Genomic DNA, 72,089 nt, shown 5'->3' with positions numbered 1-72,089 from the left:
TAGAAATAAAAGAAAAACTTTAGATTTTGAAATGAGTTGGTTTCAGGTAAATTTCAATCATCTCTCTGATATGACTGATATGTAACAATACAGTATAAAATATATGTACTGTGATATGTACCAATATGGTATAAAATAAGCAATCAGGTATTAAGAAAATTGTATGAATGAGCATGGCATTATAGAATTCAAAATGAAATTATAAGAAGCACTGTACATTGCTTTGATGTCAGAAAAATGCATAAAATGACAATGAAATATTTGAAAATATGGTTCCAATTATAAGACTATGATTAAAATAATTACAGAAATTAAGAGCCATAAAAGCTATAAATAAAAGTTGGCTCTATAAAAAATGATGATCCTTTGAAGCAAAACTCAGGAAAGACTCCAGAGTCCTAAGAGGGGTTTTGAAACTGTAGAATTCTAATGGCATGATAGAACTCTCCCATACACTCAGCCCCTGAACAGACTGAGCGAACCTGGTTTCTCAGGGGACTTGCCTTATCTTCATAAAGTCTATACCTGGAGAAGCTTGTAAACTCAAATCCTGGGCTTCCGGGCACTGTGGGAAGAGGCAGCACTTTGTCCTTCTTGATCAGGGAGCGCAGGTCTTGAGCCTGTGTTGTGGCTCCCACTAAAATGTCTTACAGCACATGAGTTGGTCCCTGAAAGTGGATGCAGAGGACTTACTGGAGGGTATATCAGGTGATCCTAGTTACAGGTGCAGCACAGGTAAAAGTGTTATCTCACTTTCTTCCAGCTTTCATTATGGAAAAGAAGGCTGTACACAAGACAGATAGATTGCTCTCTGACAAGAGCCTTGGTAAGTGCCTGGTGTCCGGAGCTTCAATAAATGTTGAGTCTTAGTGATCTCTTGGATATACTTGGGATAGTTTTAATGGAAAACCTCCTAAATGTGACCCTGTAGTATGGGATCTAATATATGTGTTATTATATGTTAATGGGACAGATTCTGAAAGGTGGTTAGTAAATTTAATTTTGAGCATAGTTTGTGTGATAAAGTGCCAATTTGAGCCAGTCTTATATTGTTCAAATAGAGTCAAGACTTTCATACATGTTACTGGTTTCACAATGTAATTTAGAAGATTTATGAATTTATCCTGGAAACTTTTTTTCCCCCTAAATAAATGCCCATAAAAGATTCTTAAATGATTATTCCATTTGTCACCTGATTAATTAGGCAATTTGTGCTTTGAATGATGATTTTAAAGTGCTGGCTCCTAATCTAACTGGCCAACTTTGATTCCAACCTATACGTAATGGTGTGAACTCAGCTCACACAGTGAATTTTTGTCTATATGATTGGCGTGATGCATTTTTCTTGCAAATAAGATTTTAGAACTGGGGCTACTCCCATGGATAACAATAATGAAAATGTATTTCCTCTTAGTGTGAACAAAGCCTTGGAATTAAGGCATTTTACTCAGCCTCCTGTATGCAGTCATGTTGATGATGGTCATAGCCTTTACAGATATAGAAAGGAAGACTTGGGAAATGATTTGTCTAAGGCCAGTAATAAGTGGCAGAGTCAATTTGTAAATGTGTGGTTTTTTTAGACCCAACCAGTGTGTCCATCCACCATAAATAATAGATACTCAATCATCCATGGTGAAGTAAAGAAATTTATGTGGATATAGAGTCCATAAGTGAATAAAGCAGAATGGCTCAGAAAGATCTAGTAAGAGGATATCTGAAAGAATGAGAGCTTCAAGTAAGTGCATGCTTATAGCACTGTTGAGAAAGGTGTGTGATGAAGAAGGAGTATGGGGTGATGTTGCTTTAATTTGTAGATACGACATCAGTCAAAGGGCAATGAACTCCAAGTCCTGTGGAGGCATTTTGTATCTTAACCCCTGGATGTTAAAATTTGAAATAATTAATATATTATAAGTGTGTGTTTTAGAATTGAGGTGTAGACTGTTGTCTGATCTCATATATAAAATAGTATTCCTAGAATCAGAGTCCTTATGATGAATAGGTTGAAAGGGAAACAGTCCCTTATTGAGAGCAGAATAACAAATACAAAGAATATAACACCCAGTACAAATAAGACTTATATCGTAAATAAAAGGCAAATTCAAAACAAAAACATGACTGTATAACCCTTAATCTTTTAGGATATTCTCTTCTGTCTTGAGCAATGATTTTCGAGTTTAATTTCTTTGTAAAATAGTGGATATAAAACATGACTAAACTTACAATGTGCCATAATCCCAGCATCTACATTCTTCCTTCCATCTTCCTGAGTCTAATGGAGAGCCCACTGTTCCAGCGTTACAAATCTTTCTGCCGTGGTTTTCAATTCCAGGCACTATGTCATTATGTGCTTATTGTTCAAATACAGATACCTGGTGATTTGGATAATTTCAATAATTTGTATATTTTCTTTGTAAAATGTCAATTTAAGCCTTCTTATTTCTCCCCATTACCTTTAAACGTATTTGAAGACATATTTGTATACTCTAAACAAAAATTCTTTTTAAATTCAGCAGTGGAAGTAGGGATTGTGCATATTTCTCTCTGTTCACATTTTCACTAGAAAACTTACAAATCTGGCAAGATAAGATATATTAATTTGATAGTTATTGCCTCTTCTGTCTTAAAAAAATAATAGCTTCTAGTGGATGGTAAAATTTATTTTCCTGTGTTGAATATAAAAATATTAGTATTTTAAAAGATTTGTTTATTTTTGTTGTTTTTAAAGACTATTTTAACTTAAAAATATTAATATGTATTTGGAAGGATTGTAAAGTTAGATTTGAGGTTTTACTATTTAAGCATGATAAAATTACCCAATTACCTAACAAGTTTCTATGTTTATTGAATTAGTAAATTAATTTCTTCATAAAAATCAAGTTGCTCTTCCTATTGGGTTGCCATCCCCTTCAGGTCCTTCAACCCTTCTCCTAACTCTTCCATAGGTGCCCCCTACCCCAGTCTAAGGGTTATCTTTGATGCCCCAGAGAAAATGGATATGAGGAGATAATGTAGGGATAGGTGAGTGTGTGAGGCTGTGGGGGACAGGTAGTGAGTGGTTGGAGAGCACCCTCTCAGAGACAAAGGGGAGGGGGCATAGGTTGAGGAACACTTGAAGGTGGGGCCAGTGTAAATAAGTAAACTAACTTAAAAGATAAAAATAAATCAAGTTGCATGTAATTATGTGATTGTTTCTGATGTTTTCTAGGTTCCCTGTTTATCTGTCATTTCTCAGTTGTCACATTTTATTCCTTATTCTTCTAATAATCTTGAAATCTTTTCATGTGTATTGTTATACCCCCACTACTCTTTTAAAGGTAAATTAGAATGTATCTATTGTTATTACAAAATTAATTTTAATTTTGATGTGTTTGTTGGAACTGGTTTAAACTACTGACAATCTGGGCAGAAATCTAAAAGTAAGGGACTCTGAATGTCAAAATTTCAGTCTCTTCCCATTGTAAGTTCTCCTTTTCTTTTGTATAGTACTTTGGGTTTCTCTCTAATATGACTGAACCCACGTATTTTTAAAGAGCTATTAAGGAAATAACTACTAAAAAGTATTCTCCATGTATAGCATTTTGTGTACATGAGAAATTTGAAAAGAATGAACTAAGGGGAGTTATAAACCATAACCTTACTGCTGTCAGAAAAGAGTTTCTAATTCCAACATTCTTCATATAATGCTAAATGGAATGGTTGATTATTTGAATATCTCTTATAGTTAACTGATGTTTGATTTTTCTCTAATTATGCTCTTAAATATTTACTTGATATGCCATACCAGGGATTCATCTACAACTTTCACATATTTTCTTATCTCTTCCCAGAAATACTGAAGAAAGATTGCAGATAGTCCTCCAGGAGTCTGAGAAGGATGCCCTCTAATAATGAAACTGCTTCACACCCCTCTCTCTTCCATCTGCTGGGCATTCCTGGGCTGGAAGCTTTCCATATCTGGATAGCCTTTCCTTTCTTTGTTGTTTATCCGATAGCACTTGTGGGGAATTTCACAATCCTCTGTGTGATCAAGAATGAACAGAGTCTTCACCAGCCCATGTTCTACTTTCTTGCCCTCCTCTCTTTCATTGATCTTGGCCTCTCTACTTCCACCATTCCCAAGATGCTGGGTATCTTCTGGTTCAACCTTAGGGAGATAAGCTTTGAAGGCTGCCTCATCCAAATGTTCTTCATCCACACTTACACAGGCATGGAATCTGTTGTACTCCTGGCCATGGCAATTGACCGTTTTGTTGCCATCTGTTACCCACTTAGGTATACCTCTGTTCTCACCAACAAAGTGGTGGCTGTCATGGCATCGGTTGTAATAGGGAGACCTGTCCTTCTTGTCATCCCTTTTTGTCCCCTCCTAAAACGCCTGCCCTTTTGTGGACACTATATTATTCCTCATACCTACTGTGAACATATGGGGATAGCACGTCTAGCCTGTGCTAACATAAGGATAAACATCATCTATGGCTTATTCACCATTGCTGCTCTGATCTTTGATTTAATTCTCATTGCTTTCTCCTATGCTTGGATCCTACAGGCTGTTTTCCGCCTTCCTTCCAGGGATGCCAGACACAAAGCCCTTAGCACATGTGGTTCCCATGTCTGTGTCATCTTAGCCTTTTACACACCAGCATTTTTCTCTTTTATGACCCATAGGTTTGGTAGAAATGTTCCTCGTTATATTCACATCCTCTTGGCCAATCTCTATGTGGTTGTCCCTCCTTGTTTAAATCCAGTCATTTATGGAGTGAGGACAAAACAAATTAGGGAGGGAGTCTTAAAAATATTTGTAAAGAAAGAATAGCTCAAACATCAGAGGATCATAAATGCTGTCAGGCTGCTCTTTAGCATTTGTCTCTCTGTGTTCTCTAACAGACAACTAGATCAAGGGGGCATCCCTGCGCCTCAGCCAGTACCACAGAGACATCAGTCACACAAAAAGTCTAGTTTGAGTTTAAAAGTTTCTTGCCTTTTTCCCTTTTATTCTGACCCCAGTTTCTCCTCTCCTGACTCCTTCCAGTCCCCCCTTTACCAGATCTCCTCTTCCTCTTCCATTTCCCTTAAAAAAAAAAAAAAAGCAGGCCTCTCAGGGATATTTATAATTAGACTAGGCAGAAACCCTTATTTGAGCAAGGCAACCCAGAAAGCAGAAAAAAGGTCCCAAGAACAAGCAAAAGAGTCGAAGACATCTCCCATGCCCACTGTTAGGAGTCCCACAAGAATACCAAGCTAACAACCATGATGTGCAGAGGACCATAATTAGACCCATACTGGGTCTGTGATTATTCTGTGGCTATTCTCATGCTGCCCTTGACCTCTCTGGCTCCTACAATCCTTCCATTGGGTCTCTCGGTGTCCAGCCTCTGGCTCCTGGTTATCTAGGCAGGGTCATGTATGGCTCCCTCTCATGGCATAAGGCCTCAAGCCTTTGATTTTTAGTGATAGCTAGACAACATAGAGGAGTAAAATCAAGTAAAGGTATGAGAAGATTTTCTAATGTGTGGAAAATTATGTTTACTATGCCAGTAGCAGAAACTATGTATAGGATTATAAAAAGAAAATTTTGATGACACAGATATTTTAAGAAATTTTTAAGTCAATATTTTTGAGCCCTATACTTTAAGTACACATTCTTCTTCCAGTATTATTATTTATCTTATTCTCCTTAACTGCATATAGTTATTGCAGCCTTTAAGATATTTAATCCATATATCTATCTCTGAGTTCCATCAAATTTCTGCTATAGATGCTACTATAGTACCAAAATGAGAAAAAAGTTTTATATGAAAATAAAACAATACAATAAAGCCTTTCACAAACTTAACTTTAAAAATGACTAAGTTCCATCCATTTGCCTAAGAATTTCTTAATTCACTGTTTTTTTTATAATTGACATATATCAATTTATATAACAAATATAGTTAAATAAGTTGATATATATGACACACACATACACACACACACACACACACACACACACACACACACACACACACACACACACACAAATCAGTAATAACTGCAGATGAGATTTTTCAGGACCCTGGTTTTGATATAAAATGCTCTCCCGTGGACCTTGTGTGGTAGGAAGTGTCAGTGGCAGCCTTGACTTCAGAATACCTTCACTTGGCCTTATCCTTCTGAAAGGGATATTTCAATGATGAAATCACTTTACTAATTAGGGCCAATAGCTTCTTTTTTTCAGATTTATATTTTTTTATTACGTATTTTCCTCAATAACATTTCCAATGCTATCCCAAAAGTCCCCCATACCCTCCTCCCCACTCCCCTACTTACCCATTCCCACTTTTTGCCCTGGAGTTCCCCTGTACTGGGGCATATAAAGTTTGCAAGTCCAATGGGCCTCTCTTTCCAGTTATGGCAGACTAGGCCATCTTTTGATACATATGCAGCTAGAGTCAAGAGCTCCAGGGTACTGGTTAGTTCATAATGTTGTTGCACCTACAGGGTTGCAGATCTCTTTAGCTCCTTGGATACTTTCTCTAGCTACTCCATTGGGGACCCTGTGATCCATCCAATAGCAGACTGTGAGCATCCACTTATGTGTTTGCTAGGCCCTGGCCTAGTCTCACAAGAGACAGCTATATCAGGGTTCTTTCAGCAAAAGCTTGCTAGTGTATGCAATGGTATCATCGTTTGGAGGCTAATTATGGGATGGATCCCTGGATATGGCAGTCTCTAGATGATCCATCCTTTTGTCTCAGCTCCAAGCTTTGTCTCTGTAACTCCTTCCATGGTGATTGTTTCCAATTCTAAGAAGGGGCAAAGTGTCCCCACTTTGGTCTCCCTTCTTGGTCAGTTTCATGTGTTTGACAAATTGTCTATTATATCTCGGGTATACTAATGTTCTGGGCTACTATCCACTTATCATTGAGTACATATAATTTGATTTCTTTGTGATTGTGTTACCTCACTCAGGATGATGCCCTCCAGGTCCAAACATTTGCCTAGGAATTTCATAAATTCATTCTTTTTAATAGCTGAGTAGTACTCCATTGTGTAAATGTACCACATTTTTTGTATCCATTCCTCTGTTGAGGGGCATCTGGATTCTTTCCAGCTTCTGGCTATTATAAATAAGGCTGCTATGAACATAGTTGAGCATGTGTCCTTCTTACCGGTTGGGGCATCTTCTGGATATATGCCCAGGAGAGGTATTGCGGGATCCTCCAGTAGTACTATGTCCAATTTTCTGAGGAACCACCAGACTGATTTCCAGAGTGGTTGTACAAACTTGCAATCCCACCAACAATGGAGGAGTGTTCCTCTTTCTCCACATCCTCACCAGCATCTGCTGTCACCTGAATTTTTGATCTTAGCCATTCTGACTGGTGTGAGATGGAATCTCAGGGTTGTTTTGATTTGCATTTCTCTGATGATTAAGGATGCTGAGCATTTTTTCAGGTGCTTCTCAGCCATTCAGTATTCCTCAGGTGAGAATTCTTTGTTTAGCTCTGAGCCCCATTTTTTAATGGGGTTATTTGACTTTCTGGAGTTCACCTTCTTGAGTTCTTTATATATATTGGATATTAGTCCCCTATCTGATTTAGGATTGGTAACGATCCTTTCCCAATCTGTTGGTGGCCTTTTTGTCTTATTGATGGTGTTTTTTGCCTTGCAGAAGCTTTGCAGTTTCATGAGGTTCCATTTGTAAATTCTCAATCTTACAGCACAAGCCATTGCTGTTCTATTCAGGAATTTTTCCCCTGTGCCCATATCTTTGAGGCTTTTCCCCACTTTCTCCTCTATAAGTTTCAGTGTCTCTGGTTTTATGTGGAGTTCCTTTATCCACTTAGATTTGACCTTAGTACAAGGAAATAGGAATGGATCAATTCACATTCTTCTACATGATAACCACCAGTTGTGCCAGCACCATTTGTTGAAAATGCTGTCTTTCTTCCACAGGATGGTTATAGCTCCCTTGTCTAAGATCAAGTGACCATAGGTGTGTGGGTTCATTTCTGGGTCTTCAATTCTATTCCATTGGTCTAATTGTCTGTCAATATACCAGTACCATACAGTTTTTTGTTTGTTTTTTTGTTTGTTTGTTTGTTTGTTTTTAATCACAATTGCTCTGTAGTAAAGCTTTAGGTCAGGCATGGTGATTCCACCAGAGGTTCTTTTATCCTTGAGAAGAGTTTTTGCTATCCTAGGTTTTGTTTTTATTCCAGATGAATTTGCATATTGCTCTTTCTAATTTGTTGAAGAATTCAGTTGGAATTTTGATGGGGATTGCATTGAATCTGTAGATTGCTTTTGGCAAGATAGCCATTTTCACAATGTTGATCCTGCCAATCCATGAGCATGGGAGATCTTTCTATCTTCTGAGATCTTCTTTAATTTCTTTCTTCAGAGACTTGAAATTCTTATCATACATATCTTTCACTTCCTTAGTTAGGGTCACGCCAAGATATTTTATATTATCTATGACTATTGAGAAGGATGTTGTTTCCCTAATTTCTTTCTCGCCTGTTTATTCTTTGTGTAGAGAAAGGCCATTGGCTTGTCTGAGTTAATTTTATATCCAGCTACTTCACCGAAGCTGTTTATCAGGTTTAGGAGTTCTCTGGTGGAATTTTTAGGGTCACTTATATATACTATCAAATTATATGCAAAAAGTGATATTTTGACTTCCTCTTTTTCAAATTTGTATCCCCTTGATCTCCTTTTGTTGTTGAATTGCTCTGGCTAGGACTACAAGTACTATGTTGAAGAGGTAGGGAGAAAGTGGGCAGCCTTGTCTAGTCCCTGATTTTAGTGGGATTGCTTCCAGTTTCTCTCCATTTACTTTGATGTTGGCTACTGGTTTGCTGTAGATTGCTTTTATCATGTTTAGGTATGGGCCTTGAATTCCTGATCTTTCCAAGACTTTTATCATGAATGGGTGTTGGACCTTGTAAAATGCTTTCTCTGCAGCCAAAGAGATGATCATGTGGTTTTGTCTTTGAGTTTGTTTATATAATGGATTACATTGATGGATTTCCGTATATTAAACCATCCCTGCATCCCTGGAATAAAACCTATTTGGTCAGGATGGATGATTGCTTTAATGTGTTCTTGGATTCAGTTAGGAAGAGTTTTTTGAGTATTTTTGCATAGATATTCATAAAAGAAATTGGTCTGAAGTTCTCTATCTTTGTTGGATCTTTCTGTGGTTTAGGTATTAGAGTAATTGTGGCTTCATAGAATCAGTTGGGTAGAGTACCTTCTACTTCTATTTTGTGGAATAGTTTGTGCAGAACTGGAATTAGATCTTCTTTGAAGGTCTGATAGAACTCTGCACTAAAACCATCTGGTACTGGGCTTTTTTTTTTGGCTAGGAGACTATTAATGACTGCTTCTATTTCTTTAGGGGATATGGGACTGTTTAAGTCGTTAAATTGATCCTGATTTAACTTTGGTACCTGGTATCTGTCTAGAAATTTGTGCATTTCGTCCAGGTTTTCCTGTTTTGTTGAGTATAGCCTTTTGTAGAAGGATCTGATGGTGTTTTAGATTTCTTCAGGGTCTGTTGTTATGTCTCCCTTTTCATTTCTGATTTTGTTAATTAGGATGCTGTCCCTGTGCCCTCTAATGAGTCTAGCTAAGGGTTTGTCTATCTTGTTGATTTTCTCAAAGAACCAACTCCTCATTTGTTTAAATCTTTGAATAGTTCTTCTTGTTTCCACTTGGTTGATTTTGCCCCAAGTTTGATTATTTCCTGCCTTCTACTCTCTTGGGTGAATTTTCTTCCTTTTTTTCTAGAGCATTTAGATGTGTTGTCAAGCTGTTAGTGTGTGCTCTTTCTAGTTTTTTTTTTTTTTTTTTTTTGGAGGCACTCAGAGCTATGAGTTTCCTTCTTAGAAATGCTTTCATTGTGTCCCACAGGTTTGGGTATGTTGTGGCTTCATTTTCATTAAACTCTAAAAAGTCCTTAATTTCTTTCTTTATTCCTTCCTTGACCAAGGTATCATTGAGAAGTGTGTTGTTCAGTTTCCACGTGAATGTTGGCTTTTCATTATTCATATTGTTATTGAAGGTCAGCCTTCGTCCATGGTGGTCTGATAGGATGCATGGGACAATTTCAATATTTTTGTATCTGTTGAGACCTGTTTTGTGACCAATTATATGGTCAATTTTGGAGAAGGTTCTGTGAGGTGCTGAGAAGAAGGTATATCCTTTTGTTTTAGGATAAAATGTTCTGTAGATATCTGTCAGATCCATTTGTTTCATAACTTCTGTTATTTTCACTGTGTCCCTGATTAGTTTCTTTTTCCACGATCTGTCCATTGATGAAAGTGGTGTGTTGAAGTCTCCCACTATTATTGTGTGAGGTGCAATGATTGCTTTGAGCTTTACTAAAGTGTCTTTAATGAATGTGGCTGCCCATGCATTTGGAGCATAGATATTCAGAATTGAGAGTTCCTCTCGGAGGGTTTTACCTTTGTGAATATGAAGTGTCCCTTCTTGTCTTTTTTGATAACTTTGGGTTGGAAGTAGATTTTATTCGATATGAGAATGGCTACTCCAGCTTGTTTCTTCAGACCATTTGCTTAGAAAATTGTTTTCCAGCCTTTCACTCTGAGGTAGTGTTTGTCATTTTCCCTGAGATGGTTTTCCTGTAAGCAGCAGAATGTTGGGTCCTGTTTGTGTAGCCAGTCTGTTAGTCTATGTCTTTTTATTGGGGAATTGAGTCCATTGATATTAAGAGATATTAAGGAAAAGTAATTGTTGTTTCCTTTGATTTTTGTTGTTAGAGTTGGCATTCTGTTCTTGTGGCTGTCTTCTTTTTGGTTTGTTTAGGGATTACTTTCTTGCTTTTTCTAGGGCGTGATTTCTGTCCTTATATTGCTTTTGCTTTTTTTCTGTTATTATCCTTTGAAGGGCTGGATTTGTGGAATGATAATGTGTGAATTTGGTTTTGTCGTAGAATACTTTGCTTTCTCCATCTATAGTAATTGAGAGTTTGGCTGGGTATCGTAGCCTGGGCTGGCATTTGTGATCTCTTATTGTCTGTATAATATCTGTCCAGGCTTTTCTGGCTTTCATAGTCTCTGGTGAAAAGTCTGGTGTAATTCTGATAGGCCTGCCTTTATATGTTACTTGACCTTTCTCCTTTACTGCTTTTAATATTCTCTCTTTATTTAGTGCATTTGTTGTTCTGATTATTAAGTGTTGGGAGGAATTTCTTTTCTGGTCCAGTCTATTTGGAGTTCTCAAGGCTTCTTGTATGTTCATGGGTATGTCATTCTTTAGGTTTGGGAAGTTTTCATCTATAATTTTGTTGAAGATATTTGCTGACCCTTTAAGTTGAAAATCTTCATTCTCATCAACTCCTATTATCCATAGGTTTGGTCTTCTCATTGTGTCTTGGATTTCCTGGATATTTTGAGTTAGGATCTTTTTGGATTTTTTATTTTCTTTGATTGTTGTGCCGATGTTCTCTATGGTATCTTCTGCACCTGAGATTCTCTCCTCCATCTCTTGTATTCTGTTGCTGATGCTCACATCTATGGTTCCAGATTTCTTTCCTAGGGTTTCTATCTCCAGCGTTGCCTCACTTTGGGTTTTCTTTATTGTGTCTACTTCCCTTTTTATGTCTTGGATGGTTTCATTCAATTCCATCACCTCTTTGGTCATGTTTTCCTGCAGTTCTTTAAGGAATTTTTGTGTTTCTTCTTTAAGGTCTTCTACCTGTTTAGCTGTGCTCTCCTGTATTTCTTTAAGTGAGTTATTAAAGTCCTTCTTGATTTCTTCTGCCATCACCATGAGATATGCTTTTAAATCTGGGTCTTGCTTTTCGGGTGTGTTGGGGTGCCCAGGACTAGGTGGTGTGGGAGTGCTGCGTTTTGATGATGGTGAGTGGTCTTGATTTCTGTTAGTAGGATTCTTACATTTGCCTTTTGCCATCTGGTAATCTCTGAAGCTAGTTGTTATAGTTGTCTCTGGTTAGATCTTGTTCCTCAGGTGACTCTGTTAGCCTCTATCAGCAGACCTGGGAGACTAGTTCTCTCCTTAGTTTCAGTGGTCAGAGTATTCTCTGCAGGCAAGCTCTCTTCTTGCAGGGAAGGTGCCCAGATATCTGGTGTTCACACCTGCCTCCTGGTAGAAGTTGTGTTACATTCACCAGAGGTCTAAGATCCTGTGGAGGGTCCTGTGAGGACCTTGGGTTTGTCCGCAGACTACGAGGGCTAGGCAGCCCGGTGCTGGATTGGACCAAAAGGGACTTGTGCCCCTGAACAGGCCGGGTTATCTGCTTCCCTAGTTAATGCAGTCTCAGGTCTGGTGCGATTGGATTTGAGCAGATGCTGTGTTCCACTCACCAGAGGTCTTAGGATCCCATGGGGGATCCTGTGTGGATCCTTGCAGGTGCCCAGAGACTCCATGGGCAATGCGAATTCACTGTTTTTAATAGCTGAGTAGCTGAGTAGTACTCTATTGTGTAAATGTACCACATTTTCTTTATACATTTCTCTGTTGAGGGATATCTGGATTGTTTCCAGCTTCTGGGTATTATAAATAAGGCTACTATGAACATAGTGGAGCATGTGTCCTTCTTATATGTTGGCAAATCTTTTGGGTATATGCCCAGGAGTAGTATAGTTGTGTCCTCAGGTAATACTATGTCCAATTTTCTGAGGAACTGCCAGACTGATTTCCAGAGTGACTGAACCAGCCTGCAATCCCACCAACAATGGAGTAGTGTTCCTCTTTCTCCACATCCTCCCCAGTATCTGAGTGAGGTAACTCAATCACAAAAGAACACACATGGTATGCACTCACTCATAAGTGGATATTAGCCCAAAAGCTTGGAATACCCAAAATACAATTCACAGACAACATGAAGCACAAAAAGAAGGATGAACAAAGTGTGGGTGATTTGGTCCTTCTTAGAAAAAAGAACAAAATACACACAGGAGCAAATATGGAGACAAAGTGTGTAGCAGAGACTGAAGGAAAGGCCATCCAAAGACTGCCCCACCAGTGGATCCATCTCATGTGCAATCACCAAACCCAGGCACTATTGTGAATACCAAGAAGTGCATGCTGACAGGAGCCCGATGTAGCTCTGCCAGAGCCTGACAAGCATGTGGATGTTCGCAGTCAACCATTGGACTGAGTAGAGGGTACCCAATGAAGTCCCCAAAGGAGGCGTTAGAAAAAGGACTGAAAGAGCTGAAGGTGTTTGCAAATCCATAGAAAGAACAATAATATCAACCAACCAGACCCCTCTGTAGCTCCCAGGGACTAAACTACCAACCAAGGAGTACAGATAGGGACCCATGGCTCCAGCTTCATATGTAGTAGAGGATGGCCTTGTCAGACATCAGTGGGAGAAGATGCCCTTGGTCCTGTGAAGGCTTGATACCCCAGTGGAGGGAAATGCATGGGCATGGAGGCAGGAGTGGATGGGTGGATGAAGGAATATCCTCATTAAATCAGGGTAAGGGGGAATGAGGTAGGGTTTTCTGAGTGGAGGACCAGGAAAGGGGACAACATTTGAAATGTAAATAAAGGAAATATCCAATTAAAAAAAGACTAAGTTTATGAATTTGAAGCTAATATGACCTTATATTCTAAGTAGCATTTACCTCACAAATGCAAGCAAATGTCTTTGAATTTTAAATCCAACCAATTTATCTTGGTATGTAACCAAAAAATTATTAAAAGGCCATTTTAATAAATGTTTGAAAAGCATCAGGTTTACCAGTTCCTCATAAAAAAAAATCCAGAGAACATGAAATAAATGGGCAAACTACCTCAACTGGATGAGGGGCACATCAAAATCAGATGAATTTCTTCACATTTCCTTTCGATAGAGACTTGTGGAATTATCATCCTGATTTAATTTCAGAATATTTTTATGATATTATGAAATATTCCTTGATTGTCTTTCCTTCCATTATAGTGAACTTATAACTTCACTATAATGTTGACTAAGTGCATTGCAAATAAAACACATTGTTTATTTTTTCTTCTAAATCCAATCTAGTTTTTTTTTTTCCAATGAAGATTTTATGCTTTTCTAGTATTTCTTAATCAGGGCAAATCAGGATGTCTATCATATGGTTCAGGTATCTGAGTACTAGATGCTCAGGCTTGTGTTCCTACATACTCAGGAAACTGAAGGATGGAAAAACACATTATAAGTGCTTCCTGCATCCCAGAGTAAGGAGCCCAGCTTGGGCTCCTTTGATCAACACACACACACACACACACACACACACACATATATAGAGAGAGAGAGACTGTGAGATACACATGCATATGTATAGATAGATAGATAGATAGATAGATAGATAGATAGATAGATAGCTGTTTGGTTGAGTAAATATGCAACCTCCTTTTAAGAAGTTTTTTGTTATTGTTTTTGTTGTTTTGTTTGTTTGTTTGTTTTACTTTATAAGGATTTTCTGTTTGCATGCATGTATTTAAACCCTATGCATGCTTGTTGGATAACCTAGAACTAGGGTTGTGGATGGTTGTAAGACACCATATGGGTGTTGAAAATTGAATCCAGGTGCTCTGTAAGAGCAATTAGTGCTCTTAATCACATAGCCATCTCTCCAACTCTGATGTCTTAAAACTTACATATCACCTTTCTTACAGTGTTTCCCACAATTAATAGCAAATGATGACTGAGTAGACCATTTGTTAATGGGACAAATCTTTAAAATTTATTTTATTTATCAGTTCTTCCCCTCACCTCCCCTCCCCATCCAGAGTGTATTGTGTGACAGAAGAATGAATTATAAAAATAATGACAATTGTTAGTACTTGAAGATAATGTTTAATTCCCTACAAACAATTTAATTTTATTTGCATCCTGAGCATTTACAAATTATTGTGAAGGTGAATAAATATCACAATGTTGGAATATTGAACACAAATCCATCAGTGATGACCCATCAGGGTCAAGAGTATGAGGAAATTGAGTCATATTCTGAGTGCAGTAAAGTTTCTGAGCAAACAAGTTGTGAAATATTTGTTCAAATGTTATAGCATCATCATGGTGGTGTTACCTGGGCACGTGACAGATAAAGGCAAATGGATTTTTGTTTTTGTTAACAGTGTTAGCTGTTTCATAGGACAAATTAGTGACTTCCTAAACTCAGCATTTTAAATGTCTGCCAATTATTGATATAATTGCATAACTGCATAAGTGTTAAAGATATATGGGGCTTTCTACCTTGGGAATTAGTAAGATCCCTAAGGAAACCATACATATGTGTTACTTAGCAACAAACAATATGAAGGGAAAGGGAGCTGTGTGTGAAGAGTTCAAATAAAGCTATTTTAAGAACTGTGAGTGTGCTGGAGAAAGATGCATAGATTCAGGCTCAGTGGCTAACATTGACTACGCCAGCACTTGCAAGGAGGAAAGAGAAGAGCCATGAGTTCAAAGTCTTTAATTAAAGCCACTCTGGATAATTTGAGATTGTGTCTCAAGAAACCAACCAGCTCACCAGATATCCCAACAGGAAAAAAGGTGCATCGATTATAATATGCTTCATTTGATTTTAACCTAACAGTTTAGAGAATTAGCTCATTTACCTCTAAGTGTAAGTTGATAAAAAATCAATTTAGACTCTTCTTTTGGAGAACATTGTATTTTTGGTATCATGTATTATGCTGTGTGTGGTTGAAAGAATTTGAAAGTAGCCACAACAAGAGCAGAGAATAACAGTGGCATAATAAAAATCAGGTGACATTTAAAAATTGAATGGCAAATATTCTGATGTTCCACTAGTGGGAACTTTGAAAAAATATACCTGGAAAATTTTATCTTAATTGTATTTAAAAGCAAAATTATGGGCTGTTGTTTTACTCTAGTAGTTTAGTTCTTTCTCAAGATTTATGAGGATTTGAATACCTGTGAATAACACATGAATTCACACACACACACACACACACACACACACACACACACACACACACGCATACCGTGGAAATCACTGCCAAATGTTGCCCAACAGAATTGACATTCATTAAATAGTTGATTGCAGTTAATGCTACGCAGCAACTGTGCGTTTATAAGAATAGTTGTTACTCATTGACTTTATCTCAAAGTCTTGGGAGATGGCATAGGGTAGGAAAGATATTTAGTTTTGATAGCTATTTATTAAAAGATTTCTATTGCTCATGTTTACTTGACCTTACTATTGCACTTATCAGAATCTCCATGCTATGATGCAAGATTATATACTTCCTATTCCTATACTAATGGAAAAACTTTTATTTTACAATACATGTGAAGCTGAAAGTGTGTGTCCTGATGGTAATTTGCTTAAGGTAAGTGAAGGTATGATTCATGAAGATGACAACCCTCTTGGGGAAAAAAGATTTTCTTTGATCGTGCTGTAGTGTAAAGCGCAGTGGCTCTTTAAGCAACATCTAACTGTGTTGAAACTTTGTGGGGATACAACCAGCCTAGTCCAGTTTCTCTCTCTACAGATTTTAAAGTGTGAAAGACGGGTGTTTAATTTAGTAAAAATATAATTAAAAAGTTTTAAGAATACTTGATTCAATTGCTTTTCCTGTTTTCTTTGCTTTAATTATTTTTTTCATAAACAAGAATACTTTAAATTTATTGGATTCATGTGACTATAATTTGTAAAAACTTTTTGAGTATATGAGGTGATTATTTAATTTCTTACTTCCATTTGTTTCCTTTAAGCCCACTCATACACTCTCCCACATTTTCCCTTTTACATTGATAAAATTCACAGTAAACAGACTGAGTTTGTAGGAGTAATGCATTTTTTGGTTATGTTTTTATGGATAATTCCATAATACATTATTGTACTTATAGACTCCACAATTGCTAATAATATAAACCAGCTTTCTGGTCTGTACTCAATAGCAATTATCTCTACAACTCTATAATATTTTTAAAATGAAAAGGGAGTGTTTCATGATAACCTGCTACTTGTCTCTGAAGAAGCCCACAGTCCATTCACTCCTGTTGTTACAGAGTAGGAAAGGTCAGGAGCTCAGTGTTCCTCCATCTCCTGTTTATGGAAGAATTTGTGTCCCCGATTATTTTCATTCTCTCATTAATGCTCACATTGTAAAAGTGAAGTCTATGCCTAAATGATCGAGTCCACATAAAAGTCACGTAGGGAAGAAAGTATAGTAACTCACCGAAACGTCCTAATTTTTCTCTTATGAGGATCCTGATGTGACTAGATAAAAATAAATCCTCTATGGAATATTGGGATCAGTGTTTATATATGAGAAGACAGTATGTAAAAGATACTAAATATCTTTTAAATAGATTTATTTTAAAAAATCATGGTTAAAGGGAGGAAAGGGGTTTGCTAAAGAATTGGATCTTCTCACAAAAAAATAAATATGCATTGTACTTAAAAATTTCAAGAAAACTTTCTGTTTACTTATATTACCTGTTTTGAGGCCCTATTTTATTATTTTTTTCCACTTGGTTCAAACAAATGTATTTCTCAAATTATTACAAAAATTTCTCATAAAACTTTAGACTCAGCAAAATATTTTCATAATGTTCATGTACACTTAGAACAATTTAATTATTGTCTACTGTATTCTAATAAACCTTCACTAGTCTTTAAAGCAATGGTATAAATAATAACCTTGTATTATATGATAGAAAATAATTGAAGTCAAAGCTCCTCATACTTGCATAGCAGACAGGCATAGGTTTTGTGATTTTTATCAAAATAAACAAACAAACAAAAAAAAAAAAAAACAAAAACAGAAAACTCCTGCCAGCTAGAAGCCTTTTGAAGCTCTGAGGTGAACAGTAATGTCCTGGCTTCACACACCTGACATGCCTCAGAGCTAACCTAAAGGCCTAGAAGGGACAACTAGCTCTCTAAGTATACAAGACACCAGAGCCTCAGAAGTGCACAGCAGCTTTAAGTCCCTGCTTCCAGTTTCTACAGAAAAAATTTCAGGTGAGAAACAATGCCTATCTACCCCTAGGGAGACGTCATAAAACAGAATAAAAGTATCTATGATTTTGCAAGTGTTGTACACACTGACCTAAGTTTTGTGCTTTCTGCTTTGTTTTAGAAAGCCATGGGCTGGAGTACCTCCAGTGGAACCTGAGACTAGATTATTCAAAACCAAAGTTCACACTAACACCCAAGTACCTTGCTGCAGTGAACCACCTAAAGTCTGTGTTGGTATGTAACGTTCATCAGGAAGTGGGGAAAGTTTCAAAAGCATCCAGATATTCCTGACAGTCAAAATTATAACATGCATGTGACAATTTATGTTTTCTACATCAAGACTGATCATGGGTGATCCATACTTAGGTTCTTAAAGATTAGGCATTTTCCAGTAGAGAGTGAGATATCAGCCCTAGTTGGAGGAGCTACCTGGGATATCTTAGTGAGGTTTAGCAGATATTTCCACTTTTAAAACAGGTGTGACTTGATGAGACACAGTGCTTCCATCCTGCACACTTTGTCTTAAAGATTCTCTCATAGACTTCCTCTTGTCTACAACAGGTAGTCTAACCTAATATTGGTGAAAAGCAAAGTCATCCACAGCCAGTTCACAGATGCCACTGAAATAGCCGATGGTCACTCAGCTGCTACATAGAGATACTGTGAGTTTGAATTGGTTCAAAAAAGAAACATTGCTCTTTAGTCTCCATAAGGCTTGACTATTTTTCACTTTCATAGAAACTGGCCTAATAAAACTTTTATTCACTTTCCAATGTTCTAATGAAGAACAATTAAAATCTGATCCATTAAAGGAACTCTCTATTTTACCGTTTTCTTATCATCAAAACCACTACCCAGAAAAGCAACATACTGTTCAATATGTTGATATGAAGACTAATTTTAAGACGATTAAAATTCTGTCCAAAGTCTCCCCTGAGAACAGATGAGAGTAATCAGAATAATACTGTGATAAGGGCAGATTAGCTCATAAATAATGCTCTCATGGGATCCTGGATTAAATAAATTTAAGTATTCAAATTAAAAATGACTTCTCAGTTTCCTGAATAAGGGTTGGTTTCTAGGACAAAGGAAGAACAGAGAATGGGTACTTTCAAGTAAACAAGTCAGATGGTCAGGACTAGGCAAAATAGTGCTCTCACTGATGTGTTTGCTTATTCAAAAAATGATCTGAAATCCTGACACTTTCAATTTTGCCTCTTTCATGGCTTTACAGAAGGCTTCAAGTAAGACTCTGCCTCTGTTACCATGAAAAGCATCAGAGGCCTTTGATGACCAACTGAACAAGGTCTACTGGAGACCCTGATCTTTGCTAAAAATACACCAAGGGTGAATGCTACTCTGGCAGAGAGTGAGCTCAATGAAAGACTTAGATATTTTCAACTCTGGCCTACATTCTATTTTTTCCAGATATCATGCTTAATGGTGAGAAGACAAAATGCTGAGCTCCATGAACACCAATAACGTGACATATCTGAACCCTGGAACTGTAATATTGATTGGAATTCCTGGACTAGAGCACGTGCAGTTTTGGATTGGATTTCCATTCTTTACAGTGTGCTTGGTGGCTCTTTTGGGAAATATCATTTTATTAATCATCATCCCAGCCGAACAGAGCTTACACCAACCCATGTACATCTTCCTGGCTGTGCTGGCAGGTACAGACATAGGACTTTGTGCAGCCATTGCCCCCAAAATGTTGGCCATATTTTGGTTCAGGGCTTATTCCATGGCCTTTGATGCCTGCCTAGCCCAGCTCTTCTTCATCCATATCCTGCAGGGCATGGAGTCTGGCATTCTGTTGGCAATGGCTTTTGATCGTTACATTGCAATCTGTGATCCTCTGAGGCACACATCCATTCTTAAACCTTCAATTCTTGGTCAGATGATAGTGGTGGTGGTAATTCAAGCGGTAGTGCTTGTAGGCCTGCTACCTATTCTAATAAAAAGACTGCACCATTTTCAATCCATTCAAATTGCCCACTCTTACTGTGAACACATGACTGTTGTGAAGCTTGCAGCAAACCGTGTGCAGGTCAATAAGATATGTGGTCTCTTTGTGGGGGTTGAGCGTTCTGGGATTTGACATTTTTTTATCCTCATATCATATGCCCTGATTTTCTAAGCTGTTTTTCACCTTAAACAGAAGGAGGCAAGGCTCAAAGCCTTTAACACCTGCACAGCTCATATTTTTGTTTTTTTAGAGTTCTATATTCTTGCCTTTTTCTCCTTTTTTAGCCACCGTCTTGGTCATGTTGTTCCCTCCACCCACATTCTTCTGTCAACCATCTACCTCCTCTTGCCTCCTGCTCTCAACCCTCTTGTCTATGGAGTGAAAAGCATGGTCATTTAAAAACGGGTGGCACAGATCTTTTTTCTAGATCATGCACATCAGTAGGGATCTGCCAGATACTTCCTGACTTACAAAAAAGGCTATTGCCTTGTAGAAATAGGTAAGGTTTGTGCTCTGTGCTCATTGTAGGGGTTTCCTACCCTCCTCATGGACCATGAAGGGATTCAATTCCACAATTATAGATGGACTGGAATTCAAATAAGCAATTAATAGAGAAATATACAGAGAAAGACATCTCTCTTTGCAAAATAAAATACTGACAAAAAGAAATGTAGTTATAAACTGTACTTTACATGTATTATTATATGACTAAATAACATATTTTGAATAAATATGTGGTATCAAAATCAATAATGTAAATATATTTAATATATATCCTGGATGATATAAGTTTTAATACATTTCTCTAGGTGGATTCTTGTCCTATTCTACAGATGAGAATGTATGCCTAGTACTGTTAATTAAATAAAAAAATCTTAATTTTTGGGCTCTCATGTCCAGATTAATTACAGCTGTCTTTTTAAATCTGCTGTGTCAAAAATGACTTCTAAATGTTTAAACACACACAGAGACATAGATGCACACACACAAATACACACACACACACACACACACACACACACACACATACACTCATACCCCCCACATATCCCCCCCCACACACACAATCCCTACTGTCAGTCTCAATCATAGAAGCTCTTTTTTTGTAATGATAGTGAATGTAGAAACACATGGGTGCTTATAGCCCAGAATAAGTGAAGCTTGAGGGATCATTCCTGAAGAAAACACTTATGTTACCTCTGTAAGACACAGGGGATAAGATATCAAGGAGGAGGGAGTATAAAACATACGTAGGAAAAAGCGCTGCAAATGTCATCTTTGTTAATGGCATAGCCATTTCAGTTATTAACCAAAGCAGCTGTGCTGACCTACACTGTGCTGACACAAGTCTGTCATCAATGGGAGAGGAAAACATAGGCTACTATCTCTTCTTGCTGAATGCTATGCCCACTCCAGTGAAGTCTGCCTGTTGAGGTGGAAAGGCCTGGAGGCAGTCAGGAGGCAAAGAGTTTCAAGGAAACTCAGCCTCCTGGAACCTTGGCATTCTCATAGCCCATATACTCAAACCCTATCTCCATGTTAGTATGGTGTATGCTCTCTTTCAGTATTGTTTTATTATAAGTGCCTTTAAAGATTGAATTCTGGCACAGGTAAGCCTCCACCAGTGTTCCAACACCCTAGAAAATCCTTGAAGCCAAGGAGCTAGGAATTCAGTAAGAAAGTTACCTAACATTCAAATTCACTCTACTAGAGATGGTGAAATTAATTAGGCATTACAAAGTACAGAGCTAGAATAGCTCAGGGCTAGTCTACTTAGGACAGTAGCTGAGTCTCACCCAAACAGGGGAACTCACAATGGCCTAGTGGATAGGTGGGTTAACCATGAAAGAGTTAGGGAATCCCCCTGGCACAGGTTTCTTCACTTGGCCCAAGGGAACAGCATAATCAGGCATTTACTAAGAACTCCTGGTGGTGGGCTTAACAATAGACTAGCATTGCACCTGGCTCCTTTCTTAGTGGTAATCAGTGGCCTGGTCCTGTCATCTTTTGATGTATACATTCCTTTTGTTTTGTGTAACTATAACTAGGTGGATGTGTTTGCCTGGTTTTTCTTGTACTTCAAGTATTATGTTACAGTTTTTACCTATTTTTATAAACTTAACTTTCCATAATTTTATATTTTTTGGTTAGGATTAGATAGTTCCACATAAATAAAATTACTAAGAATGGCCACAGAAGTCAATATTGCCCAGCTTGAAATCTACAAACTGTTATTAGAATTTTTTTTTCCAGGACACTTGTCTGTGAATCAGTTTATGTAATGGTAAAACAAAACATTAATATTTATTTTTTATTCTAATGTTTGCTATCTAATCCAATAGATAACATTCTGTCATGAAATAAAAGCAAACTGATAATAAAACCTATGAAAAGTATTCATTGTTTGCCAATCATAATAAATAAATAAATTTTTTTTGAATTATACATGTTACTAGGTGATTTATTTGCCATAGTTCTAATAAATATTTGGAAAGATTCTGATTTGAAAAAAGATGGGAGCAGGGAAGTTACATAATTATATTATAATTTACATATATTTGAAAAAGATTTTTATAGCCACTTTGAGAGAATCAGTGTTTTAAAGATGTGGCTCCTGTTAGATACAGTACAGTGAAGTTGAGAGCCACATTATAAGTATACATAGACAGCAAAATCTGTACTCAATGAGTTTAAAACAAACAAAACTAAGCATGCACAGTTATGTAATTAAGCAATTGGAGAGAATCTTGGAGAAGTTGGGAAAGGATTGCAAATATGATCAAAATTATATGAAATTATCAAAGAAATAATACAGATAAAAAACAAAAAATAATGTAGTGACTATATACTGCATGTCCACTATGTTCTTATATGATAGGAATTTAGAAGCACACAGATACTATGTCATACAATGCCTATTTGTTGGACAGGGATTCTCTTGGAAGTGGCCTACAATCAACAGACATACACATTTAAAAATAATTAAATCATGAAAATAAGATACAGTTTGTAATGGATTCACAATTTAATGCAAGCAAAGAAAAAATCACAGAAAAGATAGAAAACTTTAAATTTAAAATTTTAGACATGCAATAAAAAATGTTGCTCAGTTTGTTTATGGAACAAGAAAGGAGAGTAGTATTTAGTGGTCAGAAAAAAATTACACCCATTGGACACGCAAACTTTATATGCCCCAGTACAGGGTAACGCCAGGGCCAAAAAGGGGGAGTGGGTGGGTAGGGGAGTGGGGGTGGGTGGGTATGGGGGACTTTTGGTATAGCATTGGAAATGTAAATGAGCTAATTACCTAATTAAAAATGGAAAAAAAAAGAGAATAAAAGAAAAAAAAAAGAAAAAGAAAAAAATTACAAAAGTTGCAAAGAAGGTAAAATTCTCCAACCTAGTGACTCTTCAATGCCAAATTTTACATTTGGAGAAGGAAGATATATTGAAGCTTTGAATTGTATTTCCCAGGTTAGTATGTGTGAAAAATGTAATTAAAACAGTTTTAAAATAAAACAAGATGAAACAACAATAAAGGAAACAAGTTAAAAATGAATTAGCAAATGCTTGCTGATATGAGAAACCCCTCATGTCATAAGATGTATCATCTTTTCAAGAGCTTTAGGAAACTGTTCACGTGCTGCAATTTTGTTACTTGAAGCCTGGGAAAACATGAGCCACAATTAGGAAAATAAAAGCCTAATGACCGCACATGGCCCAGAATGGCATGGCACTGTGTACAAGAAGAGGGAGAAAGAGACAGCAGCATGACATCACCCTGAGGCTTGCCCCTAGCTTCCAATGATCATCCTCCTGCTGGACTGAATGCCATTGAGATTCTAGAGGCTCCTAAAAGAGCACTTACCACTGGGATCCAATACATGTGTCTGGAGAGGGGTAGTTTATATTCAAACTATAAAGAGTCTGCAAGAAATAATTTTCTCCCTTTTGTTAGAGAGAAGGGAAATTGTTGTGCTCCTTGTGAATTGGCTTATGTGGGATAAAAGACCCGACTTTCATGTCACTTAAAGCCAAGAGTGAAGTCAGAAAGGATAATAAGAAGTTTAGGTCATGGAAGAGTTTGACTTTGGATTTCTGCAGGTAAAAGAAGACACATTAAACTCAAGAACAAAGACCAAAGTGTGGACACTTTGCCCCTTCTTAGAATTGGGAATAAAACACCCATCGAAGGAGTTACAGAGACAAAGTTTGGAGCTGAGACGAAAGGATGGACCATCTAGAGACTGCTATAACCGGGGATCCATCCCATAATCAACCTCCAAACGCTGACACCATTACACTGGCAATATTTTGCTGAAAGGACCCTGATATAGCTGTCGCTTGTGAGGCTATGCCAGGGCCTAGCAAACACAGAAGTGGATGCTCACAGTCAGCTAATGGATGGATCACAGGAGGAGCTAGAGAAAGTACCCAAGGAGCTAAAGGGATCTGCAACCCTATAGGTGGAACAATAATATGAACTAACCAATACCCCCCGGAGCTCATGTCTCTAGCTGCATATATATCAGAAAATGGCCTAGTCGGCCAACAGTGAAAGAGAGGCCCATTGGTCTTGCAAATTTTATATGCCTCAGTACAGGGGAACGCCAGGGCCAAGAAGAGGGAGTAGGTAGGTAGGGGAGTAGGGTGGGGGAGGGTATGGGCGACTTTTGGGATAGCATTGGAAATGTAAATGAAGAAAATACCTAATTAAAATTTAAAAAAGAAGTCAATATGGTTTTAGTAAGATACAAACTAGTAAAGGAATTTTGAGAAAGATAGAGTATTAAAAGGAAAAAGCTAGAATGTTACTGAGTATAGGAAAGGTATTGAGTAAGATTATGGAAAGGTAAGTTTTTCATATGTAATGATATCTAAAAAATAGAGATCTACAACTAGAAATCAGATACAAGGTACAACTTTTAGAGGAAAGATTATACAATAAAAACATTATCCAAGTTATTGACATCAGGAAGACTCATGATAAGAATATTCTTGGATATATTCAGCAAATATATTAAATATTAAAGTTTTCAAAACACCTTAAAGACAGAATATATTTATTACTTTTCTTGAAAGAGAGTTTGTGATAATTATTCTCACTAAAAGAAATTTAGGCCCCACAAGTTGGGAAATGGACACTAACCCCAGAGGACCACTAATCATTGCTCCATTTGGGATGGATCCAGAGTGAGCTGTAGTTCCAGGTCCTATTAACACAGCATCCATTTATCTGCATATCAAAGGCAGCTCTCTGGAGAACAGGTCCCTTTTAAATTGGAGGAATAAGAACAGAAATACTGAATGAGAAAGAGCAAACAAGGCTGTACTCTTATATACTTCTTCATAGAATTATGAGATCGTCAGAAAGGTAACATTCCATTCTACAAGTATACATACTAAAGTTAAAGACAATAATGATTATATATATATACACACACACAAACAAATAGGTTCATCTTTCAATAAATGATATATAGTGCATATGTGTATTAACTGAAGTGTAGAGTGATAGACTGATAGACATTCTTTCTGAATTAGATTTTAACAGCATTGGGATTGGCCAGGGCAGATCATATCTGTGCACAGATATTCCTATTTTTGTTCTATTTAGCTTTAGAGTTTGCAAAATCACAGCATGTCTTATGGAAGGAAAAATATAAAGTAAAGAAGAAAAGCATTTTAATTTTTAAGATGAAAAGTTGGTGAAAAACAAGACTTCGTAGTTTTGAAAGGAAGCAAGTGGGTAGACATGGGAGAAGCTAGAGGGTGAGAAATGAGAGGACTTGATTAAAGGAAAGAAAGGCAAAATAATCTAATTAAATCTTAATTAAAATAAAAATATCAAAAATTTTAAAGTAAATGAAATTTCAGTCATGGTATTTTAGTTCTGTTTTTTAATTGTAGGTTTCAGGTGCACAATAAGTACAGGAGCTGAAACAAGTTTTCCTTGGGAGTATTTTCACATTAAACAATGACTTAATTACTTGGAATAATTGTTGATAACATAAAGAATCTGGTGCTAGACTTTGTGCTGGATCATTGCAATGCCAACTTATGCAAGACTTCGACATTGAGAAATTTAAACTTATAAAGAGGCCCTTGGACTTGCAAAGATCATATGCCCCAGTACAGGGGAATGCCAGGGCCAGGAAGCAGGAGTGGGTAGGTTGGGGAGCAGGGCAGGGGGTGGGGGGAGGGTGGTATAGAGGACTTTTGGGATAGCATTTGAAATGTAAATGAAGAAAATATCTAATAAAAAAATAAATCAGTTGACCCAATAATTGTATCTCACTAAACAAGATATACCACAGTTTTTAAGTTTTTCAAAAATAAGAAAATTGTAAAGTTCCAATGAGAGCACATATTAACAACAAATGTGAATGTGAGGTTAACTAGCAAGGAATCACAGATGGAATTCTATTCAGCCTAATTGCTTCAGGATAATGAAATGTTACATGGATAATAAAGAGGAGGACAGGAACTACTATCAAAAGACTTATGAAAAAAAAAAGGTTACCTTGCAGAGAAGCACTGTCTGGTTGATGTATGTTATAATGTTTATATCAGCCCACTTAGAACAGGCAAAAGAGCACCATGCCGGCACAAAAGCCGGAACCATGGTTTTTATTATCAAATTTGCTATTCTAATCATGCCATGCCTTTACTTAGACAATATGCTAGATCCAAATTTGCTAAGAAATAATGAACAAATACTAGTGTTCTTGTGATGGTTGCTTTATGTAAGGTTGTGCTCCTATCTGGCACATTCTAATGATTTTTTTTCCAAGGCAGGGTCTCACTCGATAGCTCTGGCTGTCCTGGAATTCACCATGTAGATCACGCTGGACTTTACCTCACAGAGATAGAGCTTCCTCTGCTTCCCAAGTGCTGCGATTAAAGACTGTGTCACAGTGCCTAGCAAAGTTTAATTATTTTGGTTTCCCCATCCTCCAACGTGGGAAACTGATACATGAGACAAATAGCATATGAATCCAGCAACTTAGAACTTATTATAGCTATAAATATACAAAATAAAAGGTATGAGAAGACTCTATGGTGCAAACAAAATCAGTCAAGAAAAAGTCAGAAGCAATGACATTGCTTATAAACATGATCTTTAATGTCTTTAGAACTCTAAATAGGCAAAATTATAATAATATAAAGAAATTAAGTAAATATTTTTAGAGGTCCCTTGTAAAACTCAAAATTTCCCAAATACAACTGTGTAGCTAATCAATAATCTAAGTAGAATAATGACATTTACATTTACATTTACACAAGTATGTCATAGAGTGCAAATACCAGTTTATGAGATACTTGACAAGACTGTCAAATAATGAAAATGTCAAGGCTTAATACTGGTAACTTCATTGCTATTAAATTCCATGTATTTGTTACTAATCATCTGTAAAACACATTACTGAGATCCTTTTAGAACCTTTCAATTGATATGAACGTATTTCAAAAATTCTCATTTAAGTTACATTTTTAATATGCATCATAAGCACACAAAATTAATGGGCTATGCTTAATATAAACTTAGTGCAAATCATTTTTCATACAGAAGTGCAAAGCCGAAGTTTATGTAATGTTACATTGAAGAATCTCTTTTAAATTAATCCAAAGCATTGGTGGATTATAGTTGACTGTATATTTAATAATCAAAGCAGAATATAGTTGATTTGCCACAAATAAAATGACAAAAGCTTTGTAGTTAGGAAGAGATGTGTTAAAGTTCCTGTGTCTTGCCCCCTCATCTCTCTACTGTGTTATCCAAAAGCTTACAGGGTTCTACTCTCTAACAGTCAAAATTGCAAAACTTTCATGGATTTTTCTAGCTAAAGCTTAGTGCCTCTCCTAGGTTAGAAGTCATAAAGTAAGTCTCCTTCATTTCCTTTTAAAAAATGTTGTGAATTGAATTATAGTCTCGACTTTATAATGCTAGTATCAAAAAAATACCTGGCATATTAATCCTGTTGTGATTAATATGCTCAGAAATAATGTAAGTTGAGATAAGATAAATCAGGCACTTAGAAGAGTTGAAATGTAAAATGAGAGTTTCTCAAAGTTAAGATAAAATAAATGGATAGAGATAGATAGATAGATAGATAGATAGATAGATAGATAGATAGATATCCTTCATGAGGAAAATAAACAGACAACAAAAAAATGGGTAAAGAACTAATGGTCACCATCAAATCTTGGGAAGACTACCCTGTCCTGTGAAGGACCATGAAGCACAGAAACAAGAGCCTGCTTCAGGCTTCTGTGCTAGTAACAGGAAAAGCTAAAAACCAAAGAAAACACTGTCTAACAAATAAAAAGCATCTCTTAAGAGTATTCAGATAAGTATTAGAAACATATCTTTCTTGAGACATAAAGAAAAAACATTTGAATAGTGTTGAATATGTTCTCCATTTTAATTTGATAACTATTAAAAGATAATCCATAAATACAAGAAACACCAAATTTACAAATGGGTAAAGAATTTTTATTTTATTATATAAATGTTAGCAAAGCTTTCTTTGAGTAAATTCGTGATATTCTTGATTTATAATGAGACTTCGCTGCAGGGTGCACATTGTAAAGAAGTATATCTAAAGGATTCTGCACACACATCACAAAGACGAGAATTATCTAACATGATACTTTTGGATTTTCTAGTTTTATTTCTCAATGATTCTCAGAGTTGTTTGTAACCACCTTAGCAGAACATGCATGCTGTACAGGGAAGACTTCAGCCACAAACAGTGGGCAGTGCCATCATGGGGCCAGCTAATAAGTCGCAACTCTCTCCAAGCACCTTCTGGCTGATGGGCATCCCAGGCCTAGAACACCTTCATGTGTGGATTGGGATTCCCTTCTGTTCCATGTACATGGTGGCCCTGATGGGGAATGTGACTATCCTGGCCGTGGTGAGAGCAGAGCGCACCCTCCACGAGCCCATGTTCCTCTTCTTGTGCATGCTGTCTGTCACTGACCTGGTCCTCTCCACATCCACATTGCCACGCATGCTCTGTCTCTTCTGGATGGCAGCTCATGATATTACCTTCGACGCATGCCTTGCTCAAATGTTCTTCATCCACAGTTTCACTGCCATGGAATCTGGCTTCTTCTTGGCCATGGCCATTGATCGCTATGTGGCCATCTGTGACCCACTGCGCCATGCCACAATTCTCACCCACAGCCGCATCGCCGTGATGGGAGCAGTTGTGGTGCTGCGTGGGGTAGGCTTCTTCTCCCCACACCCTGTCCTGCTTAAGCAGCTGCCCTACTGCAGAACTCGAATCATTGCACACACCTACTGTGAGTTCATGGCTGTGGTGAAGCTGGCATGTTTGGAGATAGGAGCCACCAAGCGTTACAGCCTTGGTGTTGCTTTTGGCATCGGCTCCTGTGATTGTTTCTTCATTGCCATCTCCTATGTTCTGATCCTCCGTGCTGTCTTCCGGCTCCCATCCCGAGAAGCAAGTCTTAAAGCTCTAGGCACTTGTGGCTCACATGTCTGTGTCATTGTTGTGTTCTACTCCACAGCTGGGTTTACCTTCCTGACCCACCGTTTTGGCCACAATGTGGCCCCCCGAACTCATATTCTCATAGCCAATATGTATTTATTGGTTCCACCATTTCTTAACCCCATTGTTTATGGTGTTAGGACCAAGAAAATTCGAGATTATGTTCTTAATACTCTAAAAGTAAAAGGCAGCTGATCTTGCTGACGTTGTTTGAAAGCACAGTAAAAGAACGTAAAGGAAAGGATGCAAATAATTGGTCTTTTCTCATAATGGACTTTTAAAGTATAAATATTAGTTTTTTTAAATGGAGTCATTACTACATGTAGAAGAGGTAGCTCAAATTTTGATGAAATTAGTAGCTGTGATATTTTTGTGTGTACTTTGTTTATAGTAAGCTTCTTTGGAACTTGATGATAAGTAAATGCAGTCTTTATCCTTGTTGGTACTTCCAATCTACGTTTTAATTTGATACAGCAGCTTACTTTAGAATAAAAAGCAATTCAAAAGGAAAGAAACACATGGCCATTTTTTAATATTCTTCAAGTAGAACGGGCTACTGAAAAATTAATAATCACTGTCAATAATTGGAAGTTATATATTTGGCTTTAGCCTCTAAATTCATGAAAATGTCCCATTTATTTATTTAAAAAAATGGCAGATAAGACCTCGACAGAAAATGTAGACCATCCTTTACAATGATCTCAATGACCTAGTAAACAAATACTTAATATTTTTCTATTTTAAATATGAGTATGTATAGTATGTATATGTGCAAATAAGTAAAGGTATCCTCGGAAATATGAGTGTTGGGTTGCCTATAGCTGTAGTTACATGAGGTTTGTGGAGTGCAGATTCTGGGATGGGATGCCTAGTCTTCTATACATTCAGAATCTAGCCACAGGAGCATCTCTCCAGCCCTATCAAACAATTATTTACATCACCTTGTAAATATAGGCTATTTTCTCTACTGAAAGGAAGTTTAACTAGTTTTAACATGAACTAACAAACATATGGCCTCTTTAAACCTTTCATTTCAGTAGACTTGAATTCTATCCATGACTGTCTCTACATTCCTATGAATCATCTCAGAGCTTGCTCAGACATAATAATCTTGATTTTATTTCATTTTTTGTATTCATAAAGTAAAACTTACTTTCTTTTGTAAAAGTCTATTTTTTTAAGTAAATCAGCTTAAAGTTTTGAACCATTATATACACACAATATTGAGAATAAAACTATTTTTAAAAGTACATTTTTGGGAACAATTTCAGCAATTGAACATTTACTCTTGATAAAATTTGATTCTTTTTCTTATTTCTTCTCTTATACAATATAGACTTGCAGAAGAGCTCAATAAATATTTGTGAAATTGATGTTGTCTCCATAGTGACATATTTTATAAAAATAGTGTTTATACTTTATTTTTGGATAAGGCATATGGATGTGTTTGAGGTAGCTTTGTGTGTATAGTCATGTTCACAGATGTGCAAGGACACAGGTATGTGTGAGTGCATGTCTAAATATGTAGTATGCATTTATGTATAGGAGCTAACAGCCAAGGAAAGACAAGGAGGTCATGGAAGTAGGATTATTAATATCACAAGTATAGAAAATGGGAGAGCTGTGCATGCCTTTATTCCCAACACTTGGGAGGCAGAGGCAGAAGAAGGCGGATTTCTGAGTTAGAAGCCAGCCTGGTCTACAAAGTGAGTTTCAGGACAGGCAGGGCTACAGAGAAACCCTGTCTCGAAAAAAAAAAAAAAAGAAAGAAAGAAAGAAAGGAAGGAAGGAAGGAAGGAAGGAAGGAAGGAAGGAAGGAAGAAAAGAGAGAGAGAAAGAAAGAAAGAAAGAAAGAAAGAAAGAAAGGGAAGAAAGAAAGAAAGAGAGAGAGAAAGAAAGAGAGAGAGAGAAAGAAAGAAAGAAAGAAAGAAAGGCAAGAAAGAAAGAGAGAGAGAGAGAAAGAAAGAGAGAGAGAAAATGGAAAACATGAATTAATGTGGGTCTTCAGATAGTATAGGGTGTGAACCAATAGAAGAAATAAAGGAATACTCTGAACAGAGTAAGAGATGATTAAGACTGAGATAGTTTCAGATAGGAGTGAGACAGCATGAAGACTATACTCAGCTAAATGCTGAGTTAATAACCAAGCTAAGAGAACAAGATGAGTAGTGTATAAATGAGAAATATAGTTAAGTTTGCAATTTGAAAAGATATTGTTGGACCTTAAAACAAAGAAGACTCTGCCTCCTCCTTCAATATAAATAATAATGAAATGAGCCCAATCTAGAAAGAAACATAATTGTATTTATGGAATCTAAGGTAAACAAAAATTAAGAAGGTAAGACAACCCTACACAAAAATCTACAGGCAAATAAAGCAAGCTGAAAGTGAGAGGAATAGCCTTACAAAGAGAAGAGCACAATAGTTGGAAATTCAAAACAGAAAGCATACTAAAGGGTAATATTATGTATTGACCAAGTAGGATATATTTAGAGATTAATATGTATAGTTATAAACATATACACATGTAACAACAATTAATGATAAAAGGGCCATGAATTTGGAGAGAGCAAGGAGAGGTATATAAGAGGGTTTAGAGAGGAAAAAAGCAAGGAGGAATGATGTAACTACAATATAATCTCAAAAATAAAAGAAATACACTTTCAAATGAGTGTGAAACAGAGAAAAGAGAAGAAATATAGTTACAAGGGTGAACTAGTGTGACAGAGAGACAAAGATGAAATGATGCACAGTTAATAGCTATGAAGGGTAGGTTAAGTACTTATTGATATAAAGAAATGCTATCTACAATAATCAGATAATTTAAACTCTGAGTTTCCTATGTTTTAGGGTTCCTTATCTAATAGATATATTAATCCATACAAATTCATTAAATACTTCACAAGAGATAGCATCACATTATACAAGTTAGCTTTATAAATTAAAACATATATTCATAAACAAGATATTTGTGTCTACAATGTTGTAAATAATAGTGAGATAAAAATGGAAGAAATGGGTGTCTTCAGGTTTCCACCTGTTCCAGGAGCAGAGTACCAGTGCTGGACATGATCCCACACAACCCACACCCCATTTGCAACTTGACTCTCCAGGGATTCTGACACATGTAGGTTCACTGGATCACAGGATCACAGATTCACAGGAAGGACATGCTCCAGTCAGAGACAGGAAAGCCAAATAACACCAGAGATAACCAGATGATGAGAGACAAGTGTAAGGACATAAGCAACAGAAACCAATTTGATTTTGCACCATCAGTTCTCCTACTACAGCAAGTCCTGGATACCCCAACACACCTATAACACAAGATTCAGATCTAAACTCTCATTTCATGAAAATGATAGAGGGCTTTAAGAAGGACATAAGTGACTTCCTTAAAGAAAGGAAAGAGAACACAAATAAACAAGTAGAAGCCCTGAAAGAAGAAACACATAAACCCTTAAAAAATACATGAGAACACAATCAAACAGGTGAAGGAATTGAACAAAACTGTTTAGGATCTGAAAATGGAACTAGAATCATTAAAGAAAACTCAAAGGAAGACAGCCCTGGAGATGGAAAACCTAGGAAAGAGAACAGGAGTTGCAGATGCAAGCATCACCAACAAAATACAAGAGATAGAAGAGAGTAGCAGAAGATACAATAGAAGGCATTGAAACAACACTCAAGGAAAATACAAAATCCAAAAAGCTCCTATCTCAAAATATTCAAGGAATACAGGACAAAAGGAAAAGACACAACCTGAGAGCAATAGGTATAGAAGAAAGCAAAGATTCCCAACTCAAAGGGCCAGCAAACATCTTAGACAAAATTATACAAGGAAACTTTCCTAACCTAAAAAAAGAAATGCCCATAAACATACAAGAAGCCTCAGAATGCCAAACAGATGGGACCAGAAAACGAAATTCCTCTCCTCACATAATAATTAAAACACCAAAATGCACATAACAAAGAATGAATATTGAAAGCAGTAAGGGTAAAGGATCAAGTAACATGTAAAGGGAGACCTATATGGATGGACCTGGAGGGCATCATCCTGAGTGAGGTAACCCAATCACAAAGGAACTCGCACAATATGTACTCACTGATAAGTGGATATTGGCCCAGAAACTTAGAATACCCAAGATATAAGATACAATTTGCTAAACGCATGAAATTCAAGAAGAACGAAGACCAAAGTGTGGACACTTTGCCCCTTCTTAGAAATGAGAACAAAACACCCATGGAAGGAGTTACAGAGACAAAATTTGGAGCTGTGACAAAAGGATGGACCATCTAGTGATTGCCATACCCAGGGATCCATCCCATAATCAGCTTCCAAACGCTGACACCATTGCATACAATAGCAAGATTTTGCTGAAAGGACCCAGATATAGCTGTCTCTTGTGAGACTATGCTGGGGCCTAGAAAACACAGAAGTGGATGCTCACAGTCAGCTATTGGATGGATCACAGTGCCCCCAATGGAGGAGCTAGAGAAATTACCCAAGGAGCTAAAGGGAACAGCAACCCTATAGGTGGAACAACAATATGAACTAACCAGTACCCCGGAGCTCTTGTCTCTAGCTGCATATGTATCAAAAGATGGCCTAGTCAGCCATCACTGCAAAGAGAGGCCCATTGTACTTGCAAACTTTATATGCCTCAGTACAGGGGAACCCCAGGGCCAAAAAAGGGGCGTGGGTGGGTAGGGGATTGGGAGTGGGTGGGTATGGGGGACTTTTGGGATAGCATTGAAAATGTAAATGAGGAAAATACCTAATAAAAAAATAAATTAAAAAAAAAAAGAATTACACCAGACTTCTCACCAGAGACTATTAGAACCAGAAGACCCTGGACAGATGCCATAAAGACCTAAAGAAAACACAAATTCCAGACCAGGCTTCTATACCCAACAAACACTCAATTACCATAGAAGGAGAAACCAAGATATTTCAGGACAAAGCCAAATTTACACACTATCTCTCCATAAATCCAGCCCAAGAAAGGATAATTGATGGAAAACTCCAACACAAGGAGGGAAACTACACCCAAGAAAAAGAAAGAAAGTAATCTCCTTACAACAAATCTAAAAAAGAGAACCACACAAGCATAATTCCATCTCTAACAACAAAAATGACAGGAAGCAACAATCACTGGTCTTTAATATCTCTCAACATCAATGGACTCAATTCCCCAATAAAAAGGCATAGACTAACAGAGTGGATATGTAAACAGGATCCAGAATTTTGCAACATACAGCAAACACACCTCAGAGTCAAAAACAAGCATTACCTCAAAGTAAAAGGATGATAAAAAAAAGTTTCCAAGTAAATGGTCCCAAGAAACAAGCTGAAGTAGTCATTCTAACATCTAATAAAATAGACTTGCAACCAAAAGTTATCAAAAAAAAAAGAAAGAAAAAAAAAAAGATGGCAAGAACACTTCATACTCATCAAAGGAAAAATGTACCAAGATGAAATCTCAATTCTGAACATCCATCCCTACACTGCAAGGGTATCCACATTTGTTTTTTTTTTTCCTCCAATTTGTTATTAGGTATTAACTTCATTTACATTTCAAATGCTATCCTGAACATCCCCTATACGCCCCCATCCCGCTCCTCTACCCACCCATTCCCACTTCTTGGCCCTGGTGTTTCCCCTGTACTGGGGCATATAAAGTTTGCAAGACCAAGGGGTCTCTCTTCCCAATGATGGCCGACAAGGCCATCTTCTGCTAAAAATGCAGCTAGAGACACGAGCTCTGGGAGTACTGCCTAGCTCATATTGTTGTTCCACCTATAAGGTTGCATACCCCTTCAGCTCCTTGGGTACTTTCTCTAGCTCCTCCAGTGGGGGCTCCGTGTTCCATCCAATAGCTGACTGTGAGCATCCACTTCTGTGTTTGCCAGGCACTGGCTTAGCCTCACAAGAGACAGCTATATAAGGGTCCCTTCAGCAAAATCTTGCTGGCATATGCAATAGTGTCTGCATTTGGTGGCTGATTATGGGATGGACCCCCAGGTGGGGCAGTGTCTGGATGGTCCATCCTTTCCTCTCAGCTCTAAACTTTGTCTCTGTAACTCCTTCCATGGGTGTTTTGTTCCCAATTCTAAGAAGGGGCGAAAGATCTCCCATGCTCATGGATCGGAAGGATCAATATAGTAAAAATGGCTATCTTGCCAAAAGCAATCTACAGATTCAATGCAATCCCCATCAAAATTCCAACTCAATTCTTCACTGAGTTAGAAAGGGCAATTTGCAAATTCATCTGGAATAACAAAAATCCCAGGAGAGTGAAAATGATTCTAAACAATAAAAGAACTTCCTGGGGAATCACCATCCCTGACCCCAAGTTATACTACAGAGCAATAGCAATAAAAACTGCATGGTATTGGTAGAGAATAAGGCAAGTAGATCAGTGGAATAGAGTTGAAGACCGAGAAATATTCCCACACACCTAATGGTCACTTGATCATTGACAAAGAAGCTAAACTATCCAGTGGAAAAAAGAAAGCATTTTCAACAGTTGGTGCCATTTCAACTAGTGGTCTGCACAATATAAGAATGAAAATAAATCCATTCTTATCTCCTTGTACAAAGCTGAAGTCCAAATGATCAAGGACCTCCATATAAAACCAGATATGCTGAATCTAAAGAAGAGAAAGTGAGGAAGAGCCTTGAATACTTGGGCACAGGGGAAAACTTCCTGAAAAGAATGCCAATGGCTTATGCATTAAGTACAACAATTGACAAATGGGACCTCATAAAATTGAAAAGATTCTGTAAAGCAAAGGACACTGTCAATAGGACAAAATAGCAACCAGAGAACCAAATAAACTTATTAAAAAGTGGAGTCCAGAGCTAAATACAGAATTCTCAACTGAGGAATTTCAAATGGCTGTGAAGCACTTAAAGAACTGTTCAACATACTTAGTCATCAGGGAAATGCAAATCAAAACGACCCTGAGATTCCACCTCACACCAGTCAGAATGGCAGGTGACAGTAAATGTTGGGAGGATGTGGAGAAAGAGGAACACTCCTCCATTGCTGGTGAAACTGCAAGCTAGTAAAACCACTTTGGAAAGTTCTACCTGAGGACCCAGCTATACCACTTCTGGGCATATACTCAAAAGATGCTCCAACATATAACCAGAAGTCTTGCTCCACTATGTTCATAGCAGCCTTATTTATAATGACCAGAAGACTGAAAAAAAAAAAAAGATGCCCCTCAACAGAAGAATGGATACAGAAAATGTACGTATACACAATGGAGTAATACACAGTGATTAAAACAATGACTTCATGAAATTTGCAGGCAAATGGGTAGAACTAGAAAATATCATCCTGAGTGAGGTAACCCAGTCACAAAAGAACATACATGGTATGTACTCACTAATACGTGGATATTAGCCCAAAAGCTCACAATGCCCATAATACAACACACAGACCAGATGAACTTAAGAGGAAGGAAGACCAGGATGTGGACACTTCAGTCCTGCATTAAGGGGGAACTGGATGGTCCTGGTAGGTGGAGGGAAAGTGGAACTGGGGAGAAGCAAAGGAGGGGGAGGAAATAAGGATAGCAGTATCAGGAACTGAAGAAGATGTTAAAAAGGTACAGAGGGTTAGAAAATTGAAAAAAAAATGTAGCAGGGGGATGAGAAACTGGGTATAGCCACTGGAGGGTCCCAAACACCAGGAAAATGTGAGCTTTCCAGAACCTAATGAGGATGATTTTAGCTGAAATGCGCCTAGAATGGGGTACTAGAACCTGTTGAGACCACCTCCAGTAGATAGTCACAGCCCCTGGTCGAGGGACGGGACCACCCACGCATCTCAAAGCTTTTTAACCCAGAAATGTTCCTGTCCAAAGAAAGAACTGGGACAAAAAATGGAACAGTGACTGAAGGAAGGGCCAACTGGGGACTGCCCCACCTGAGGGTCCATCATGTCTGCGGACACCTAACCCAACACTGTTGCTGTAATTTAAAATATTAATAATTTGAATGAATAATGGAAAAGCAAATAAGCAGATCCCTAATCAATATCTTCAAGATATGCTCTACCAGTGATTTCTGAACAAAATAATTTTCAATTTTTTTTCTTTCTTTTTTAGACTTATTCACAATTCTGCCAAGAGTCTTTTTTAAAAAAACAGTTCTCCAGGGCATTGTCTTTTATGATATTTATCATCTAGCACTCTGTTCTTGCTCAAATATCCATCAACTCACCCCTTTCTCTTTATTCCACAAATGCTCTTAAGTTAATTTTACTTTGTCTATACTGTTTCTAAGTATGTCTGGGCTTTGATCCTGTTTAAGGAATTAAGAGCCCTAATATCCGTTTTTTAATTTATTTATGGGACCCTAAAAGTGATTAGAAGTAAAAAAATAAATAGCTTGAAAGCAAATCAATTTACATATAATTATAACCTAGTACAACACTGTTTTGAATTTGACTCCCCATCTGTCCAATCTAGCTTCAGCATTCTTAAGATAACCATTCTGATTCAACTGCTCTTCCATGTCCCTCTGGGGATTCTAATCTCTATCAACCTATTTTCCCACAGCTCATCCACAGCAAATCCTATGGTGCTTAGCAAATTCTCTGTCCTTAGTGATTCACCTTAAGGTTTTTATCTGACAACATTCAAGCCAAGAACAGCACATTTGGGTATAAGACAAGGTCACTTGAGACCCAGGGAAGAAAACCAAACCAACTTAAATGGACCTCAAGCTCAAATACTCCATCTTAATCTTGAGTGAAACAGCTCTTCTTCAGACCTCCAGTGTACTAGGATCATTCCAGGATTGCTGACCAGGTCTGTAAATCTACAGGTAGCACTCCAGGAAAAAGAAACAAAGGAAGGAGACAAAAGGGTAAAAATGTCCTGGGTCAAAGACATTATGTAGGTAGAGTAGATCCTTATGTATGTTCAACCAAATATCACAAAGTACCCAAACCCTTTGTAGAGTTTTTCAGTTTTAGAATGACCAGAGACACTTATTTAATGAAAACAAAACAATAGAAACCTGAGTGTTTATTCTTGAATCAATTGCATCTTTCTGTAATATTCATGTATTATTGCCAATAATTTATGATAGCACAAAGAAAAACTTTGTCACTTTGCTTCAAATAACAACTCTGTCCTGAAGACTGTTTTGTGGGGAACATCATCTGTAGCATTCCTGATAGATGATCATACCTTCTCCACTGGAAACTTCAACATGTACAATTTCTACTTTTGTTATGCATCTCTTTTGTTATCAAGCAGCTATTTATGTTAGGATCCTAACTTCTAGCAAATTAAACTGCATTTTACAATTTTAATTACAATTATTTGCCCAGATATCTAGCTATGGTGACATGAAATATTTTCTCTTTAATGAAATTATTAATCTAGAAACAGAGTATAAAATTATCAATATTTTCAAATTTTATGCTTAGAGAATCAATTCAAGACTTTTTATTATCTTCATCATCATTCTTTGTAATTAACAAACTTATAATACAATACTTTTATATCCTACTTCAAATTGATAAATTGATAATGCATTGCAAAACAGGAACAATTGTAGTTTAGAACAAAAAATTTCTTTTAGAAATGATGTTAGGTGTATACATGTTATATCTCTGCACAGGGATTAATTTTGCCTCATTTGGCTTATCTAACTTTTGACATGTAGAAGCTTAATTTAACACTTAATTTGAAATAGAGCAAGGGAGAGTTAGATGGGAGAGTTTAGAGAGAGGATAGAGAAGACAAAAATGGAAAAATTATACTATAATATAAAAAATAAATTAAAAAGATATGATCAAGTCACATAGAGTAAGTTTTAGGTCTGAGATTCCAAACACCTTCATATTTTTACTATGCCAGGATACCTTCTAGGATACATATCTATTATTAAGCACCAGTATGCCATCGACAAAATGCAATTTTAATATAAAATATTGATGTCTGAATCAATCAACTTACTGTGCAAAAAATGCTACAGTAGAATTTGAGAACTAAACCAATTATCACAACATATTGGACTTTTACATATTTATAATGATTTAACTATATAAAAACATCTATTTATGTGTATACACTAAGTCTAAACATATGTGTATGTTTTAATTGCCATTATAAATCTGGCAATATGTGTATGCCAAGAACTTAACAAGAACTGGCTAAGGGGCAAGTGTGGAGACTATCCAAGGTATGTCTGCAGTACCAGCACTCAGCAGATTGAGGCAGAAGGGTCATGAGTCGAAGAAAGACCTGATTGTCTAGTGAGTCTGAGATCAAACTGGGCTATAGAGAAAGACCCTGTTTCAAAATAAAATTCCAAAAGAAAACAACAATAATAGGAATAAAAGCCAAGTCATTAGACTTACAAATAATTTGGAAACATGTTAAATATGTCATGAGGTAAATGTAACAATAAAACACTAGTAATCCAAGAAAATCATTAAATTTCTCCCTATAGGAGAAATTTTGTCCTAATATTGATCTCATCATATTTCTAGGTAAAGCAACTTTGAAATACATGCTTTGATTTGTGATTTTAACTTTTATTAATATTTCTCCTTTTCTGTGATATTTATTAAAATTATACAGTTGAAATGTTAAATAAAATTATAAAACCTAAGCCTTAAATGCACAATGTAATTACATTTGTATAATATTCAAAACTTACTACTGTCTCTCTATTAGTGTTTATTATGAATCTATACCTTCCATTTTAGAATATTAACACACATTCATGACTATCATTTGGTGAGAGAAATTTTGTATTTCCATAACAATAATTATGTAGTTCAAAATATTTAATAACTATAATAAAGTGCTATTTTGGTAAAAAAAAAAAAAAGCTTATATTAACCCCCAAATACTACTCCCTACAGAAACACAACCAAACATTTCCACAGAAATTTAGTAACTCCTCTTGACCCTTATCCACTCCCCGATTGTGCTTGACTAAATAGTATGGAAATGATGAATTATTACCTGTTGAGGCATTTGAGATTTCAGTTTTGTCATCCCACAGATCCACTATTCTACCAAAGTGCTCACCTTGCTTTATACATAATTTCCCCACATAGTTCCTGGACCTTTTATCAGAATTAACTATTCATAATAAACTCAGGCAAAAATCCCAAAGCAAAGTCCAATTCTCCAAACAGACTAATACATGATTATATTCGGCTTCCTTGGCTGGGGTAAACACTTCAGTGATGGGCCTACTATATCCTACCATCCTAAGTGGTCATATTAGAAAATGGAAAGATTTGAGTATTATGCAATCAGTGCAAAAGGAAAGATTAAATCATGGGATTAGTACACGTTTAATGAGAACCTATTTTTAAGAAGGCTTCTTCCTCTTAGCAAGTCGTCCAGAATTTTCTGCATCCCCACTCCAAGGAGTTCAAGTATTTACTTGATCATCAATTTACTAATCATTACTATTATAAACTGTTGTCCTTGTCTCCCTAGGAACCAGACCTTGAAGAGCTCCTGTGACCATGCCTTCATGTAATAATTCCATTCCTCAGCCCTTGATATTCATCCTGGCTGGAATCCCAGACCTCGAATCCTCCCATGGATGGTTCTCTATATCCTTTTTCTTGATATTTGTAGTAACCATCATAGGAAATGTCACCATTTTACATATCATTTGGATAGAGAAGACTCTCCATGAGCCGATGTTTCTCCTCTTGGCTACACTATCAGTCGTGGACTTGTGCCTGGTAACAGTCACTGTACCCCGAATGCTAGGAATCTTTTGGCTGAATGCCAAAGAAATCAGCCTTGAAGCCTGCCTCACACAGATGTTTTTCATCCCTTCCTTTTATGTCATGGAATCAGGGATCCTCTTGGCCATGGCTTTTGATAGATTTGCAGCTATTTGGTACCCTTTGAGGTACACAACCATCCTTGACAGCAACATGCTTGTGAAGATGGCACTGGCTATACTGGCAAGGGCAGTAGCAGTGGTCACCCCTGCACCAATCCTAACTAAAAGATTGGAAAGATTCCAAACCCAGGTCATTAGTTATTCCTACTGTGCGTACATGGCTGTAGTGATGATTGCTTGTGGGGATATCTCCAACCACATTGTCTATGGCCTCATGGTTATTGTAGCATCTGTGGGGATTGATCTACTTTTGGTCATCCTGTCGTATACACTGATTCTTCGTGCTGTCTTTCATATTCCATCTTGGCAAGCCAGGAGCAAAGCTCTCAGCACATGTGGTTCTCATCTTTGTGTCATTGGTCTGTTTTATTCTCCAGTTGTCTTTTCTGTCTTATCCCAGATTTTAGGGTACCATATGGCTCCCTACTTACAGATTATAATTGACAATTTATATTTCCTGGTGCCTCCTATGGTCAACCCCTTAATATATGCAGTCCGAACCAAACAGATAAGGGAGCGGGTATTGCGGATATTGAACTGTGAGAGGAAATAAGCTGAAAACTGTGATGAAAAGAAGACATAGAGGCATGTGATTGGGTGCTATATACAGCCAGAAGTTCATATAATTTCTACCAGTTCAGGATTTTCTTGAAAGGGGGGAAAAGTACCAATTCAAGAAAAGAACTCTTTCAAGTTGGAAATATAACTCACATATATTTGTTCAATCTTAATGTATGAAAAGTGGAGGTAACCCAACTACAAAAGAACACACATGATATGCACTCACTGATACGTGGATATTAGCCCAAGATACAATTTTCAAAACACATGAAATTCAAGAAGAAGGAAGACTAAAGTGTGGATACTTCGATCCTTCTTAGAAGGGGGAACAAAATACCCATGGAAGGAGTTACAGAGATAAAGTGTGAAGCAGAGACTGAAGGAATGACCATCCAGAGACTGCCCCACCTGGGGGATCCATCCCATAAAAACCCACCAAATCAGGACACTATTGCAGATGCCAACAAGATTTTGCTGACAGGAGCCTGATATAGCTGTCTCCTGGGAGGCTCTGCCAGTGCCTGACAAATACAGAAGTGAATGCTCACAGTCATCCACTGGACAGAGCACAGGATCCCCAACAAAGGAGCTACAGAAAGTACCCAAGAAGCTGAAGGAGTTTGCAGCCCCATAGGAGGAACAACAATGTGAACTAACCAGTACCCTACAGAGCTCCCTGGGACTAAACCACCAATCAAAGAAAACACATGGTGGGACTCTGTCTCTAGCTGCATATGTAGCAGAGGATGGCCTACTCGGTCATCAATGGGAGGAGTGGTCCTTGTTCCTGTGAAGGCTCTATGCCCCAGTATAGAGGAATGCCAGGTTCAGGAAGCAGGAAGGGTTGGTTAGGGATCAGGGGAATGGGTAAGGGATAGGGATTTGGGGGGGGGTACTAGGAAAGGGGATAATATTTGAAATGTAAATAAAGAAAATATCTAATAAAAAAGAAATTGATGTAAGATAACTTTAAAAAAAAAAGAAAAGGAAAAGAAAATTTAGTAATTCCTAAGTGCTTGCTTATATGAAATGAAATAGGTACCCTCTAATTGAAATTTTGTTGCTACTATGATCAAATGATTTACATGAACTGAAAACATTTTCCAAATAGTGTAAGAGTTCATTTGAATTGTGTGTCATCAATGTGGTGGTGCTTTAGTTTTGTCTTTTCATGGTCGTGTTTCTCTTTTCCACCAGCACACAACCATGAAAAACAGAAAAGAATACTAATTATATATATATATATATATATATATATATATATGTATATATATATATATATACATATATATATATATATATAAACATATTTATGAAGACATTACTAACTAATGAGTTTTATTTCTCTGCTTAAACATTTTCCTATTGTAAATAAAATGATCATATGGGGTATGTAATAAAATACCTTTAGAGGTTCTATGTCCCCACTATTGAGCATTTTGGCTAATGTAATCTTCATTGGATCCTGGGCACCTCCCTCATTCCTGGAGTCTGGAGCTTTCTAGTGTCCCCCTCCCGCCCTGTTCCCCACCCCTCACTGCATATTTCTATTCATTCTCCTGACCCTCTGGGCTTCTCTTCTGTCTCCCCTATACCTAATCCTGCCTCCCTTTTATTGCTTCCCTCTCCCTTCTCCCACCCAGATTCCTCCCTCAATCTCCTCCCATGATTATTTTGTTCCCCCTTCTAATTGGGATTGAAGCATCCACACTTGGACCTTCCTTCTTGTTAAGCTTCATATGGTCTATGAGTTGTATCACGGGTATTCTGGACTTTTTGACTAACATCCACTTATCAGTGAGTACATAACATATATGTCCTTTTGGGTCTGGATTACCTCACTCAGGATGGTATTTCCTAGTTTTTTCCATTTGCCTGCAAAATTCATAGTATCCTAGTTTTTAATAGCTGAGTAGTATTCCATTGTGTAAATGTACACAGTTTCTGTATCAATTATTCAACTGAGGGACATCTAGGTTGTTTTCATCTTCTGGTTATTATAAATAAGGCTGCTCTGAACATAGTGGATCAAGTAATTTTGTGATATAATGGAACATCCTTTGGGTATATGCCCAGGAGTGGTATAGCTGAGTCTTCAGGTAGAATTATTTCCAACTTACTAAGGAACCACCAGATTGATTCCCAAAGTTGCTGTGCCAGTTTTCAATCCCACCAGCAATGGAGGAGTGTTCCTTTTTCTCCAAATCCTTGCCAGCATCTGCTATTGCCTGAATATTTGATCTTAGTCATTCTGATTGGTATAAAGTAGAATCTTAGGAACACTTAGATTTACATTTCTCTGATGACTAAGGATGTTGAACATTTCTTTAGGTGCATCTCAGTCATTCAAGATTCCTCAGTTGAGAATTCTCTGTTTAGCTCTCTACCTGATTTTTTAATTGGGTTGTTTTTCTGGAGTCTAACTCCTTGAGTTCTTTGTATATTTTGCATATTAGCCCTCTGTTGGATGTAAGGTTACTAAAGAACTTTCCCCAATCAACATTGCCTTTTTGTCTTATTGACAGTGAGTGCCCAACTGAGCCACAAACCAGGAGTATGCATGAGTCAGTCTGAGGCCCCTGGAACAAATATAGCAGATGTCTGTTTGGTCAGGCCTTAGTAGGATAAGATATACTTAATCCTCAAGGGACTTAAAGCCCCAGGGAAGGGGAAGACAAGGAGGTGGGGGAGCAACCTCTCAGAGGCAAGAGAGAGGAGGAATGGGATGAGAAACTGTGGAAGAGGGGACCAAGGGGGGACCAAGAGGAGGGTTCTGGAATGTAAATAGATAGATAGATAGATAGATAGATAGATAGATAGATAGATAGATAGATAGATAGATAAAATAAACTTGCATCTACAGAGAGAGAGAGAGAGCAGTGGAAGGGAGAGAGAGAGAGAGAGAGAACTTGAACCAGCAGAGCAGGCTTCCAAGAGTACTCCCCATGCATGGACAATACTCCTTCAGAAGCTTAAAATTATTAAACAGTAATTGTAATGTTAATGGTGGGATACCTCCAGATAATGGTCAGATAGGTCCCTGAAGCTCCCAAGTTAATACATGTTATTGATCTTGCATGCTCACCAAACTGTGATTACACTTTTTATGAAGATATCATGCACTTTGGTCACAGGACATAGAAAAAAAGTAAAACCACAGTTGAGTTGGAAGTCTTCTTTCTCGCTCCAACGAGTTGCCATGGTTGCTCACTGAGTCACACAAAAAGAAGACATGAAAGTTAGAGGACTGAATGGGGAGAAGAGAAATCAAGTTTCAGAGAGAAATCAAGGAGAATAAGAAAGGGAAAGAGAATTCAAAGGTAATATAAATGTATGAAACTTTATCCTGTCTATAAGAAATACAGGCATAGGGGATGGAGATGAGACTGAGAAAATGTCCAAACAACACTGGGCCCAAATTGAGACCCATCCCATAGAGAAGCACCAATCCCTGACATTATTAATGATATTCTTCCTTGCTTGCAGACAAGAGTCTAGCATGGCTGTCCTCCAAGAGGCTCCACCCAGCAGCTGACTCAGACATATGGAGACACCCACAGTCAAACAGTGGATGGAGCTTGGGGACTCTTATGGAAGAACAGGAGGAATGATTGCAGGCCCTGACTGCCATAGGAACTCCAGAGGAAGACCAACAGAGTCAACTAACCTGGACCCTTGGGGCTCTCAGAGTCTGAACCACCAACCAAAGAACATACACTGGGTGAACCTAGGCTCCCCCACTCAGATGTAGCAGATGTGCAGTTTGGTGTTCATGTGGGTCCTGAACAACTGGAGCAGGGCTATTCCAATAGCTGTTACTAGTATGTGGGTTATGTTCTTCTAGCTGGGCTGCCTTCTCTGACCCCAGAGGGAGAAGAAGCACCTAAACTCATGAAGACTTGAAATTCTAGGGTTGGGGGGGGGTGTACAGAGGGATGTCCCAACCTGCTCAGAGGAGAAGAGAACAATGGGGGAAAGGATTGTAGGAGGGGGTGACCAGCAGAGGGGCAGTGAGCAGGATGTAAAGCAAGTAAGTAAAAAGTAAATAAAAAAAATACACATGGAGGGACCCATGGCTCCAGCAGCATATATAGCAGAGGATGGCCTTATCTTACATCAAAAGGATGGGAGGCCTTGGTCCTGTGAAGGCTTGATGCCCCAGCGTAGGGGAATGCTAGGGTAGTAAAACAGGAGAGAAGTGGGGTAGGGGTGAGATAGGGTGTTTACAGAGAGAAAACTGGGAAGGGGGATAACATTTGAAATGGAAATAAATAAAATAACCAATATTTTTTTAAATGAAGAAAAAGTGGCACGTTTATTGCTTACTAAATATCTATGGCTTTAGACTTCTTCCTATAAATACATAGACTTGTTAGTACATAAACATGTAATGTCCATCAGTTTTCTGTACCCTATTATCTTCTATGTGACATGAAGGAACTTAGAAGAGTAAGATTTATTCAGCTTATGTAGTTTGTTTCTCTCATTTAAACTATTTTAGGTACCCCCCCCAAAAAAAAAGACTGCTCACATGCCCTCAGGCTCTAGTGGTTTTCTGAAGAGATCCATATTCACAGCAATGGAGTTTTAATGCTCCATTTGAGACTCTTTCTGGTTTGGGAAGTACCATTTACAAATGAATACAATGTACAGGGAGTCATATACTGCACCTTAAGGTATTACTATCCACAAAGAGGGTGTATAGAGATCATAGGATAAATGCTCCACAGTTCTATTCCCCGCTACGGGAGCTCTATTTCTTATAATACTTCAAAATGCCCTCAACTCTTGAAAGCTTTAAAAAATCCATGCTTTTTCACATGTTTTAAAATTTGATTGAGTTACCTCACTCAGGATGCCCAGAAGCTTGGAATACCCAAGATACAATTCACAGACCACATGAAGCTCAAGAAGAAGGAAAACTAAAGTGTGGATACTTCGGTCCTTCTTAGAAGGGGGAACAAAATACCCATGGGTGGAGTTACAAAGTGTGGAGCAGAGACTGAAGGAAAAGTCCATCCAGAGAATGCCCCACTTGGGAATCCATCCCATATACAATCACCAAACCCAGACACTATTGTGGATGCCAACAAGTGCTTGCTGACAGGAAGTGATATAGCTGTCTCCTGAGGGGCTCTACCAGTGCCTGACAAATATAGAGGTGGATGCTCACAGCCATCCATTGGACTGATCACAGGGTCTACAATGGAGGGTCTAGAGAAAGATCACAAGGAGCTGAAGGGGTTTGCAGCCCCACAGAAGGAACAACAATATGAACCAATCAGTACCCCCAGAGCTCCCAGGGACTAAACCACCAACCAAAGAGTACATATGGAAGGACCCATGGCTCCAGCTGCATATGCAGCAGAGGATGGTCTTGTCAGTCATCAGTGGGAGGAGAGGCCCTTGGTCCCGTGAAGGCTCTATGTCCCAGTGAAGGGGAATGCCAGGGCCAGGAAGCAAGAGTGGGTGGGTGGTGAGCAGGGATTTGGGAGAGGGGATAGGGGGGTTTTCAGAGGGGAAACCAGGAAAGGGGGTAACATTTGAAATGTAAATAAAGAAAATAGCTAATAAAAAATTGAAAATATGCAACAATACTAAAATTTTTGCTATGGTCTTCTTTAGTAGCATATCTTTATATCTGTGATCTAATTTTAGGTTGAAACCATTTTCAGGTACTTTTCATCTTTCTTTTCTTTTGTAAATATAGTATGACATTAATTTGATCCTCAAAGGGAAAAGAAATCAATAGAGCAAATGTAGAGATTAGTGAGTTAATATTTTTAGTACTCCTTTGGCACTAGCCAAGATGGGGCATATGCTCTTTATGTATAGAGTCGCTGGAGAGTGAGGACTGAGAGGCCAGAGACACAAAGGTAAATGCAAATGTCTCAGATCTCTCCATTTGTTTATAAGAACATTTGCTTCATAAAGATAAGAATAGAAAATATAATGGTCTATTTATGTACCATATAAATTACATGATATTTGCTCAGTTTAATAGTGGAGATCTAAAATTCTTCACGTTATCTACTAATTAACTTTTGGTGAGTTTACTGTGAGATTTTAAATGACACAGAAATGGCCATTGACAACAGTATTAGTCTTCAGGCTGTTGAAATGGCTCAAATGATAAGGGCACTTGCATTTTTGTAATGTGTATTTGATGTAAATGCATATGTATATGTAATAAATATTTTGGATTTATATAAAACTGTGTATCAGATGGTAGGGATATTAGCAGATGATCTTATGCAGCAGGATGGCTTGTATATTTTGATACTATTAAACACAGGTGTGGCTACTTTCCCAGGTGTAGTAAAGTTTCTTTTATGAATGTGGGTGAATGCCCAAGGAATTTAGAGTCACACACATCAGCACAGCTTCATGAATTTTAATAACATTAATTTAAAAACTGAATTAATGTTATGATTAAAAAAACCTTATCAGCTGAAGTTAAGTTTGACATTCAGATCTCACATTTAACATTATGTCCTCCATGAAATCTTGTATGATTCCTTTTAAAAAATCTAGATTAGTTGTTTTGCCACGTGTAGCCAAATTATATTGCTTTTACCTCGTACATTACATTATATTTGCTCAATATTTTTATCTCCCTGCAGAGTCATAGAACATATGCATAGATGTCACTGTTTACCATCAGGAAAAACACCTACATTTTGCTTTACAGAAAGCACAACAGGGTTGAAAGAAAGAAAAAATAGATATAAGAATACAAGAAAGAAAGAAAACGGTAAATAAAAACTAAGGTGAGGTATCATAGGAATATATGAGATACATTTGTATCTTTCACCTCTGTTTATCCCATGCTGACTGGTTTTGTCTTGAGAATATAGACTGGCTTTTCGTGAATCTTCATGAATAAATTAATGAAAATAGTCACGTATAGTACAAGCAGTTTTAACAGGCAACTCTCTAGTTTCATTCTGACACAATATTTTCACGTTCTTTACTGAGTATTAGACTTCAGAACAAAAATTTGGACAACCCATTTGCGGATCTCCTTGGTCTTCACACCATACACAATGGGGTTAAGGGCCGGGGGCAGAAGTAGATAGATGGTAGACAATAAGATGTGGACATACGGTGATACGTGACCAAAACGGTGACTGAAAAAGGAAAAAAAGGCAAGGATATAAAACTCCAGGAAGACAACAATATGAGCCGTACAAGTGTTGAATGCTTTGCTTCGTGCCTCTTTCTGAGGAAGACGAAAAACAGCTCGGAAAATCAAAATGTAGGAGATGAAAACAAATATCATGTCAAAACCTAGAATTGCAAAAGCCACAAAGAGCCCATATGATTTATTAATACGGACATCTTCTGCCGCCAGCTTGACTACAGCCATGTGCTCACAGTAAGAATGAACAATCACAACAGAGTGGAACCATTGCAGTCGCTTGAGGAGAATGGGTAAAACCCCAACGAGTACAGTTGCCCGAATTGCAACCACCAGAACGACTCTAAGTAAAAATAAAGGTGTAAGGACGGCTGTGTGCCTCAGAGGATCGCAGATGGCGACATATCGGTCAAAGGCCATGGCAAGCAGAACGCCAGATTCCATTCCTTGCAAGGCATGGATGAAGAAGAGCTGGGTGAGGCAAGCATCAAAAGCCATGGAACAGGAGCCAAACCAGAAGATGGCCAACATCTTAGGGGCAATGGCTAGGCAGAGACCAAGGTCAGTAGCTGCGAGTACTGCCAAGAAAATGTACATGGGTTGGTGTAGACTGCGTTCTGTGGGGATAATGATTAGCAGGAAGAGGTTTCCCAGCAAAGCCACAAGGCATACAACAAAGAAGGGAAATCCAATCCAAAACTGCACATGCTCCAGTCCAGGGATGCCAATCAGAATCACTGTCCCTGGGTTCAGGTATGACAAGTTGGTATAGCCCATTGAGCTGATGAATCCTCTACTCACCGCTGATGCTGACACCGAATCAGAGAAAACTGATGAGTGTGAAGGAGGAGAGCACTCACATTTCTTCTTGAAATCTTATACATATGAATGAAGTACGACCACATGGCTTTAAATCTTCGAGCATCAACTAAGCTTTATAAGATACTCTTTGATATTCTTTTGCAAATGTTCATCTTCTAGAGATTATGTAAGTGAAAATGCATGGCATAATTTCACTGATTATGTGAGTTTCAGGAGCCACCCCAGCTGGTCTCAAAGAAAGCAAATGTGACTCTTTCCATATCCATCTCTAAGCTCTGCATACCTTCCAGATTATGTTAAACTTCACTGTGACAAAGATCATCCATCTTATAGCCAGAGGAGGAGGAAGAGGAAAGTACTCACAAATCTCAGAAAACAGTGGAGTTTAAAACACAGAGATATTAATGAAGCAAAAAGGAACCATAAGCTAAGAAAGGATAGTCTTAACCCTGGAATATTATATAGCCTCTAGTTAAATGTCTTTAAACATGCTTATTGTACTACTGTACTTCATATGCAGCAAAGCAGCAGGCCTCTCAGGATTATAGTGGAGTTCAATACAACTTACTTTATTTTACTTATTTTATTGTTCCCAGTTGGCAGATAAGATAATTTCTGAAACTAATGAGCTTTTCTTACACAAGGATGGCTTAAATTTTTCTTTAAAAAAAAAAGATAATTCGCTATCCCTTTGGCAAAGAATTAAAACTTAAACCCTGCAAATCTACTCTTTTGTCTTTTAATTTTTTCACTAGTAAATCTATGAACATAAAGTTATATATAATTTTCATTCTACTTTCTCTAATATTAATCATATATAAATATAATCATTGAACAGGGAGGATAGTATTGAGAGAACTTTTTTTAAAAAATTTTATTTTAAAGAAGTGAGAGGCTGCCATGTTAAAAACTATATGAAAAGAATATATACTTCATAATACCTAGCACATTAATACATATGAACTTAATTTCTTCAATTTCACATAATATAAAATATTTCAGCAGTTGATAAAAAGTAGAAATCTTTTCACATGAGCTTCTCTACCCACAGAAACCATGAGAATATAACCAAGAAAATAGAGATGTTGATTAAAATATTGGGAAATTTTGCATCATAGTTATTCAGATGCCTATTTAAAATGAACTTGGCAATAGAAGTGGAAAATTTCTTAAAAGTAATTATACACAAAGCTGTAAATGTTTTATAAATAGGGCACACGTTGTGGCAAAATATAAAGGAGCTGCACAAAAATATTCCATGTGAGATAATTATTTAAATGCTGATTGATGATCTAAGGACACAAGACAAAATTAGTTTTGGTCTCACCATGACACATAGTAATTCAGGGATCATATTTAATAGAACACATCTCATAAGATGCAGAAATCATATTTGCTTTCTTCTATTTAGTATGAACATACAAATATATAATATTATTTATATATGTATTTATAATTTTATTTTGTGTATCAGTAAAAAAGCCTTTGTTTTGAGCAACATAAATTTCCCAGATAATATGAACTTCAGGGATGAGATGTGAGCTGTAACTGCTCAGAAAGCAAGATTAGATAATGAGCTAAGGAAAGTGGGGTCTTGGTTCTCTCTTATACTTTCAGTTGTTCTTTCCAAAGTATATACCTATTTGTATACAGGGGGGGGGGGCATGGAGAGGGAGAGAGAAAGCACACACACAGATTTCCAAAGCACAGACTATCTCTTTGCATTTTAATTTTAGTATGCCAATATTATGCAAAAATTTGATTGAGATACTTTGATAAACTCATTCTCACCTTGTTCTTGCTACTAATGTCTTCCTCACAGTATGTCTTCCTCACATGCAACTAAAACAGTGATACAGAAACCACCTTCTAGTTCTTCCACCCCTAAAGATGTTTCTATCTTTAGATATCTGATCCATGTTACATACTATTAAGAAAAGAAATCCTGTGTCCAAGAAAGAAAACTGGCTCGTTCTAGAGGAGTATCTATTCTTAAAACACTTGAGATGAGATCATCTGATACTCTTTGGTTTATTTTTTTTTTCTTTTAAAGATTGCTGCAAACAGAAATGCTTAGCTATATGGAGGTCTTAATACATGGAGAAGAAACTCACCCAGATAGAAAAACAGCCAGTTTAAATAGATCTTCTCTGATGCAGTTTAGATTTGGGAAGGAATTAATAGCTCACCACCTTGCATCATCTGCTTCCCGCCTCTTCTTTTCTTGGATTTTCTTAGTACTGAGCTGATCCCAGGTTGATGTTTTGATCTGTTCCCTGGAGGAAGGCCACTGCATTTCTGATATTCATGTATAGTTAGTAGAGGAAGGATTCTTATTACTTGATGTTGCACATCCTGAATAGAGTAATCTACCTCATGGAAAGCTGCCTCTAAATTAGAAGATTTATTTTTTTAAGGAAGCTGTAGGCCAGTGCTATGACCTGATAGACCTGAAACAATTTGGAACAAACATGAGACATAAGGAACTTCTAGAATAGGAAAATAAAAGATTCATTATTATTTTGACCAACCTGTGAACTATGGTCAATTTTATAGCAAAATGAAAGAAAACACTACTTATCATGGAAAATATGTCACCAGAGCAGTCAGTCATGTACCCCTGACAACTACTATATTACTAAATTTATTTGAAAATACTATAGCACTTTGAAGTTTCAAGAACAAAGGAGATTTAGAAATCATTTTATTTCCTTTTTCTTTTTACATCCTTGTCTATTTATTTTATTATAGCAATTTTAAAACACACACAGCGATAATGATAGAAGTCAAGTGCCTTTCAATTGTAGCCAGCATTAGGAAGAATTTCTATTATTCTCCACCAATAGTGAAATCACCTAATATTTTGGCAAGGAATCTGCCTTGAATTGTTTAAATGTTTGCAAATTCATTAAATAATTTTTCAATGTACTGACTTTGCATTGAAAGATGATAAGTTGGACTATTTGAAAGGTTTTTTGCCTTGTTTTTATTCTTCTCTCATAAAATGTATCCTGACCACAGCTTCCCCCACCCCTCTCAGTCCCACTCTGCCTCTTCCCTTCCCCAAATCCACTGCTTCTCCATTTCCCTTTAGAAAATAGCTCCTACAATCATTCCTCCCCTTCTTACAGGGTCCCCCTGAGCTTCGCCAAATGGTTGGCTGTGAGTCACTGCATCTGTTCCCATCAGCTGCAGGAGAAAGCCTCTCTGATGAACATTGGACTAGGTACCAATCTATGAGTATATCAGAATATCATTAGGAATCATTTTGAGGTGTGTTTGCATGTCCATCATGTTTAGTTCTACACCAGGTCCCTGGACCATCCAAATTTCAGTTCCTGGCCAGCTGTGCATTGTCAGTCTTGGGTTTACTCTAGTGTCTTCAATCTCAAGTTACACCACACATTGGTTGACCACTCCAACAAGCTCTGAGCCAACATTGCCCCAGCACATCTTGCAGACAGGTTGTGAGTAAAAGGTTTTGTGTCTGGGTTCATGTCAGTCCCACCAATGGAAGTTCCTTATCTTCCATTACTAGCAGTCCTCACTAGGGTCATCCCCATAGGTTCCAGAAAGTTTCCAATGCACTAGCTGTCCACAAAGCCCCCTAAATACAGCCCACCCCATATTCCAGTAGTCTCTCTCAGGATTCTCTCCATCTCTTCCTCTTCCCCCTACCTGATCTCCCCTGTTCTCATCTCTACCCTCCCCCAGTCCACCCACAAATCTATTCTAGTCCCCCTTTCCATATGTCCCCCTTAGAGGTCTCCTTGTTACTTTGCTTCTCTCTGAGTGTCTAAACTATAGAAAGATTATCTTTAGCACCTAATATCCACTTATAAGTGGCTGCATATCATGTTTGTCTTTCTGAATATGGCTTGCCTTGCTCAGGATGACTTTTTTCTACTTCCATTCATTTGCCTGCAAGTTCCATGGTATATTTTATTTTTCTAAAAACCAAGTTGTAGCCACCTGCAGCCACGGGTTACTGGGTTCCTGAAAGTAAAGATGGGGTTTTGGATGGGAAAGCCAAGACAAAGCTTTCTGATCAAGGGCAATGTTTACTTATGAGTCCGAGCTTATAAAGGGGGGAACGCCACCCCCCACCATGCCAGGATCTCTTGCTTTGTCAGGATCTCTGCATTGTCAGGATAGTGTCAAAACAGGTTCAGTCTCTCAGGAAGTAGTGGAATCTTGGAGGAAAGCTGCAGATGTGGCAGGACAATAGACTTTACCTAGGTTGGAAGACTCCACCCTAGGTGGGCTAGCCAGCTGTGGCAAGACAGATCTGAGCAGCCTGTGCAAGGCTGAGGGAAGGGCACATCAAGAAATTCTCCATTGTGTAAATATACCACATTTTCTCTATTTATTCTTTGATTGAGGGACATCTAGGTTTTTTCCAGTTTGGCTATTATGAATAAAGCTGCTATTAACATAGTTGAGCAAATATCTTAGTGGTAGAATGGATGGCCTCTTATATGTCCAAGAGTGGTATAACTTGGTCTTGAAGTAGATAAATTTTCATATTTCTGATACAGATTTCCATGGTGTTTGAACAAGTTTGCACTCCTATCAGCAATAGAAAAGTATTCCCCCTTGTTGCATATCCTCAGCCGCATGAACTGTTACTTAGTTTTTTATCTTGGCCATTCTGGCAGGTGTAAATGGAATATCAAACTAGTTTTGATTTGCTTTTCCCTGATAATTAAGGATGTTGAACAGTTGTTTAACTGTTCTAAGCCATTTGAGATTCCTGTTAGAAAATTCTCTGTTGATAGATCTCTGTCCCATATTTAATTGTATTATTTGGTTTGTCAATGTCTAGTTTCTTGATTTGTTGATAAAACCCTTTGCCAGATTTGGTGAAAATCTTTTCCCATTATGTAGACTGCTATTTTGTCCTACTGACAATGTCATTTCAAGTGAACCTTTTCAGTTTCATGAGGCTTCACTTATTAATTGTGGAACTTAGTGCTGGTTCCATTGGTGTTCTGTTTAGGAAGTTTTCTCCTGTCCCAGTGCATTCAAGGATATCCAGCATTTTCTCTTCTATCAGGTTCAGTGTGTCCTGTTTTATGTTGAGGTATTTGCTAAACATGGTTTAAACAAGTTTTGTGCAGGGTGAAAGATATGGATTAATTTGCATTCTTCTACACACAGACACGCAAGTAGACCACCAACATTTGTTAAAGATGCTTTCTTCTTTCTATTGTGTATTTCTGGTTTCTTTATCAAAAAGCAAGTGTTCATAATGTGTGTATTTATCTTTGTGTCTTCAGTTTGATTCTATTGATCATCCTGTCTGCTTTTATGCCAATACCATGTTATATGGATTTTGTTACCACAGCTTTGCAGTACAGGTTGAAATAAGGGATGGTGATACATCCAGAAGTTCTTCATTATTCAGTATTGTTTTAACTATCCTGATTTTTGTTTAGTTTTGCTTTTAATGTGAAATGGAGTATTGTGCTTTCCAAGCCTGTAAAGAATTATACTGGAATTTTGATGGGCATTGCATTGACTCTATAAATGGCTTTTTGTAGAATAGCCATTTATACTATGCTAATTCTACTGATCCAAGAGCATGGGAGGGTTTTCTATCTCCTGATATCTTCTTCAATTTCTTTCTTCAGTGACTTCAAGTTTTTGTCATACAAGTCATACAATTGTCTGGTTAGGGATATACCAAAACTAATTTATATAATTTGTGAAAGACATTGTTTTCCTGATTTCTTTCACAATCTATTTGTCATTTAATAGAGAAGATCTACACATTTTTAAGTTTTGGTGTGTTCTTTTAGTTTAGTTTTGTTTGTTTGCTTTATAGTTTATCATGTATGTACCATACGCATTGCTGAAAGTGTTTATCAGTTATAGGGGATCCCAGTAGAATTTTTGTGGTCACTTATGTGTACTATGATATCATCTGCTAATAATGATACTTTGACTTCTTCCTTCACAATTTGTATGCCCTTGATCTTATTCAGTTGTCTTATTGCTTTAGCTGGAACTTCATGTAGTTTATTGAAAAGACATGAAAATAGTAAACAAAGTTTTAATATAATCCAATGGAAGAGCTAAGGGAAGGACTTAACAAGCTAAAGGGGATTGTAACCCCATAGAGAAGAACAGTATCAACTAACCAAACCACCCAGAGATCACAGAGAATAAACCATGAACCAAAGAGTATACATGGATGAATCCATGTCTCCAGATACATATGAAACAGAGGATGGCCTCATCTGAAATCAATGGGAGGGGAGGCCTTTGGTCCTGTAGAGGCTTGATATCCCAATGTAAAGAAATGCTAAAGCAGTGAGGCAGGAGTGGGTGAAAGAGTAGAGAAGCACCTTTATAGAGGCAAGGGCGAGGGGGAGACGGGATGGAGATTTGTGGAGGGGTAACTGGGAAGAGGGATATCATATGAAATGTAAAAAAAAATAAAATGAGTAATAAAAACTTTAGATGTTTTTATGAGAGTGGTTTGGAACTATTAGTCATTACATTCATTCCTTGAAAACTTTATACATGTATATAATGCATTCTGATTACTCTCATTCATCTTTTGTCACCTCCTGCCAGCAGCTCTCTTTCCTACGAACACCTTTCCTACATTTATGCCTTTATTTTATATGTGACATACTGAGGTTTGCAAAGGCAATGGGTTTATAAATAACCACTACAACTTGGTGGACTCACCTGGAGTATATAGGTGATAACAATGACTCTCCCTTTCTCAGAATCTGTAAATAGTCAACAATTCAGCTGCCACAGATGGGGGCTCAATGGGCCCTCCTCATTCCGTGCTAATCAGAGTCTCAGACAGATGGGCAGAGTCAGAGGGAATGGGGATGAGAAACAGATGCAACACAAGAGAATCTGAGTGTCAATCTGAGTGTGTAGTCCAAATGAACTCCAAACTTTTTTATACAGAAGAAAAACAAGAAAAACCAGGGGAACACATCCACCAAGTTACAGTTACACAAAACAAAAGGAATGTATACATCAAAAGATGACAGGAACAGGCCACTGTTTACCACTAAGAAAGGAGCCAGGTGTAATGCTAGTCTATTGTTAAGCCCACCACCAGGAGTTCTTAGTAAATGCCTGATTATGCTGTTCCCTTGGGCCAAGTGAAGAAACCTGTGCCAGGGGGATTCCCTAACTCTTTCATGGTTAACCCACCTATCCACTAGGCCATTGTGTGTTCCCCTGTTTGGGTGAGACTCAGCTACTGTCCTAAGTAGACTAGCCCTGAGCTATTCTAGCTCTGTACTTTGTAATGCCTAATTAATTTCACCATCTCTAGTAGAGTGAATTTGAATGTTAGGTAACTTTCTTACTGAATTCCTAGCTCCTTGGCTTCAAGGATTTTCTAGGGTGTTGGAACACTGGTGGAGGCTTACCTGTGCCAGGATTCAATCTTTAAAGGCACTTATAATAAAACAATACTGAAAGAGAGCATACACCATACTAACATGGAGATAGGGTTTGAGTATATGGGCTATGAGAATGCCAAGGTTCCAGGAGGCTGAGTTTCCTTGAAACTCTTTGCCTCCTGACTGCCTCCAGGCCTTTCCACCTCAACAGGCAGACTTCACTGGAGTGGGCATAGCATTCAGCAAGAAGAGATAGTAGCCTATGTTTTCCTCTCCCATTGATGACAGACTTGTGTCAGCACAGTGTAGGTCAGCACAGCTGCTTTGGTTAATAACTGAAATGGCTATGCCATTCACAAAGATGACATTTTGCAGTGCTTTTTCCTACGTATGTTTTGTACTCCCTCCTCCTTGATATCTTATCCCCTGTGTCTTACAGAGGTAACATAAGTGTTTTCTTCAGGAACGAACCCTCAAGCTTCACTTATTCTGGGCTATAAGCACCCATGTGTTTCTACATTCACTATCATTACAAAAAAAGAGCTTCTATGATTGAGACTGACAGTAGGGATTGTGTGTGTGGGGAGGAGTATGTGGGGGGTATGAGTGTATGTGTGTGTGTGTGTGTGTGTGTGTATTTGTGTGTGTGCATCTATGTCTCTGTGTGTGTTTAAACATTTAGAAGTTATTTTTGACACAGCAGATTTAAAAAGACAGCTGTAATTAATCTGGACATGAGAGCCCAAAAATTAAGATTTTTTTTTATTTAATTAACAGTACTAGGCATACATTCTCATCTATAGAATAGGACAAGAATCCACCTAGAGAAATGTATTAAAACTTATCCTCCAGGATGTATATTAAGTATATTTACATTGTTGATTTTGATACCACATATTTATTCAAAATATGTTATTTAGTCATATAATAATACATGTAAAGTACAGTTTATAACTACATTTCTTTTTGTCAGTATTTTATTTTGCAAAGAGAGATGTCTTTCTCTGCATATTTCTCTATTAATTGCTTATTTGAATTCCAGTCCATCTATAATTGTGAAATTGAATCCCTTCATGGTCCATGAGGAGGGTAGAAAACCCCTACAATGAGCACAGAGCACAAACCTTACCTATTTCTACAAGGCAATAGCCTTTTTTGTAAGTCAGGAAGTATCTGGCAGATCCCTACTGATGTGCATGATCTAGAAAAAAGATCTGTGCCACCCGCTTTCGAATGACCATGTTTTTCACTCCATACACAATAGGGTTGAGAGCAGGAGGCAAGAGGAGGTAGATGGTTGACAGAAGAATGTGAGTGGAGGGAACAACATGGCCAAGACGGTGGCTAAAAAAGGAGAAAAAGGCAAGAATATAGAACTCTAAAAAAACAAAAATATGAGCTGTGCAGGTGTTAAAGGCTTTGAGCCTTGCCTCCTTCTGTTTAAGGCGAAAAACTGCTTGGAAAATCAGGGCATATGATATGATGATAAAAACCATGTCAAATCCCAGAACGCTAAACCCCACAAAGAGACCACATATCTTATTGACCTGTACATCATCTGCTGCAAGCTTCACCACAGCCATGTGTTCACAGTAAGAGTGGGCAATTTGAATGGACCGAAAATGGTGCAGTCTTTTTATTAGAATAGGTAACAGGCCTACAAGCACTACCGCTCGAATTACCACCACCACTATCATCCGACCAAGAATTGAGGGTGTAAGAATAGATGTGTGCCTCAGAGGATCACAGATTGCAATGTATCGATCAAAAGCCATTGCCAACAGAATGCCGGACTCCATGCCCTGAAGGGTATGGATGAAGAAGAGTTGGGCTAGGCAGGCATCAAAGGCCATGGAATAAGCCCTGAACCAAAATATGGCCAACATTTTGGGGGCAATGGCTGCACAAAGTCCTATGTCTGTAGCTGCCAGCACAGCCAGGAAGATGTACATGGGTTGGTGTAAGCTATGCTCGGCTGGGATGATGATTAATAAAATGATATTTCCCAAAAGAGCCACCAGACACACTGTAAAGAATGGAAATCCAATCCAAAACTGCACGTGCTCTAGTCCAGGAATTCCAATCAATATTACAGTTCCAGGGTTCAGATATGTCACGTTATTGGTTTTCAGGGAGCTCAGCATTTTTTCTTCTCACCACTGAGCATGATATCTGAAAAAATAGAATGTAGGATAGAGGTGAAGATGTCTAAGTCTTTAATTGCGCTCACTCTCTGTCAGAGTAGCATTCATCCTCAGTGTGTTTTTAGCAAATTTCAGGCTCTCCAGTAGCTCTTTGTTTAGTTGGTCATGAAAGGTCTATGATGGTTGTCATGGTAGTCAGAACAAAGGCTTGCTGTCATCTGTTCTCAAGGGAAACTTTGGAAGGGTGTTTAATCATCTTAGAATTAGTCTTTATTTCAAGATATTGAACAGTTTTTCCTTCTGTTTGTGGTTATTGTGATTCTAAACTACAATTTTATTGTTTTTTTCATTAGAACATTAGGAAGTGAATAAAACATGTTCTATTGAGCCAGTTTCAATGAAAGTGAAAAGAAAGTCAGGCCTTATGGAGAACAAAGACTGGTGTTTGTTCTTGAATCAATTTGACTTCATCTCACAATGTCTTCATGTAGACTTTGAGTAACCATTGGCAATTTCAGTGGTATTTGTGACCTGGCTGTGGATGATTTTGTTTTTAACCAATATTAGGTTAGACTACCTGTTGTAGACAAGAGGCAATCTACAAGAGAGTCTTTGAGACAAAGTGTATAGAATAAAAGCACTGTGACTCATCCAGTCCTGCCTGTTTTTAAAGTGGAAGTATCTGCCATACCTCAGATATCCCAGATAGCTCCTCCCATTAGGGCTAACATTTAATTCTTTACTGTGAAATGCCTATTTTTAAGAAACTAAATATGGATCACCTATGATCAGAGTTTTGATGTAGGAAACATAAATTGTCACAAATAAGCGATAGTTTTGACTGTCAAGAATATATGGATATTATTGAAACTTTCTGTGCTGCTCCATGAAAGTCATGAACCAACACAGACTTTAGGTGGTTCACTGCAGGAAAATGCTCGGGGGTTAGTATGGACTTTGGTTCTGATTAAACTAGTCTCAGGTTCCAGTGGAGGTACTGCAGCCCACTACTGCTCTCTAAAGGAAAGCAGGAAGCACAAGACTCAGGTCATTGTGTACAACACTCAAATAATCATAGATACTTTTATTCTGATTTATTATGTCTCTCTATGGAGGGAGATAGGTGTTGATTCTCACCTGAAATTTCTTCTGCAGAAACTGGAAGCAGGAACTTAGAGCTGCTGGGGTCTTCTGAGGCTCTGGTGTCTTGGGTGCTTGAGGAACAAGATGTCCCTTCCAGCCAAGTTGCATTCAGCTTGTGTGTTAGCTCCAAGGCATGTCAGTTGTGTGAGCCCAAGACGTTGCTGTTCACACAGGGATTCAGAAGACTTCTAGCTGGCATAAAGTTTCCTGTCAAAAACATATGCTTGGTGCTGAGAAAATATTAGAAGTTTTTACTTTAATGCTTGTACATATGGTAAGTTGTACAAACTGATTATTTATACCATTGTTTTAAAATACTAGTGAAGGCTTATTAGAACACAGTGCTAAATAATTGAACTGTTCTAAGTGTACAAGGATATTAGGAAAATATTTTGCTGACTGTGAAGTTTTATGGCAAATTTTGTGAAAATTTGAGAATTATATTAGTTTGAATCAATTTGAATAAAAAGTTTCTTGAAAACCTTTGAATATAATGAACATTTATTTTGATGGGGAGGAGATCCAATTATTTATCAAATTCTCTTCCTTTCTTTAATTATGATTTTATTAATCAGTGTATTTTGAAAAATATTTAGAATTTTTCTTCAGTCCTTTCACATATAAACACTGACCCCAATATCTTCCAAAGATTATTTATTTTTATCTATTCACATCAGGGTGCTCATAAAAGAAAAAAAATTATAAAATATCATTGGGTAACTGTGTTGTATGTTCCATTTATGTGGACTCTATTATTTAAGTATAGACCTCATTTTTACATTATGAATGAAAATAATCTGGGGCTTTAAATTCTTTCTACTCAGAATCACTAGTGAATGGACTGTGGTCCAAACAATCATAAGTATCAGTTATGTAAACTAACATTTGTGAAAAGCTTTTTCCTCTGTTGTTTTCATTTGGTAATTGGGGAAATTAAGGTGGGAGAAATGCTGAAAGAGTTCCATGCTGATTTTAACACATATGATTTGATGTGCCAGAAATTACAGAAGCCCTTTGATCACTTGATAATGGCCTAACAATTTAAAGGCAAAAATGAATTCTATTTATCTTGCTGTATGAAAGCACATTTACTAGATTATGTACATTGTTTTCAATAAACATTCTAACAAAGGCTTAATATTAATCAGTAATGTGATCTGGCTATCAGTACCTGATGTCCATTTTCTACTTAGAAAATTTGCTTAATTCTGTTTTCCAGTTTTATATCTATAAATTAAAGACACCTAACTTAATTATCACACATTTAATTAAATAATCTTCCAATGAATAGGTACTTGGAGCAATTCACACTAAATCTATGAAAGTCTATGAAAAAATCTAGCATGTTACTCCAATCTAACACAGTCACTGGAATACTAAAGAATAAAATGAACAGAACCAGAGGGAAATGAGAGATTCTTTGTAATAGAAAGGAAGACAAATCAAGAAGAGGAGGAAAAGGAGGAGGAGGAGGGGCTAGAGACAAAAAGATTTGTGTCACAGACACTCCAAGAGCAGCTGTCACATGCTATGGTGAAAAAGATAAGGAATATATAACCAGTATGCTACTCAAGTTAGCTATTTGTTTCTTTTAATTCTATGTACTATATATAAAAGTTCACATTTCTTAAATCAAGTAATTCTTACCATTTCTTTGAGGATTTTAGAATCATGTAGAAACCTGATGGAGAGTAAGCATGTACCTCAGTTTCATAAAACTCAGTTCCTATAAGACAGAGTAGATTTTTAACTCTATGAACCTTAGAAACATGAAATAACACAATTACAAACATGTAATCAATATCTACTGAAAGAAAATGGAGGATACCTAATGGTGTTCAAAAGAAATAAGAAGGGTAAAGGGAGCTGGGATGGTCTTTGCCCAGAGAGAAGCATTTCTTGGGCAGATGGATCAGACACTGACCTTAAAGGAATATTCTTGCTTTGTCTTTATCCAATTTCCTTCATTATTTACACACTTGTAAAGCTTTCTCAGAGATAATTAGCAGGTTATCCTGAAATAGTCCTTTTTTGTTTTAAAATATAGAATTGTAGAGTTCATTGCAATTGAGTATAGATAGACAAGAAAGCTGGCAAATGTCAAAAACTATTTGGAGACTATAAGTATGATAGAGTATTATGTAATTATCCTTAAAAACATAACTAAAGAGTGCATTATTCCTAACTATATAAACACAATTTCCGTAATCTGTATATTGTCAGTGTTATCAATTTAAAAGGGAAAGTGTGGAAGAGTATGTGACTGGGTTTATAGGAAGGAAAAGGAAGGAAGATATTATGTAATTATATCCTAATCTCAAAAAATAAAAAAAATTAAAGGTTCATGAATTTAAATTATTCTTGTTTTATGAAAAGTACAAAAGCAAATAAACCAGGAAAAATCAATTAGTAGTGTACTCATAAACTTTTTAATTATATTTCAACAAAAATAAAATTCCATCATTCCCACTTGGAAATCTGTAGAGAGAAAAACATATCTGGTAAAGCTAAAGCCTGGTCTGGCTTAGGCTGGTTGTATTCCCACAAAGTTTCAACACATTGAAATGTTGCTAAAAGAGCCACTGCACTTTACACTACAGCAGGAGTCAAGAAAATTATTTTTATCTAACTCCCCAAGAGGGTTGTTATCTTTATGATTCATACCTTCATTTACCTTAAGCATCAGGACATACACTTTCAACTTCACTTATACTTTAAAAGTCTTTTCATTAATATAAGAATAGGAACTATACAGTCTTGCATATAGCATGGGGATTCTGACAACTGCAGTAGCCAGGTCAAGTAAACATGAGTTTCAGAGATTTCTTAATGGTTACCTATCAAGGCTTAGCATCTTTTGCAAACTGTGTCATCTGCTGGACAAAAGATACTAGGTCAAGACCTTGAGCTAACGTTGATGAGTAACAACTATTCTTAACAAATGCACATGTGCTGCTTAGCATCAACTGCAGTCAACTATTTAATGAATGTCAATTCTGTGGATTCCACTTCTATATATGTGTCTCCTGAATTCATGTGTTATACAAAGGTAAACAAATCCTTGAAAATGCCAAGAAAGAATTAAGTTTCTAGAGGAAACCACAGTCAATAGTTTTACTTTTAAATGCACTGAAAATCTACTTCACGAATGTTTTTCAAAGTTCCCACTATTGAAACATCAGAAAATTTGTCATTCCATTTTTTTTAGGACAGCAGGTTTTTGTTTGCTTGTTTCCTTGTTTGTTTGTTTGCTTTGTATTTTAATGTGCCACTGCTCTTACAATGGCTTTTTATTCTTCTTTTAACCACACACAAGATAATACATGATAGCCCCAAATACAAGTTTACCATATTATCCAAAAGAAGAGTCTAAAATGCCTTTTTGTCAGCTTCCACTTATAAATGTATACTTAGAGGCAAATTAGCCAATTCTCTAAACTATTAGGCTAATTCTAATAAAGCATATTATTACCAATGTATCTTCTCTCCTGTTGGGTCATCTGGTGAGTTGGCTAATTTCTTGAGATACAGTCTCAAGTTATCCAGAGTAGCTTCTAATTTGCCATGTATTTGAAAAGATCTTGAACTCATGGTCCTTGTCCTTTCTCCTTTCAAGTGCTAGAGTATTCAAGGTCAGTCACCATGCCTGTATCTAATACATTTTTCTCCAGTACACTCACAGTCCTTGTAATAACTTTACTTGAATTCTTAGCACACAGTTCCCTCCTTAATATAATTTGTCACTAAATGACACACACACATACACACACATATCCAGGTTCATTAGGGATCTTACTAATTCCCAGGGTAGAAAGCTCCATATGTCATTAACCATTATGCAATCAGCACCAATCATTGGCAGATCTTGACACTGCTGAGTTTAGGAAGTCACTCATTTCTCTTATGATACCAGGAACACACTAGTTACAAAAACAAACAAACAAACAAACAAACAAACAAAATCTGCCTTTATCTGAAAAGTTCCCAGGAAACACCATCATGTTGCTACTATACCATTTGAACAAACATTTCACCATATATTTTCTCAGAAATGTTATTCCACCCTGAATGTGACTTAATTTCCAGATGTTCTCATCCATGGTAGATCATCGTGATAGATTTATGTTCAATATTTCAATATTCTGATTTTTATCTAGCTTCACCATCATTAATGAAGGCTCAAGATATACACAAAATTAACTTTGTTTGTAGAGAAGTAAACAGATTTTCTTTAGGTACTGAAAAATTTCATGTTCTATTAAAATCCATTGTTCCCTCATACTGTACACCCTGACCACAGTTTTCCCTCCCACCACTCCTCCCATCTCCCCCCTCCCACTTCTCTTCTCCTCCAGACCCAGTTCTCTTCTGTTTTCCTTCAGAAAAGAGCAGGCTTCTCAGGGATATCAAACAAACATGGCACAAAAGATACAAAGGGATAGGCACAAACCCCCATTCATGGGTCAGCAAGGTAACTCAGTAGGAGAAAAGGAATCTAAAGAGCAGACAAGAGAGTCAGTGGCACCCCAACTTCCACTGCATAGACACAAAACCACAAAAGCATAAAATATAGGAGACCTAGTGCGGATCCATACAGGCTCTGTGACTACCATTTCAGTCGCAGTGATCCCACATGAGCCCTGCTTAGTTGACTCTGTGAGCTGTATTCTTCTAGTGTCCTTGCAAGTATATTAAGTATATGTATATTATTGATTTTGCCACGTATTTACTTCAAAGGTTTATTATCATATAATATATGTAGGATATAGTTTAGAACTTCATTTCTTCAGGCCAGTGGTTTATTTTGAGCTGGAGAGATGTCTTTGTTTCTCTGTATTTTTTTATGTATTAATTGCGCTTTTGAATTTCAATTTATCTACATTTAATTATCTATTTTTTTAATTTATTTTATTTAATGGGTATGAATGTCTTTTCTTCATATATGAATTTTCAAAAGAATATGCTTCCTGCCCACAGAGATGAGAAAAAGGTGTCAGATTTCCTCAATCTGAAGTTACAAATGATTGTGAACCATGGTCTGTATGATAGAAACCAAACTCAGGACTCTTGTAAGAATAACAAGCTCCCATAACCACTGATACAACTCTCTATTCTCTTAAGTTATAAACAGATCATTTATACACACACATGCACATATACACATAGATACACAAAAAAAACCAATCTAATGATGATAAATATATTACCTACAAGCCACACAGTATAAAGGTTATACTGGGACAAAGTGCAAATAGTACTTTCTGATGGCAATGAGTGAAATAGAAGTATATAAAAATTATTTAGAATAATAATATGTCAATAAGTTAATGTTAGCATAGAAAACACAGTTAGAAATGATTCATTAAATTTTAATTTACTCATTATTACTTTAAAATATGTAAGGAAAATGCACAATAAGAATGATACAACATAAGCAATAACTAAAATGAACACATATATGAAATTAAAATACTAAAAATGACCTAAGGCAGTCAACAAATAACTAATGCTTTTATTTTTTAAAATAAAAGTGGTGGCACACACCTATAATCCTAGCACTTGGGAGGCAGAGGCAGGCAGATTTCTGAGTTCAAGGCCAGCCCGGTCTACAGAGTGAGTTTAGGACAGGCAGGGCTACACAGAGAAACCCTGTCTTAAAAAACCAAAACCAAAACAAACAAACAAAAAAAAAAAAACTAAAAAATTTCAGGAAAAAAATAAACTACATGTACTGCAGATTAAAGCTATTTAAAAAAAGGAATATTTGTGATATATATTAGAAGTCAATTATAACAGGAATGGAGACATGGTATCAGTCATATTCCATATAGTTTTTATTTTAGTCGATCTGTAATTGTGGAATGGAATCCCTTCATGGTCCATGAGGAGAAGATGAAACCCTATAGTAAACACAGAGCACAGACCTTACCTATTTCTACAAGGCAATAGCCTTTTTTGTAAGTCAGGAAGTATCTGGCAGATCCCTACTGATGTGCATGATCTAGAAAAAAGATCTGTGCAACCCGCTTTCGAATGACCATGTTTTTTACTCCATACACAATAGGGTTGAGAGCAGGAGGCAAGAGGAGGTAGATGGTTGACAGAAGAATGTGAGTGGAGGGAACAACATGACCAAAACGGTGGCTAAAAAAGGAGAAAAAGGCAAGAATATAGAACTCTAAAAAAACAAAAATATGAGCTGTGCAGGTGTTAAAGGCTTTGAGCCTTGCCTCCTTCTGTTTAAGGCGAAAAACAGCTTGGAAAATCAGGGCATATGATATGATGATAAAAACCATGTCAAATCCCAGAATGCTAAACCCCACAAAAAGACCACATATCTTATTGACCTGTACATCATCTGCTGCAAGCTTCACCACAGCCATGTGTTCACAGTAAGAGTGGGCAATTTGAATGGACCAAAAATGGTGCAGTCTTTTTATTAGAATAGGTAACAGGCCTACAAGTACTACCGCTCGAATTACCACCACCACTATCATCCGACCAAGAATTGAAGGTGTAAGAATAGATGTGTGCCTCAGAGGATCACAGATTGCAATGTATCGATCAAAAGCCATTGCCAATAGAATGCCGGACTCCATGCACTGTAAGGTATGGATGAAGAAGAGTTGGGCTAGGCAGGCATCAAAGGCCATGGAATAAGCCCTGAACCAAAATATGGCCAACATTTTGGGGGCAATGGCTGCACAAAGTCCTATGTCTGTACCTGCCAGCACAGCCAGGAAGATGTACATGGGTTGGTGTAAGCTACGCTCGGCTGGGATGATGATTAATAAAATGATATTTCCCAAAAGAGCCACCAGACACACTGTAAAGAATGGAAATCCAATCCAAAACTGCACGTGCTCTAGTCCAGGAATTCCAATCAGTATTACAGTTCCAGGGTTCAGATATGTCACGTTATTGGTGTTCATGGAGCTCAGCATTTTGTCTTCTCACCATTAAGCATGATATCTGGAAAAAATAGAATGTAGGCCAGAGTTGAAAATATCTAAGTCTTTCATTGAGCTCACTCTCTGCCAGAGTAGCATTCAACCCTGCTTTTTTTAGCAAAGATCAGGGTCTCCAGTAGACCTTGTTCAGTTGGTCATCAAAGGCCTCTGATGCTTTTCATGGTAACAGAGGCAGAGTCTTACTTGAAGCCTTCTGTAAAGCCATAAAAGAGGCAAAATTGAAAGTGTCAGGATTTCAGATCATTTTTTGTATATGCAAACACATCAGTGAGAGCACTATTTTGCCTAGTCCTGACCATCTGACTTGTTTACTTGAAAGTTCCCATTCTCTGTTCTTCCTTTGTCCAAGAAACCAATCCTTATTCAGGAAACTGAGAAGTTATTTTTAGTTTGAATACTTAAAAGAGACCTCCTTTTATTTGATCCAGGATCCCATGAGAGCATTATTTATGAGCTAATCTGCCCTTATCACAGTATTATTCTGATCACTCTCATCTGTTCTCAGGGGAGACTTTGGACAGAATTTTAATCGTCTAAAAATTAGTCTTCATATCAACATATTGAACAGTATGTTGCTTTTCTGGGTAGTGGTTTTGATGATAAGAAAACGGTAAAATAGAGAGTTCCTTTAATGGACCAGATTTTAATTGTTCTTCATTAGAACATTGGAAAGTGAATAAAAGTTTTATTAGGCCAGTTTCTATGAAAGTGAAAAATAGTCAAGCCTTATGGAGACTAAAGAGCAATGTTTCTTTTTTGAACCAATTCAAACTCACAGTATCTCTATGTAGTGGCTGAGTGACCATCGGCTATTTCAGTGGCATCTGTGAACTGGCTGTGAATGACTTTGCTTCTCACCAATATTAGGTCAGACTACCTGTTGTAGACAAGAGGAAGTCTATAAGAGAATCTTTAAGACAAAGTGTGCAGGATGGAAGCTCTGTGTCTCATCAAGTCACACCTGTTTTAAAAGTGGAAATATCTGCTAAACCTCACTAAGATATCCCAGGTAGCTCCTCCAACTAGGGCTGATATCTCACTCTCTACTGGAAAATGCCTAATCTTTAAGAACCTAAGTATGGATCACCCATGATCAGTCTTGATGTAGAAAACATAAATTGTCACATGCATGTTATAATTTTGACTGTCAGGAATATCTGGATGCTTTTGAAACTTTCCCCACTTCCTGATGAACGTTACATACCAACACAGACTTTAGGTGGTTCACTGCAGCAAGGTACTTGGGTGTTAGTGTGAACTTTGGTTTTGAATAATCTAGTCTCAGGTTCCACTGGAGGTACTCCAGCCCATGGCTTTCTAAAACAAAGCAGAAAGCACAAAACTTAGGTCAGTGTGTACAACACTTGCAAAATCATAGATACTTTTATTCTGTTTTATGACGTCTCCCTAGGGGTAGATAGGCATTGTTTCTCACCTGAAATTTTTTCTGTAGAAACTGGAAGCAGGGACTTAAAGCTGCTGTGCACTTCTGAGACTCTGGTGTCTTGTATACTTAGAGAGCTAGTTGTCCCTTCTAGGCCTTTAGGTTAGCTCTGAGGCATGTCAGGTGTGTGAAGCCAGGACATTACTGTTCACCTCAGAGCTTCAAAAGGCTTCTAGCTGGCAGGAGTTTTCTGTTTTTGTTTTTTTTTTGTTTGTTTGTTTATTTTGATAAAAATCACAAAACCTATGCCTGTCTGCTATGCAAGTATGAGGAGCTTTGACTTCAATTATTTTCTATCATATAATACAAGGTTATTATTTATACCATTGCTTTAAAGACTAGTGAAGGTTTATTAGAATACAGTAGACAATAATTAAATTGTTCTAAGTGTACATGAACATTATGAAAATATTTTGCTGAGTCTAAAGTTTTATGAGAAATTTTTGTGATAATTTGAGAATTACATTTGTTTGAACCAAGTGGAAAAAAATAATAAAATATGGCCTCAAAACAGGTAATTTAAGTAAAAAGAAAGTTTTCTTGAAATTTTTAAGTACAATGCATATTTATTTTTTTGTGAGAAGATCCAATTCTTTAGCAAATCCTTTTCCTCCCTTTAAGCATGATTTTTTAAAATAAATCTTTTAAAAATATTTAGTATTTTCTCCTGTCTTCTCATATATAAACACTGATCCCAATATTCCATAGAGGATTTATTTTTATCTATTCACATCAGGATCCTCATAAGAGAAAAATTAGGATGTTACAGTGAGTTACTATACTTTCTTCCCTACGTGACTTTTATGTGGACTCGATCATTTAGGCATAGACTTCACTTTTACAATGTGAGCATTAATGAGAGAATGAAAATAATCGGGGACACAAATTCTTCCATAAACAGGAGATGGAGGAACACTGAGCTCCTGACTCTTCCTACTCTGTAACAACAGGAGTGAATGGACTGTGGGCTTCTTCAGAGACAAGTATCAGGTTATCCTGAAACACTCCCTTTTCATTTTAAACATATTATAGAGTTGTAGAGATAATTGCTATTGAGTACAGACAAGAAAGCTGGTTTATATTATTAGCAATTGTGGAGTCTATAAGTACAATAATGTATTATGGAATTACCCATTAAAAACATAACCCAAAAAATGCATTACTCCTACAAACTCAGTCTCCTTAGTTTGTTTACTGTGAATTTTATCAATGTAAAAGGGAAAATGTGGGGGAGTGTATGAGTGGGCTTAAAGGAAACAAATGGAAGTAAGAAATTAAATAATCACCTCATATACTCAAAAAGTTTTTACAAACTAAAGTCACATGTGTCCAATAAATTTAAAGTATTCTTGTTTTATGAAAAAAAATAATTAAAGCAAGGAAAACAGGAAAAGCAATTGAATCAAGTATTCTTAAAACTTTTTAATTATATTTTTACTAAATTAAACACCCGTCTTTCACACTTTAAAATCTGTAGAGAGAAAAACTGGATTGGGCTGGTTGTATCCCCACAAAGTTTCAACACAGTTAGATGTTGCTTAAAGAGCCACTGCACTTTACACTACAGCATGAGCTAAGAAAATATTTTTTACACAAGAGGGTTGTCATCTTCATGAATCATACCTTCACTTACCTTAAGCAAATTAACATCAGAACACACACTTTCAGCTTCACATGTATTGTAAAATAAAAGTTTTTCCATTAGTATAAGAATAGGAACTATATAATCTTGCATCATAGCATGGAGATTCTGATAAGTGCAATAGCAAGGTCAAGTAAACATGAGCAATAGAGATTTTTTAATAAATAGTCATCAAAACTAAATATCTTTCCTACCCTATGCCATCTCCTAAGACCTTGAGCTAAAGTTGATGAGTAACAACTATTCTTATAAATGCACAGGTGCTGCCTAGCATCAACTGCAATCAACTATTTAATGAATGACAACTCTGTTGGGCAACAATTGGCAGTGACTTCCATGGTGTGTGTGTGTGTGTGTGTGTGTGTGTGTGCTTGCTTGTGTGAATTCATGTGTTATTCACAGGTATTCAAATCCTTATAAATCTTGAGAAAGAACTAAACTACTAGAGTAAAACAACAGCCCATAATTTTGTTTTTAAATACAATTAAAAAATCAAATTTTCCAGGTATATTTTTTCAAAGTTCCCACTAGTGGAACATCAGAATATTTGTCATTCCATTTTTTAATGTCACCAGATTTTTATTATGCCACTGTTCTTCTCTGCTCTTGTTGTGGCTACTTTTAAATCCTTTCACCCACACAGCATAATACATGATACCCAAAATACAATGTTATCTAAAAGAAGAGTCTAAATTGATTTTTTGTCAACTTACACTTATAGGTAAATGAGCTAGTTCTCTAAACTGTTAGGTTAAAATCAAATGAAACATATTATAATCAATGCACCTTTTTTTCCTGTTGTGATATCTGGTGAGCTGGTTGGTTTCTTGAGACACAATCTCAAATTATCCAGAGTGGCTTTAATTAAAGACTTTGAACTCATGGCTCTTCTCTTTCCTCCTTGCAAGTGCTGGCGTAGTCAATGTTAGCCACTGAGCCTGAATCTATGCATCTTTCTCTAGCACACTCACAGTTCTTAAAATAGCTTTATTTGAACTCTTCATACACAGCTCCCTTTTCCTTCATATTGTTTGTTGCTAAGTAACACATATGTATGGTTTCACTAGGGATCTTACTAATTCCCAAGGTAGAAAGCCCCATATTTCTTTAACGCTTATGCAATTATATCAATAATTGGCAGACATTTAAAATGCTGAGTTTAGGAAGTCACCCATTTGTCCTATGAAACAGCTAACACTGTTAACAAAAACAAAAAACCATCTGCCTTTATTTGTCAAGTGCCCAGGTAACACCACCATGATGATGCTATAACATTTGAACAAATATTTCACAATTTGTTTGCTCAAAAACTTTACTTCACTCAGAATATGACTCAATTTCCTCATACTCTTGACCCTGATGGGTCATCACAGATGGATTTGTGTTCAATATTCCAACATTGTGATATTTATTCACCTTCACAATAATTTGTAAAGGCTCAGGATGCAAATAAAATTAAATCTGTTTGTAGGGAATTAAACATTATCTTCAAGTACTAA

At 37.1% G+C, this 72,089-nt stretch overlaps 6 protein-coding genes and 1 pseudogene across 6 annotated transcripts; 4 read left to right on the top strand and 3 right to left on the bottom strand.

Moving 5' to 3' along the window:
* Positions 1 to 3,877: 3,877 nt before the first annotated feature.
* Positions 3,878 to 4,816, top strand: Olfr603 (olfactory receptor 603). Its single transcript, NM_147070.2, has one exon. The coding sequence runs from the start codon at positions 3,878 to 3,880 to the stop codon at positions 4,814 to 4,816; it is 939 nt and encodes a 312-aa protein (NP_667281.2).
* On the top strand, positions 19,650 to 20,355 carry Olfr602-ps1 (olfactory receptor 602, pseudogene 1; annotated as a pseudogene).
* Positions 28,665 to 29,654, top strand: Olfr601 (olfactory receptor 601). The gene has a single exon (NM_146314.2). It carries the CDS (start codon positions 28,686 to 28,688, stop codon positions 29,628 to 29,630), a length of 945 nt encoding a protein of 314 aa, NP_666426.2. The 5' UTR covers positions 28,665 to 28,685; the 3' UTR covers positions 29,631 to 29,654.
* An 11,297-nt stretch (positions 29,655 to 40,951) lies between these two features.
* On the top strand, positions 40,952 to 41,896 carry Olfr600 (olfactory receptor 600). Its single transcript, NM_147046.2, has one exon. The coding sequence runs from the start codon at positions 40,952 to 40,954 to the stop codon at positions 41,894 to 41,896; it is 945 nt and encodes a 314-aa protein (NP_667257.2).
* Positions 41,897 to 48,816: 6,920 nt separating this feature from the next.
* Olfr599 (olfactory receptor 599) lies at positions 48,817 to 49,866 on the bottom strand. Its single transcript, NM_146731.2, has one exon. It carries the CDS (start codon positions 49,820 to 49,822, stop codon positions 48,875 to 48,877), a length of 948 nt encoding a protein of 315 aa, NP_666942.1. The 5' UTR covers positions 49,823 to 49,866; the 3' UTR covers positions 48,817 to 48,874.
* An 8,564-nt stretch (positions 49,867 to 58,430) lies between these two features.
* Positions 58,431 to 59,390, bottom strand: Olfr598 (olfactory receptor 598). The gene has a single exon (NM_001011793.1). It carries the CDS (start codon positions 59,388 to 59,390, stop codon positions 58,431 to 58,433), a length of 960 nt encoding a protein of 319 aa, NP_001011793.1.
* Positions 59,391 to 66,517: 7,127 nt separating this feature from the next.
* Olfr597 (olfactory receptor 597) lies at positions 66,518 to 67,465 on the bottom strand. Its single transcript, NM_001011845.2, has one exon. It carries the CDS (start codon positions 67,463 to 67,465, stop codon positions 66,518 to 66,520), a length of 948 nt encoding a protein of 315 aa, NP_001011845.2.
* Positions 67,466 to 72,089: the final 4,624 nt, after the last annotated feature.

Source organism: Mus musculus, chromosome 7, assembly GCF_000001635.26.
Source record: "Mus musculus strain C57BL/6J chromosome 7, GRCm38.p6 C57BL/6J".
Lineage (NCBI taxonomy): Eukaryota > Metazoa > Chordata > Mammalia > Rodentia > Muridae > Mus > Mus musculus.
Note: the sequence above shows the minus strand (reverse complement) of the source record. Positions and strands in the feature narration are given on the sequence as shown.

Bases quoted from the DNA above. Each gene is read 5' to 3' on its own strand.
- Olfr603 (NM_147070.2), top strand. From the start codon at position 3,878: ATGCCCTCTAATAATGAAACTGCTTCACACCCCTCTCTCTTCCATCTG.
- Olfr600 (NM_147046.2), top strand. From the start codon at position 40,952: ATGCCTTCATGTAATAATTCCATTCCTCAGCCCTTGATATTCATCCTG.
- Olfr601 (NM_146314.2), top strand. From the start codon at position 28,686: ATGGGGCCAGCTAATAAGTCGCAACTCTCTCCAAGCACCTTCTGGCTG.
- Olfr598 (NM_001011793.1), bottom strand. From the start codon at position 59,390: ATGCTGAGCTCCCTGAAAACCAATAACGTGACATATCTGAACCCTGGA.
- Olfr599 (NM_146731.2), bottom strand. From the start codon at position 49,822: ATGGGCTATACCAACTTGTCATACCTGAACCCAGGGACAGTGATTCTG.
- Olfr597 (NM_001011845.2), bottom strand. From the start codon at position 67,465: ATGAACACCAATAACGTGACATATCTGAACCCTGGAACTGTAATACTG.